This window comes from Enhydra lutris, unplaced genomic scaffold, assembly GCF_002288905.1.
Source record: "Enhydra lutris kenyoni isolate GAN:26980312 unplaced genomic scaffold, ASM228890v2 scaffoldscaffold21, whole genome shotgun sequence".
Lineage (NCBI taxonomy): Eukaryota > Metazoa > Chordata > Mammalia > Carnivora > Mustelidae > Enhydra > Enhydra lutris.
The window spans coordinates 78,001,004-78,073,092 of record NW_019154105.1 but is presented as its reverse complement, the minus strand read 5'-3'; positions in this window follow the sequence as shown (position 1 = coordinate 78,073,092).

Genomic DNA, 72,089 nt, shown 5'->3' with positions numbered 1-72,089 from the left:
TTTCCAAACGTGGATCAGGGCTTGTCCCTTCTTGCTTATCATCCTCCAGTGGCTTCCTTTGACTTGTGGATGAGGCCCAACATCCTCACCTTGTGCTACAAAGTTCTGCAGTATTCCTGCCAAGTTCCAGCCTCAACTTACTGCTTGGTTCCCCTTACTAAAATCCATGATAGACTGACTTATTTTTTTCAGGGCCACCTTTACAAAAATGTACTTCTCAGAAATCAGTTTAAATACTCTTTCCAAATAGACGTTTTCCCTAAGTAATTTAGGAACGTTTTGATATCCCTCTTAGAACCCTAATACTACCCTTGTAATTCCGTGACAGTAGGGGCCATGCCCATTTTATTTCTAGGCCTAACCGAGGGTCTTTCAGAAATGGGTTGTTCAATGTTTATTCAATTTATTGACTATGGAATAGATGCGGTATTTAGCCTGAGGCTGTTTTTCATGCCCAGGGACATGAAGATAGTGTTGCTCACCTCAGAGAGTATTGTAAGGATTTAATGAATTAATAGATTTGGAAATATCTAACAGTATCTGACAGTCCAGGTTTTCAGTAATAATGATTTTATTTCCCCTACCATTAAATAAATTTCTTAACATCATTCTCATAAAACCTTAAAATGTGCATCATAACTCATCTTAAGGATTGTTACAAGCAAAGTGGATTTGGGTGGATCAGTTTATATAAAGCTAATTACAAGGCTTTTCAAACTTTAATGGACATAGGAATCACCTGGGGATTTTGTCTGAAAGCAGATTCTGATTCAGAAACTTGGAATGAACTGGAAATTCCATTTCTAAAAAGCTCCTGAGTGATGCAAATTCTGCTGCTCTGTGAACTATGCTAAATAACAAGGTTTAAAGTTAAATTAGTGAGTCCCCATAGTGGCATCTTTTCTAATGTAAGAACAAGAAAAAGTATATTTCTCCTTCATAATATAATGATACTCTAGCAATTAGTAGTACATTAAAACAACAACGACAACAACAAACATTAAAACCAGAGCATGATTCTCATTATAAAATCCAAATTGCTTTTAGCATATCTAAAATTGAATAATGGGTCTGTGATTTCTCCCAAATTAATCCTATTAATGGCTTCTGTTTGTGAAGTTTATTGTTATATGTTGCTCCTGTAAAATCGTTAGTTCAAATAAATAATCTTTTCTTCAGCCACATCTTCAAGGCTTCAATTTAAAAAAAGGAAGAAAGATGGGCATGTGGGTGGTTCAGTCAGTTAAGCATCTACTTTTGGCTCAGGTCATGATCCCAGGATCTTGGGATTGAGTTCCACATGAGGTGCCCTGCTCAGTGATGAGTCTGCTTCTTCCTCTCTTCCTTCCCCTTCCTCCTGCTCATGCTCCCTCTCTTTCTCAAATAAGTAAAACAATTAAAAATAAATAAAGAAAGAAGGAAGAAAGACCAGTTATGTAGATAGTAGACACATCAATGAATATCAGCAACATTCCAGCATATGCTTTAAAAATTCAGATGCTACTTTGGCATTCTTTAAAGTAAATAAAATTCTTCATACTCAATATTATCAAATTTTTAAAAGAAAGTTTCTAACTATATTTTTCCCGAGAATTTTGTCTCAAGACTATTTCTAGGAAATATGCCTAAGATCACATTAGGTCTTTGTATAATAGTAATTCAGGTATAGCAAGATACCAGAATATTCAAGAACTCATGGGTTTTTCCATTTCACTTTGTGTGATCTTCACCCAGCATATTGTGAAAAATAAAAAAAGGAGTTTCCAAATTCAGAATTTAGTACTATATTTTTTGACTCTAATCAACTTATATGCAATAGGTACAAACCTCAATTTGTTAAATTACCACCAATCATGCTCCTTCCTATCTATTCTACTCATTATACTGTTTTAATTTTTTATATTTTAACAAAGCAAGTGCTCTTAAGCATCTATGATTCTTCCCTCCCTTTAATTCTCTAAATTTTATCTTTTGCTTTTGTCAGACGTGTTCATTCACTAATTTCTTAATTTGGGTACTCTTTCCATTTATCCTGCTTTTCCCTTCCAGTTGCACTTCTTTACCTCATTTCCTTGTGTATTATTGCATGAGTTTTATTCATTTATCTTCTTTTACCTATATGCCAGTCTGTCTATATGCCAGTCCATCTTTCATTTTGCTGCCAGAATTAATTTTGTTAAAGTTTCTTCCATAAGATTTTAGTGAAGAATAACAAATGGCTTCCAAAACTTTGCAAAATCAGTCCCATCATAAGTACATGTATCTTCTGTCAGGCTTGTACTTCATTTGTTGTACATACATGTGCGGTTCTTTGATTATCCAAATTCTGTCATCCTTCAGCTCCATTTGTGCCAATTTTTTTTTTTTCCTCCCAGTAGTCCAGCTGACTGGCACTGATTACTTCTCCTTTTCTGAAATAATCTATTTAACATTTCCACTATATATATGATACTAATTTTGGCATGAGTTCATTGGCTTTGATAAACCTTGACTTTAAATTATCAGTATGATATTGTCTTAAGCTTTCCTTAGCTCATCGTTACAGCTACATATATTGCTGACTTGAATGTCTTCTTACTTCCTTAACTACTCTGAACATATTTCAGTCAAGGGCCACTATTTTGCCTCATTTCAAAGTAAGTTGTAATTTTGCTTATCTTATGTTTCTTTTAGCTCAATTGTCCCTTCAACGTACAGATTTATTACGTGGGTGGCTCACAGAATTAAGCAGGAATTAAGGGCTGCCTTAATGACAGGAAAACTGTCCGTGTTTCTATTCACTGATATTGATGTCAATGTAAGTTATTGCTTACTTTCATATTTATTTTGGAGAAATTAATAAATAGCTACTATGAATTTGAAATGCATTTTAAAATAAAGATCTGTGGTATTAATTAGACTAAACTAATTTCTGATATCGACTTGAATCATTGCTCTGATGTAATCAACTACTGATAAAAATTTTCTTATTTTTGCTCAAAATGATCTTTAGTGTCTTAATTGAAATAATTACATGAATAAAACTTTCTTTTATTATACTTTGAAAGTGCCATGTTTAATATTTACTCTAAAGTATATTGTCTCTTTCAGATTATTTGGGTTCAATTTCATTTGACAATTAGGGTCTTTTTCAGATTTAATTGCTTTCTGCTATGTTTTTACCCAAATGCAGTATTAACTTCTTTTTTTTTTTTTTTTAAGATTTTTACTTATTTATTTGACAGACAGAGATCACAATAGGCAGAGAGGCAGGCAGAGAGAGAGGAGGAAGCAGGCTCCCTGCTGAGCAGAGAGCCCAATGCGGGGCTCGATCCCAGGACCCTGGGATCATGACCTGAGCCGAAGGCAGAGGCTTTAACCCACTGAGCCACCCAGGCGCCCCCAGTATTAACTTCTTTAACATGAGGAATTTAATTTACATATCAGAGTTAGCCTTCACCATATGGGCACTTCAAAACGTCACACACAATAAGTAATGTCTGATTACTAGTAGATCTCGATCAAAAGTTCAGTTCAATCCAAAATATCATTTACTAGTACAAATATCAGGCATTGTTGCAAGAAAACTGAATAAGAGCATTAAAAAAAAAAAGAGCATTTTTCCACGAAAGTATCATAGCTCTTATTAGGGGAAACAAAACAAAACAAAACAAAAAACAAAAACAACAATGTAAAAGCAATAATCTGAAATAGGTAAGATAGAAATGTAATGTAGCATAGAAGATATTTTAATAATTCTGTCTATGAAGGTTAAAAAGCCTTTTCAGAGAAAATGGTGTTAGAGAAGATTTGGGTGTCTTTTGTGAACTCCAAGAAAATTTAGGGCTAAGTAAAGTTAGTAGTAACTGGTATCCAATAATATTACTGGAATATAAAGTATGAAGAAGGAAATGTCAGGAATTGAGGCAAGAGAAGACAAGGGGCAATAAGCCAGAGTGCCTCACATGCTAAGTTATGATACAGACTTCATTCTAAATGAGAACTATTGGAATAGCTAATTGAAGTGACATGTTTACACAATATTTCAGAAAGATAATGTGAAAGTTATATGAAAGTCATGGAGTCACAGAAAAAGGAAGGAGGAAAGATGCAAAATAAAGATGCAAAATCATTAACCACCTTGCATATAAAAATGTATTTTAAAATAAAAATATTTTATACTAATTAGACCAAAGTACTTTCTGAAGTCTTGAATCATTCCCTGAGGTAGTTAACTACTGGTAGAATAGTTCTAGAAACTGAGAATATGATGGCTATTAAGGCACAACTGGTGATGAAAAACAGTTAAAGTTGTAATCTGACTGCCCTCAGATGGGTGCCCAAAGCCCTTCAATTTTGTCACTGTGCCTTCCCTACTTCACTTGTACCTTCTCTCTTTGCTTCAGAATTCTGACCTCCTCTTACATTTGTCCCACATTGCCAAAGCCTGGAAAACTGTTCACTCTGCATTCTCAGATTCTTCAGAATTCCTTTCTACAAAGAGTAAGACTTCTCTATTACCAGTGCCGATCACTTCTCATAACACCAATACATTGTAACATTATGCCAAAATCTTCTCAGTCTCACCAGGAGTAAAGTTAAGGAAAAACAGAAGGAGTGAAATGGTCAGAAAATACCCTTTGCCCCACTCTCTTTTCTAAATGGAACCTATGTGCCATTGCAAAGGAAAGTCTTTTGTGCTTTAAACTTGATGCAGAGAGAGGGATTGAACTACTATCTTACTATTCATACCAGGGAAGAACTTGCATCTTCCATAGAGATGTTCATGTCATTACTGGTCATTCACACAGGGAAGATTTTCTGACACCTATTGTGGGGAACTGTCATTTACTCTGGACAGAGACCTTTCTTGCTCATCATTCTAGTTTTTACTCATCTATACTGCAGCCCTTAGAATTAGTCAAATTTCTACCTAGAAAACAGTGTCTCCAGTTTCCATGGGCTTAACCTCAAAGGTCTCTGCATTTAAGATCTATGGAAGTCAGTGCAGTAGAAGACACAGGATTGACAGTGTCCTGGGAACTGATCTTTAGGTTGCTGATTTTTCCTTCTCATTCTCCTTCACTCCTTCATGCGTATCCCTGAGTGGGTGCCATATTAAGTAATGTAAGCAGGCTGTTACCAGTTTAGAGTGCATGATTATCATCTCCCCTGCCCTATGCCAGGCCTATTTCTGTAATTGGGTAAAAACATTTTATGATACAGTAACTTTTCTGCCTGGTCGCAGTTTCTGGCTGCAAATGGCAAACTCAAATGTTCAAAAAAGTCTTCAAGTTATAAAGTTCCTTTCCAGCAGTTTGCTAAAAACTTCTGTATTTAAAGCAAAATCTTTTCCTCAGGTAGCAATTCCTGCAATCTTACCTAGGTGTGTTACTGCATTTTCTGATACTTGCTGTTATGTCAAACTGTCAGAACTAATCAACTGGCCTAAAAACTGTCCTATTTAGCTACTTGCTATGTGATATTCTCCTTAATAATTCCGTTACCGCATATATAACTTACACAGACTCATTTGGTATTTTTTTTATTTTTTGTCACTGCCCCCCAATGCACATACTCAGCACACCATGACCACCACCATCTCTAAAATGTAAATTCCATGAAGGCAAAAATTGTGTCTGACTTAGTCACCACCATATTCTCAATGCCTCAAATAAGAGCTAGCGTACAATAGGTTCTCAAAGCGTATGTTTTGAGTGTTGGTAGACAATTACTATTCATAGATCTCTTACATCTCTGCAAGGTTTGTCAATAAAGGCACTATAGTTTAAATGATGTTTCAAACAGCTTTGAAAGATAGAGATAACATTCCTTTCTGAAGCAAAGTGCAAGTTTATTCACAGCCTAGCAGGATAGAGATACTGTCTCTCTTTGGAGCACAGAACAGGCATGTTTCCTCTCCTTTATAAAATATTCAGGTTTTCTAAGAACTGGGTGACTCTCCTCTTAGGAAACCCACTGTGGGTTCCAGTGTCACCCAGATGTTCACATAATACCATATGGGAATTTGGGCTTGCAGAACTGTTACACACACACACACACACACACACACACACACACACACACCCCACTACTATGTTTGCTACTGTTATTATTATTAGTAATAAAGTCTTTGTCTCTCACCCAGGAGCATTGTTTATTTTACCAGTATCCATAAAACTGTGGCAAGCTAAACTCGCAACTTACAAATAAAGGTGAAGTCTCAGACTCTTCACAGATCTTGACAGTTGTAGTGATAAGGATAGAATACTGACATAGCCATAGCTTTATGGAAAGGAAGGTTAAGGCCTCGCAAATAAGCTAATGGGATTTGAGGGAAGTCTATGAGTTTCAGCAGAAAAAAACACTGACCAAATAATATCATCTACAGGACAAAAAAATGATTCTTCAGTTTCTTGGCTGTTAATCAGGAGGAATTGGATAGGCCGCTTCAGGATAACAATAGGGAAATAGATACAAAGTCAGCTGTCCAAATAGTGCCCTCGCTGTTAACTTCTTGCAGGGGTGATTTCCTCACTAATCTGGTAGTCAGCCTCAGGTCCATCCCTTTGAAACCACTAATATTAAAATTAATCCAGGGTAGGCACACTGTTCTGACAGTTTTCAGACAACAGTTGCAGAAACTTGTACCTCTGCTGAACATGAGAAGAAGGACATTCATGAGCACTGCAGGCATTAACGAGAAAATCAATAGAAATCTGGCTGATTCTCATGGTAGATGTGGATGGGTGGAATATGTAAGGCTTGTTAAGGAAGAATGGCAACTGCATGCCATTTCCTGCCTCAGCTGCTCTTGTACTCTATTATACCAACCTCAGACTCATTTGAAGATAAGAGTAAAAGGGTCTCCACATTTGTGTTTCTTTGTTTTTCAGTAGGTACTGACTACTGGAAAGCAGTTTTGGCCCAACAGGTTTTTCTGAGACAGAAGAACTCTTGTGGGAAACTACAGATGAGTAATTGACTAGTATTCATGCTCTTACTATCCTGACAGGCTTTGAGGAAGGTGGGCCAACTAAATCACTGATTCAATGAAATATATACAAATTCTTGCAGTAAACCTCTTTCTACTCTTCAGAAAAAGTCCCCTAGCTCCTATACTAAACCAAGGTGAAAACTTAAGAGAAATTATTATAACAGAGGAGCAACAAGTACCTCAGAATTGTTCCTTTAAAGAAGCTACTATTCTATGAGGCAAATCCCAGTTGGCAAAAGCACACAAATCCAGCAGCCCCAACTGCAAGTGGCTGTTAAATAAAACTCCTCAAGACTGAAAGAGTTGGTGTTGGTCATTACGAACATACTGCCTAATAAAGATCTTTGAGCCGGCTAAAAATATTGGAAATTCATTTAGTTGAATCCCAACATACTATCACACCATTGAACCTGATAATGACTGTGAAGCCTTATTTTATGGCAAGGTGCATCTTTCTTTATTTCCAAACCCTGATCCCTTTTTCCAGCCCTATCCTCCACCTCAATCACTTAAATGAGAAAGTAACTGGTGAGTGGCCCCAGTCTCTCCTGTCGCCAAAAGGAAACCAGATGTCAAGCAGAACCATTCAAGCCTGTTGAGGTGTTTGAGGGAAGGGATAAAGTAAAATTTCAATGGCTTTTTTTGGGTATTGATGCCCAGTCACAGTCCTGTTTCCTTAGAAGGAGGGAGTGTCCCCAATCCAACTGATGGGTTTGGTTATTATTCATAGGGGGGAAGCAAAGCTGAATGGACCTTGTGGATCATTTAGGACAGTAAAATACACTGTTTCTGTTGATTTTACAATTGGATTTGCATTAGTAACTTAGGTGCTAGGTGGACATTCTTACAAATTTGGCAGATTAAAGACAATCTTCTTTTGGAGCATTGATCTTGGGACATAAATATTCCTTGTTGAAACATCATGGATGTAAACGTCCATGTTAAGGGTTATTCAGTCATGGTATTGACAACCATCAAGCAGATGACTGAACTCTTAATTCTCAGATTGCCACCAATGTTGTCTGAGTCCATTGCTATATTTTATATTTCATGACTATGTTTCTGAAGTGAGAAAGTTCACACTGTTTTGAGTTCTGCCCATTCCTGTAGAACAGATTGTAGAATCCTCTATTGGGATTACCCCCTCTTGGAGCAGTACACGTACTGTTGACACATTTATCAGGTTATGGTGTTACTGTTCAGGTTCAGTCTGCATCATTGTGACTGCAGCACTGTAGCCTCTGAAGCTAAAATATCATATGTTTGTGTTTTATTAATACCAAGAATATTTAAAGCTTGACAATGGAATACCATTTTTCACAAAGCCACTAAACAATATGTTGATATTCTTGATATTCAATAGATTTTCCATATTCTTCATTACCACAGATATCTGGTAGGTGAAGAATTAGAATGTCCTTCCCAAAAATCAACTCAAAAAGATTCTGACTCTACTTTTTTCATCTACTCTTGGTCCAGAACTTTCAGTCAGAGATTTTAATCACTACTGTCCACAGCAAGTGATCATCTCATTTGGCCACTTCCTGAGTAATGGTCAGGATCAAGGCTGTGGGTTTTTTGACATACTATGAATAGTTGGCATTCTACTCTGCCCATTCATGACCATGCTGGTGTTTCTTTCCCCTAATGTCAACACTAGGCTGGACAAGTTAACATACCCTCCAAGGAGTAGCCTGGCCAAAAGGAGTTCAAGGGATTCAAACTCTCTTCTAATGCAGCTACTGAATACCTTTCTTAGACTGACATATTTCTAGACCATAAGAATAATGACCATTTTTCAGTTTTACACTATACTACTACTACTACTAGTATTCAGCAGTACACTACTCACCAAGTCCCTTTATTGTGGCCCAGGCCAACCAAAATAGGGTGTATTTGCTCTCAGGTACTTGGCCTTTATGGATAAAATGTCTGGATGCAAGTAGAAGATGGTTTAGTATTGGACGAAGTTATAGATCCAGAAATGGGGCACAGCAATTTTGTGGTAAAAAGAGGGAGAGCACCAATCTGTGTTCCCAGGGAATATTTTAGACTTTAGGAGGTATCATGAAAGGAAGAACATCAATGATCTCTGTCTTTTAGAATCATGTCAGACACTTGCTCATGACACATGCACACACTGATGCGCTGCTCCCACCTGTGGAGAGGACTTTAAATTTAATTGACTACTTTATCTTCCATCCCTTATCACGTGGCTTTAACCATGATTCAAATGTCACTACCCTTAAGCTCACTGTAAAGACTTTTGAACACAGCAAGAGATGGTCTTGCCTCCTGCACTTCCTGTCAACATCTCAAATGTTTTCCCTACTCCTCCTTTTTAATAATGACTGATTATTCAGTCATTCCATGCAGTAGATGAATGCCACCAAGGTGTTGGCACAGACTGAAAAAATAGGTTAGTCTGGCTCTTGCCAGACAGTTCCTCAGAAACAAACAAAACAGAAAACAAACAAAACAATACAACAACAACAACAACAACAAAAATTCCCACCCCTGCTTATTTGAAATAAACTAAGAAGACTAAAATATACCAGCTAGAGAGGAGGATACATCAGAGGCACTACTGACCTGACTGATGTAGGTCCCATAAAAAGGCACAAAAAACCGTAACAACACTTTCTTTGTAGGGGCATTATGTGGATCTGTGGGATTGTACTTCTGTTTAGAAGCTTGGCATTCACTTGCTTTTCCTTTGAAAACATGGTAGCGTGCATCTTAGAAATGGCCATAAGAGACCTTCAGGTGTTTAAGGAAATACCACCTGTACATCATGTAGCTGTAAAAAGGCTGTGGAGAGTTCTCCAAAATGCAAAAATTTGTGGATAATCTTCCCAGAGGGATAAATCATTTGTAATTTGTGTGCAAACTATGAACAATTATCCCTATAATATGAGTCACCCAATTAGAATTGGTGATATGAAATTTATTCGTGAATTTATCTGAAGTGATTAATAACAGTATTTTGACCCAGAAAGACATGCAGGTCAATTTCAATTCACTATCCAAGTTCATTATTGATAATAGAACTATCCAGACTTTATTCTTGCAAGCCAAGCCAGTTTCTGTACAATCACATACATATCCTACCATACCAGGATTAGTAACTCAGACAAGATAGAAAAGTCAATAGAGAAAAATAAGAAGAAAGTCATTTTCCATCTAAGGTAGAGCCTGATGATCTATAGGAATTGATCGGTTGGTTGGATCTAGTAGTGTGGTATACATGGTGAAAGTAATATTACAAGTTTATCTTATCCTGTTGTTTGGCATCCTGTTGGTAGTAGTCTTAATATTGACAATATGAGACAAACTGAGTACATCTATTCCCAGCCTCTGTTGGTTAGAGTGGCCAAAAAACTGGTATACTCATAGGAACATTTGCCAGAAGACGAGATGGTTTAGAAGAGGTGGATATTGATAAGGACTGACTTTCCATGTTTTGTGTGTGTGTGTGTGTGTGTGTGTGTGTGTGTGTGTGTCTGCATGAATTGTGAGGAGGGGCAAGGACTACCATTTTTCCAGACTTTCCTAGGATGTTTATATAGTGAAGAGCCTCAGAATTGTATCTATCCAGAGCAAAAATAAACAATAAGTTCCCTAAACTCAAGTTCCACTCCATTAATGAAACCTAATCGATATTTAGGGATCACCTGATTCTTTTTGTATAACCCTTGGGCAACTGTGCTTGGGGAACTGGCAAAAGAAAGTGTATATACTTCACTTGCTGCTACTACAGTGAATGATGAAGTTCTTTGTATCTGATTCAGGAATTTTATGTCTTCTGCCAGCTTTCTTGAAACTGGGATGCTAACTTGGTAGTAGAGTACTTTGCAGGTAGGGAGAAATCAGAGCCTTCACAGTCGTTGACACTGAACAAACGAATGAACGCATTATGAATAAACTGCATCATATATGAAGCAGAATTCTCATGACTTTGAAGGAAGATAACACTTAGCTCACTGGCATTCTTTTTTCTTTCTTCTCTATTACCAGTATATCTCCGTATTGTCACACTGCACTCAGCACCAGTTCATCTCCACGGGTCAAACAGTGATACACTTAAGTGTCATCGGTAAGGTTACAAGCTGCCTGACATGTGGCCTTTAGTTCTCTATTTTGAGTTTCAGTGGGTTTCCTTAGCTCCCTTTGTTCCTAATGCCTTTGCAAAATTAGCATTATCCTCACAACAAAATTGAAAACAACTTGGATTTATGTTTTTGGTATTTTCTACTCCATCAAAAATTTACCGGGGGGTATTTTTAACCTATCCACTACTACTTGACCAAAGGCATCTAAAGTCTGCATCATTTTGTTTTTCAGGCTCTGGAACATTTCAGTTTGGTCTCTAAAGTCAAGTACCACTATATGTGCTCTACAAAAATCCTGGATTTTACAGCATGAAGATATTGAGGAGCATCTGGATTGCTTATATTATTTCTTTACTCATACTAAAATCTCATGGTTCCTTGGTCGGTGGGGTACAATTCAGAATTGACTAGCATTCTTCTATGAATTCTACCGTCACCTACTTGCCACTTCTTTATTTTCCAGGAATGAGACATTGAAATATCTTTAATGCTTAGAGTCTTAGCATTAGTCATCAGGGGCTTCCTTTCCTAATATTTCATGGAGAAAATTTTCTGTATAGATCATCCTAATAAACATAAATAAAAGAAGGCATAGTCTTGGCTGACTTTCTAGTTAGAAATTCTCTGTTTCAAATCTACAGTCCACAACTGTCCCAGTGTTAAGATACCTATCTCTTTCAGATTCTTTTTCCCCAAGAGGGTTATAACTTTCAAGTCTATAGCTACAACTAATCCTACACATAGTTCTTCTAACAGTTTCTAACAACTGTAACTTGATTCAGGGTACTTGTTACTACACCAGAGTTCAATAATCCTGAGGGAGAGACCCCACAAATGCAAATCTGCTATTATCCCCCAGAAAGACTACAATTATGAGCAAGTCTGGTACATGGATCAGAACGAATTCAGCTTTGTCTACAGCCAATCATAATCACTTTCAGACACACAGAGTCAGTCTCAAAGGGCAAACCAAAAGTTCTTTTTTTCATTGCTATCTCTTTTTTATTTCCTATCTGCTCTGTACTGCTTCAGGATTCCTGGTTTATCCTGTATCACTTCTTGTGGTCAAGGCCAGCAAACTCATTGACAATGGATCCTGATATTCTTCCAAGAGGAGTACATACAAAACATTTTTTTTCATGCTAACTTTGATTGCCTCTTTATGTGGTAATGTATCTTTTTAAGTTTTTATTTAAATTCCAGTTAGTTAATATACAGTAATATTAATTTCAGGTTTATAATATAGTGATTCAACACTTCCATACATTACCTGGGGCTCATCACAGCAAGTACACTCCTTAATCCCCATCACCTAGTCTACTTGTCCACCCCCCCCCCCCCCCACCTCCCTTCTGGTAATCATCAGTTTGCTTTCTATAGTCAAGAGTCTGTTTCTTGGTTCGTTTCTTTCTCTCTCTCTCTCTCTCTCTCTTTTTTTTTCCTTTTGCTAGTTTCTTTTGTGTCTTAAATTCCACATGTGAGTGAAATCGTATGGTATTTATTTTTCTCTGACTGACTTTTTTTACTTAGCATAATACTCACTAATTCCATCCATGTCATTGAAAATAGCTAAGTTATGGAAATACCCCATGTCCACTGACTGAAGAATGGATATTCTTCAGTCCAGTATATGCATATATATACATATACATATACTTATACTGGACTACTTAGCTATAAAAAAGAATGAAATAATGAAATCCTGCCATTTGTCATAATATTTTTTAAAGCAACATAATGCTGAGTTAATATTTCATTCTTACAGAAACTGTTTCACCAGGGTGAGGATGGGAAGAAAAAGGGCTTAAAGTGACAGAGAGCCTAGACAACCACACAGTCATTTGGATAATTACTAATGATGACCTGGGTTAAGACAGTGGCACTGGGAGTTAAAATAGCTTAAAGTTGCTATATATACAGGAGATAAAACTTGTATGTAATCTGAATTATAACTTTTTTCTCAAATTACTCTAAAAAAATTTTAGTATTTAACTAATAAAGCAACAATCTGTTGTATATCATCTATATCCCCCATACTGCACATTTGTATATAAAATATTGAGCTCAGAATAAAAGCTCAACCAATAGTTAAAATTAAAAAAAAAATATTTCATTATTATCAGTTTTATATATTCTTGCCTATTGATTTCTAACAAGTCCTAAAGGGACTGTTTCCCATTGTTCCCACTATTTCCCATTGTTTTAGATTTGGATATTAGAGGCAGAAACATTACATAAGTTGCCCAGCACAGTAATCCCTTCTTATCTGTGGTTTCACTTTCCTGGGTTTTGGTTACCAGCCATCAACCACAGTTTAGAGGCAGGTAATCTTTCTTCTGACTTATCATCAGAAGGTTGTGTAGTAGCCAAACATTACATCACAATGTCTATGTCATTCACTTCACTTCTTCTCATCATGGAGTCACTGTATTAGCTCACATCATCACAAAAAGAAGAAGGGTAACTACAGTATAATAAGGTATTTTGACAGAGAGAGAAACCACATTCTTTAAATTTTTATTACAATATATTGTTATAATTGTTATAATTATTTTATTATTAGCTATTGTTAATCTCTTACTGTACCTAATTTATATTTAAACTTTATCATATGTATAGGAAAACATAGTATATATAGAATTTATCTCTATCTGCAATTTGAGGTTTCTACTGAGGGTCTTGAAATGTATCCCTCACAGAGTATAGGAGACTACTGTAATTGGAATAGAAGAAAGAGAAGATTTTAATCTATGTGTCTCTAATTATCAAATTCATATTATTTCCATTACATATGTAACTTTAAATATGTTTGTGATGTCTCAGTGAACATGCTTGTGTATCTAATTTTTTACTGAGATTTAATTGACATATAATATTGTGTAAACTTAAGGTCTACAACATGTTGATTTGATGATACATTTATATACTACAATATGATTGCCATGGTAGCACTAGCTAATACCTCTATCAAGTCACATAATTATCATTTCTTTCTTGGAGTGAGAACAATTAAGATCTAGTTTCCTAGCAACTTTGAAGTTCATAATATATTATTGTTGACTATAATATCAATGCTGTCCATCTGTATTTTTTTTAACAATAACTAAATTAGCCTAGCAGGCATTTTGAAAACAAAACCCAATAAAGACAAAACCTCAAGAATTTTTTCATTCTCTCATCACTCAAATTTGTATTCCCACTTGTTGACTCAATCTAGGAGCCATTTACAATATCTTGTTATCATTCTCTGTGCCTCTACTCTTGGTATTTCTCTAATTTTCTTCCCTTTATATCTTGCTACCACATCTCTTCCTCCCCTCAGCTAACTAATTAAATAATTAGTGATACCATATTGTGTGAATTCTTAACAGACAGTGTGTCAAGGTGACAGTGAAGGCAAATGCATCAACAGGCCATGAATGAGGTGTCAGGGATTCTGGGAAGATGTGCCACTTTGACAGACAGGGACACCACCAGAAATCTCTTGACCCTCTGGAATTTCCACACTGACACAGCTAAAATCCTCTCCAGTTGTTCTGTTCCCAGAAGAGATACAGGCTAATTTTAGATGAACCACAAAAATCGCTCAGGAAATTTTTGAGAGATGATCCAGAAGAAAACAGAATGAGAGAGAAAAAAAAGATATTGAAAAAAATGGCTATGTTCCAGAAATAAAATAAACTGACCTGGAATCCTACTAGATCAACTTCAGGAAAAAGGTTAATTCTCTGGTGATGTAAGGTTAGTCATCTTTATGAATTTTTTCTGGAATTGATTTTTCCATTTGTGAAGGAGAAATTGTGACATATATATGAATGTGAAATTATCTGATATAATAATGAAAGCCAACAATTACTGAGTGCTTACTATGAGCCATATTCTATTGTAAGTGTGAATTGTTTGATTTTTATACAAGAATATGTATAAATATTCTTTATAGATACTACTATTAGTTCCATTTACAGGTAAAGATGATGAGGTACAATAATTTGCCCAAGGTCATATGGATACAAATCTAGACTGCTTGACTCTATGGTTAGTTCTTGGCTTCATTGATGAGAAATGTTGTAGAAGTAACCAATTTACTTCAGACACCATTGAATGGTCATTCTGAGGCTATTTATGGAAAGGTAGTGGGGTGAGGGTGTCTACTGTGTCTTTGGTTTCTTCTGGTAGCTCTCCTTTACATTGTAGCCAATATTAGTCAGTAGGCTCTGACTCAAACACTCATTTAGTTTACCTATTTGGCTACAACCCTCTCTATGGCTCTTTAATACTTTTTTATCCTCTGGTCCCCGTTACTTCACTGGGGTCTTACTTCATACACTGGTGAGCCACTAAAGGATTTCCCTTGCTCTGAAGATAGCACTCTCTACCCACCTCACTCTGTCTAGCCCAAAATATTTAGTTTCAATCTTCCAGCATCCTCAGCCCATCTACATATAACATGCAAATTAGGCAAGGGCAGACATTTGGGCCCTCTTACACTGCAAGAGAACTGGGTGGTTAAAAGACTTAGTTACAATTGTTAGATCGCCTTCGTGATAGACCCTTTAAGAATGATGTAGTGTCCTTCTTTATCTCTGACTACAGTCTTTAGTTTAAAATCTAATTTATCTGCTATGAGAATCACCACCCCAGCTTTCTTTTGAGGCCTATAGGCATGAAAGATGCTTCTCCATCCCTTCACTTTCAGTCTGGATGTAACCTTAGTTTCCAAATGGGTCTCTGGTAGACAACATATGGATGGGTCCTGTCCTATCCAATCTGCAACTCTCTACCATTTTATGGGAGCATTTAGGCCATTCACATTGAGAGTGATTATTGAAATATATGTTTTTATTGACATCATGTTACCTTGTTTCTATAGATTGTCTCTGTAAATTTCTGTTTTATGACACTCTTGATTCTTTCTTCTCTTATAGAACCCCCCCCCTTAATATTTCTTGGTGGTCACATACTCTTAAAATTTGCTGGTCTTAGAAACTTTTTATCTCTCCATCCATTTTGAATGTCAACCTTGCTGGATAAAGTATTCTTGGAAGAATAAACATTCAAAGCCATCCCAATCAAAATTCCACTGGCATTTTTCAAAGAGCTGGAACAAACAATCCTAAAATATGTATGGAACCAAAAGAGACCCCAAATTGCTAAGGAAATGTTGAAAAAGAAAAGCAAAACTGGGGGCATCATGTTGCCTGATTTCAAGCTTTACTACAAAGCTGTGATCACCAAGACAGCATGGTACTGGCATAAAAACAGAAACATAGACCAGTGGAACAGAGTAGAGAGCCCAGATATGGACCCACAACTCTATGGTCAACTAATCTTCGACAAAGTAGGAAAAAATATACAGTGGAAAAAAGACAGTCTCTTCAATAAATCGTGCCAGAAAAATTGGACAGCTATGTGTAGAAGAATGAAATTTGACCATTCTCTTACACCATACACAAAGATAAACTTGAACTGGATAAGAGACCTCAATGTGAGGCAGAAATTATCAAAATCCTAGAGGAGAATATAGGCAGTAACCTCTTTGACATCAGCCATGCCAGCTTCTTTCAAGATGTGTCTCCAAAGGCAAAGAAAACAAAAGGGAAAATGAACTTCTGGGACTTCATCAAGATCAAAAGCTTCTGCACAGCAAAAGAAATAGTCAACAAAACGAAGAGGCAACCCACGAAGTGGGAAAAGATATTCACAAATGACAATACAAACAAAGGGCTGATATCCAAGATCTATAAAGAACTCCTCAAACTCAACACACACAAAACAGGTAATCACGTCAAAAAATGGGCAGTAGACATGAACAGATACTTCTCCAAAGAAGACATACAAATGGCTAATAGACACATGAAAAAAATGTCATCATCATTCACCATCGGGGAGATTCAAATCAAAACCACACTGAGATACTACCTCACACCAGTTAGAATGGCCAGAATTAACAAGACAGTAAACAACAAGTGTTGGAGAGGATGTGGAGAAAGGAGAACCTCTTACATTATTGGTGGGAATGCAAGTTGGTGCAGCCACTTTGGAAAACCGTGTGGAGATTCCTTAAGAAATTAAAAACAGTTACCCTTTGACTCTGCAGTCGCACTACTTGGTATTTACCCCAAAGATATGGATGTACTGAAAAGAAGTGCCATCTGTACCCCAATGTTCATAGCAGCAATGGGCATAATAGCCAATCTGTGGAATGAACCAAGATGCCCTTCAATGGGCAAATGGATAAAGAAGATATGGTCCATTTTTATACAATGGAGTATTATGCCTCCATCAGAAAGTATGAATACCCATCTTTTATATCAAAATGGATGGGACTGGAAGAGATTATGTGGAGTGAAATACGTCAAGCAGAGAGACTCAATTATCATATGGTTTCGCTTATTTGTGGAGCATAAGATATAACATGGAAGACCTTGGGTGATGGAGAAGAGAAGTGAGTTGGGGGAGATTGGAGGGGGAGACAAACCATGAGAGACTGTGGACTCTGAGAAATAAACTGAGGGTTTTGGAGGGGAGAGGGGTAGCAGTTGGGTGAGCCTGGTAGAGGGTATCATGGAGAGCACGTATTGCATAGAGCACTGGGTGTGGTGCATAAACAATGAATTTTGGAACACTGAAAAAAAAAAAAGACAGATACACAGTTTCTGTTGGCCAACCTTTTAAACTATGACAACATTTTATTGAACTGGAGTTTTCATTGATTTTTTTTTATATCATGTGAATTTTTTTATTATTTTATTTATTTATTTGATAGAGATTACAAGTAGTCAGAGAGACCCACAGAGAGAGAGGAAGGGAAGCAGGCTCCCTGCTGAGCAGAGAGCCTGATGCGGGGCTCGATCCCAGGACCCCGGGATCATGACCTGAGCCGAAGGCAGAGGCTTTAACCCACTGAGCCACCCAGGGGCCCCTACATCATGTGAATTTTAAAATGTCCTCAACAACCCTCTATATTTTCTCTCACCAATGTAATTTGTCTTTAAAAACATTTCAACCTTTTACTTTTTCTTTAGTAGACCACAATTTATTTTGTCTTCCTTTATTGATTATTAGTAAGTACTTTTTGTTTTATTGATATTTTAATCATTTTATGGCCATTAGAGTATTCATTTTGAATGGTGTTTATTTCCATTCGCTTCACACACATACACAAAATCCATTTCTTGATTATAGACTTACCTCATCCTGTATACTGTAATGCCATTTGTGGTGAAGATGTAAAACTCAGTAATTTAACTCCCAAAGAAAAATTCTTTGGTGGTTCCTATCATATTTCTTTTCTCTAACAACCTTAACATTACCTCTCCTTCCTCTATCTGTAAACCATATTTTATGTTTTATCTAAGTGATATTAAGTGTTTTCTCTAATAACAATTCTCTTATGAAGCTCACAAGTGCTACTAAGAAAGTACTATTTAAGAAATCACAGTCTAAATTATTAGAGTTGATATTTTCCCTTTATTTAACACTAAATAGTGACAAAATTGTTTTCTTTTAAAATTTTTCTTCTAAGAAACATTAAATAGTCTTCATGACTTATTTATAAGTAAGAGTAGAACAAGCTAAAAATAGGGTTTATCATAAGACATATTTGGAGGAACAAGGAAATTTATCTTGGAAAACAGGATGTTCATGGAAAATCTTCTAATTGTTTTGAGAAACAGAGTTCCAACTTAATCTGTCTATGTTAAAGGGCAGGACTAGTAATGTTAGATAAGGAGCAATTTAGCATAATTTGGGGATTTTAAATTAGAGGAGTTTAAAAAAATTAGAGCTTTTTGTAGTAACAAGTATTCAAGCAGAAGCTATATGAATACACAGCAGAAGTGTGGTAAGGGGGATTACTTCATGGGAGGCTGGAATAGATGATCACTAAGATTTATTCCTACTTTATTATTTATGGTATACTTTATAATTTTATGGAGACAAGACATTAAAAAATTAGAATCGGTGCTCAAAATATGTAAACGTTTAAACTGCAGATAGGACTGTTTCATGTCTGTTGGTTATTTGAGTAATTACAAATAAAAAAATATTTTAAAGAGAGTATTAGGTAATCCGTACATATTGTTGTCTATTTTTAATTCTTTGATATGTTTTTCCTATGTTCACAGTCTTTTCAGTAAGCTACAGATGCATATTCATAGAAATATTTTCTTTTAAAGATTGATAAAGCAACAGCATTAATAACTATCATTAAAATTAAAATACAGCAGCAAAATTTTATTTCCACTGTTTTCTTCACTTTCACGTATACCAATATCTATAATTCTGAAAACCTTCATTTAAATATCTTCAGATTACTTAACTAAATATTCTGCTTGATTTTTGCAAGGGCAATTAGTATAATTCTTCTCTAAAGTATAAACTCTGGGTTTAGAAGACTAAAACTCTTTACAAATGTATATGGATATATTTTTATGCACAGATGTTTATGGATTATATATAGCTAAATGTTTGTGTGTATATTTTTTATGTTGAAGAGAGTAAAAAAATGTAGGAAATGTACAAGTCTGTCTGAATGTCAAATCCTCTTTTATTTGAGGATGTGCTATTTCAGGTGATTTTTAATATGTATGTAAAATGGTAGTAATCAACTCAGACATGCTTTCAACAAACATTTGCTTGGTACTTGCTAAGCATTGTATTAAATGCTGGAGGAAAATGATGCTAGATACAGTTCTTATCTACAGGTGCATACCCAATAGTGGAAGGAGAGAAACAGATATATAAATATCTAAATAAATAAGTTTCTATAAAATATTAATGCATATTTCTTATCAGTACCTATCACTCATTCCCAAATGGTAAAAGAAACTTCCATTTGTTTTCATCTGTTATAATCACACCCAGTGCTTACTTGAGTGAAAGTGAATGTCTAAGAAGTATTGTTGACTAAATGAGCAGCTAAATTGCTAACTTACTAATGTAATAACTTTGTATTCAGCAAATTGGATAAACAGTATTAGTTAATCAAAATAAATAAAGGCATAGTTTTGATTGGTTAATGTATTACAAGTCTGTTGGTAAGAAGAGGTTTCTGAAGTATAACATTTAGATTTCCCATGTAAGAATATCTGCTCTAAAATACTAAGTCCATAAACTGTGGTATATTATAAGTTGAAAGAACTGTGAGCAACTTGTTTTACATAAGTAAGAAAATGAGAGTTTCTTACCTGTAGCCAAGACACGTAAATGTACTTGGCTTTTTGACTTACAGAAATTAACACTAGTTAGGGAAGAAACTATGAACTCCAAATGTTACTTTCTTAATGCTATAGAAATCTTTTCTTCTCTAGCATTCCTCCCAACCCACTCTGCTGAAATTTTTTCTTCTTAGCCATCTGATATTTATTTAATGAAGATATTAAAGCCCCAAAGACTAATTGAAACACAAAAAGTTTGAAGTAATTTATTTGGGAAGGTGATGAAACTGTGGCAATTAAAATCTCTGATTTCCCAAACAACTTAATTAAATTCTCCCCCTAAATTATAAAGTTTTGATTCAAATAGCCAGGTTTAAAATGTCCATGGAATACCAGGGATAGGTGAATTAATTACATTTTTCTCAACCACTGACTCCTTGGAGCTCTGAAAGTCCTTAGTTCGTGTCATTTGTGAGCCATGTCCCGACAGGCACGTCATTTCTTTCTTTATGTCTCTCTTTCTTAATTAATTAATAGCTGCTGCTAGCACTTCCCAATTCATACAATATGGTTGGCATATACAAAGCATTCAATATATCTATATATTTCTTTTAAAAAGTATTTCCTCTATGTACATGCTCTCACTGAAAATCTAGCCACGTGGCAGTTGCATACAATATCTAACAGCCTGCCAAGTGGTTGGTAGGCAGAGCAGAGGGAGTAGGAGTTCTCTACTGAAAATTACAGTGAGCTAATTTTATCAATATGTCTAATCTGTCCTGCTGCACCTCTAATTAGTGAGTAAGGACTTGAATTTCATGGGAGAGGGAAAAACTGGGTGGATAAAAAAAAATGTCAGGGTACAGCTGAAATGACCTTGAGGGACCAGGTAATCTATAGAGATTTCATCAAAATTATAACTATTGGGACATGGTCAGGAGACCAAGGAGATAAGAGAACTGAATGCAAAAGACTTGGCTTTTTGGGAAAGACTTGTATACCATTATTCACCCTTTTAGTCTCTTCTGAGGACTAGTAAGGTTAGATAAGGAGCAATTTAGCATCTGACAATATACATAGTCTTTTATTCCCTCCTGCTTTATGAAAATGGTAAGAGAATGTAGATATTTAGTTTTGTCTGTGTTCTTCTAGCATTGATTGTTCTAATAATCACTAGAAAATGCTTTTATGTGACCAGAAGATTCTTAAAAAACTCAAGTTACACACACAATATTGTATATTAGAATGGTGTGATAGTCAAAATAGAAACATCCTTACCTTCAGTCACATTAAGGGTTCTCATTTTAAAAGAGAAACTAAGATTATGGGTAAACCCACCAAATATAAACACAAAGAGCACAAACACATTAATATATCTATATCTCAAACCAGAATATTCAGATAGGAAATAGGCCTATTATTTGGGACTTTGGAGAAAGAAGGTCAAATTGTAACATGAAGTCTATTTTCCTTCTCTTGCTTCCAGGAAAAAATATTCTCAGGGTCTGACTGGATTTGCCTGGGGAAAGTTGCCATGGCATTTATGCCCAGAACAATCTGACTTTGGCTTGTCATCTCTAAATCCTCAGATCCAGGTAAAACCAAATAAAACAGAGTATTTCGGAGCATACTTGAAAAGCAGACTGCATTATGTCTACTGTAATGGCTACAACATGTGACTACAGTTCAATGAACTTAATATTCCCTTTCCCTGCACATGATGTAAGAACTGGGGTCTGTTTCACATCAGGCTATTCTCTATGATTTTCCATCACAAACGAGATTTAATTAGTATTAACTCAAAAGCTTTATATTTTATAAGATGCCAGAAATCATTAATTAATTTTTCTTAGAGTAACATTTCACACACTAACTACCTACTATTCTTCTTATCCCAGTCTCTTTGCTGTCTAGAATTCTGAGAATTGACATCTAGAAAGAAGACAGTTTCATTTTTATTTTGTATCTTTCTTAATTCTTGGAAAATTTAAGAAAAAAATTAAGACATGAACAAGTACTATTATCAAGTATTTTTTTTCATAGTCAAAATGATCAAAACACAAGTGTCAAGACACATATTGAAGTTGGAGATGACTTTGGAGATCATCTTCAAATCATTATTTTAAAAAAATGTAAAACAAAACAAAATAACAATAGCAATAAAACTCATATATAAATATTTATATGCCTTATATCACATAGTTTAACCAGATTTTTATAGAACCAGGGTAAGAACACATGCCCTGGAATGTCCATGCTTGTCTTTTTCCATGGTAAGTGCCACCTGTATGTTATCTAACTTCAAGGTTAACTACAAAATGAAGTTCAAGATAGAATGCTTTGTCAACATCACTTAAAAAATTGATACTCAGTTTTGGAACAGACCTGTTAAAATAAATAATTTTTGCCACAATATGATATTTTAGAGCCTCTATTTAATAATCAAGTGAACCTGTTTTTAAGTTGAATGACATTTTAAAATTCTTAGGTTTTATTGAAATAAGTAACAGTTAAATGTATTTTAAAAATATTTCCCCAAGTGCCTCAGAAAATGACATATACCTAAAATCAAAAGGAATGTAAAATATCATTTCCCCATTCCAGTAAGCATAATATACTTAATTGATGAGAGTATCGTGCTGTTGTGTGTGAAGGTAGGGGTGGAGAACAATAATCGCCTCCATCTTTCATTATTTTAGAGAGTAGGGGGCTTAGATTCCGTTCCTCGGGAGAGTTCATATCAGCCTAGATATGTTCTATTCCTCTTCTCCATACTTCCTTGTTCCCACTTATGGATGGAGAAATTCTTGATTTGGATTGTGAAGTTTGTGAGTAACTGACATCCACTGACACACATCCCATGTAGTGTATACCTATAGAAAGTAATTTGTAGTAAATCTAAATAACGGAAACAGCCCACACTTTCTTTCCCTCCACGGCCACCAGAAATCCTTTGTGTCTGATTCTGTGAAGCCTGCTAGGCTTCTGACTGGCCCAAACTCTTTTCCTCTTCTGAACTTTTTGCTCTGCTAAATTTGTTAGCTGCTTCAATCCCCCTTGCAGCTGTCCAGATAAGTGTCTTCTACTCAGACATAATTTTTTGCAAAAAAAGAGTCCTATAATTTAGACTCTATTGGGTTTGGTGGATGGATGGTGGAGGAAGCAAATACAAGGAAGCTCCATTTTTGTGTGGAATCCAAATTGCATTTTTCACTCTCCCTATAATAGGCAACTTGTGTACTTTTGAGTATTATTGTGCTTTTATATGGTATGTTAATAATGTTAACAGTCTATTTTGTTCAACAATTTTATACATCTGAATCCCCATCCTTTTCTCCCCCTCTATCCTAATATTTAAAAAAAAAAGTAGGAAAATATTTATTAATTGAATGAGGACTGTAACACTGAGAGAGTATTTTTTGTATTTTTTATTCTTAAAAGTTTAAAAACGTGTTCTGAAGATGCATTTTGACATATTAGAGTGAGGAGGGGATGGGAGAAATGTATTATGTAATATATCCTGTATAATATTCAAACATGAATCTTCGTTTTCAAACTTTTCCCTTGTGTTCATTTATGTCAAAAGAGAAAAAAGGCAAACCAGAAAATAGGATAACTTTACACTTTTAACCACAAGTATTTACATAATCTAATTTATCTACACTAGATTAAAGAGCTGGTGATCTTCTAAAACACCAGTTATTGGTTTTGTTCCTTTTATGCTAGGTAGCTGTCTAAAATACAAGAGGTGAAACTAGCAAATGAGTTTTATAGGATGGGTATAGCTGTTTCAGTTAACATGCTTTTCAGATTCATTGGAGTCTGGAGGTGATATCCTCAGACTATACTAGACAGAAGGAAAGGCTCAAGGAATCATAAAATTGAAACAAATAACTGGCCTATCTCTAGCAAACCATATAGGATGAAATGCCATGGATTCTTATATGCTAACCTTATCCTTAGTTTTACCAGATTTCTCTCTCTATTTTCTTTCACCTGAAATTCCTTCATATTTTAGTGTTTCTTTAAAAACATTTTGTGTTTTTTTTTAAAACCACATCATATCTTTTGTGGAATGACATGAAGTATAGTTGATGAAATATGTTTCTTTCCAGTTTTAAAGAGTTTAGTTTGCTCTTAGATGAGCTTTTTATGCTTTATACAACCAAACTAGTACTTCAAAATTCAATCAACTTTACTTTGCAAAACTAAGTACTTACTATTGAAACACTTTTTTCTAGAATTGATTATGTTATAGGTGCCTACATTTGACATATTCAGCAGTATAGATGGAATTTTTGAGAGGTGCAGAAATATTTACTTCAGTATGTAAACAGTGCCAGTCTGTAAGTTAAGTAATAGTATACTTATTTTCAAGTTTTGAAGTGGTTTTAGTGATTTTTTTTTCACTTAAGATTTTATTTGGCAATATTTTTACCGAAAGAGGAACAGAATAAAATAGATTAATTTAAATATCACCAAACCATGCTTGCTTCTGTGTAAAATGACTTATTTGCAGAGCAATCCACTCAAAATGAGACATAAATATCCTTGTTGCAATATAGTTGAAAGGGAATTATAGTAGATAAAAGCCAAAGAGAATGCTGCTTTATAAGAAGTTTGTTATAAATTTCCTTTGTTCCTGGAAGTTTCTAAACCTGAGTTTCAGAAACATAACTCTTATTTTTTTCGTTTATCTTCCAGAGAAATACTTTAACATGTGAATTTCCAAGATTCCCCAGAATGAAGTAGATCAACATTTAAACCACTGTTGCTACAAATTTTATATGAATTCAATTTGATGTTTGACCTTTGTTTTTATGACTGAAGTCTTTGTCTTCATGCAACCTTCTGCTCTTGAGTAACTGGTTTTGAAGTCTTTCAACTGAGTTAAATACCTCACTTGGAGCCAAACTACTCTCAAAAAATTTAGAATTGCTAAGGCGATACTATTACTGAGTCATTAATATTTTTAGAAATCTTCATAATGTAAAACTTTGATAAAAATCATCAAATATTATTGTTTGAATAATTTTACAGAAATGCAATAATACTTTAGAGGAGTTCCGGTGGAGTTGAGGCTCAGACCTCTGAGAGTGTGGTGCTAGCCTACTGTTGGGTAAGTGGTAATTCTTGCAAGTGCAAATAGGATACTTCGGTTTTCTCCTTTAGTGATCAGTGTACCATTAATTGCTTATCCGTCTCACTTTTAATTTTTGGTATACTTTGTTATTCTTGTTTTTTTAATTGTTATCTTTATTGATTTAAATGAAATTGTTTGAATGAAATTATTTTACATCCATGAAAGACTGAGAAGACGTGATGATGTTGATTCAAGGAATAATAAAATAAGTTCAGTGGTGCATCCTGACTGCTACTGCTGGGATAACAGGAAGGAGATGACCCAGGCCTTCCCCCTGCTGTTCAGTATCCACATGATCCTTTTGACCATATTCATACTTCCATCTACTAACAACTTAGCTCTAACAAGATGCAACGATCCCCTGAATAAGGATCCTCTCACCTTCAACAGTTATAAAATCTCTGCATGATGTTAATTCAGTCATAATCCCAAGAGACCTCTACCTAACCCTTGGATGAGTGCCCCCAATTCTCATATTAAACACATATTGAAGTTTAACAGCTTAGTGAAACCGTCATGAACCACTAGACATACAGATTCATGTCTAATAACTATCTACTATCTATATATTTGCCCCGGTTGTCCTTACTTTTCCCTGCCATTGCTTTCTCACTCTTTAACTTTCTCACTAACTGCTCTTTGTTTTATTTGAAAATCTTAATGAAGTTAGAAGTTGATAAAAACAATCTGAGGGAAGAAATAGATATGGTCCATGTCTATATCAATTAATGAGAAAAAAATTGACAAAGTCTATTGATTTCATTAGGAAAATTACACCCAGTGTCAGGAATGCATAATAAATTCCTTGGTATTTTAGATATCTTGTCGGTATTGGACTTTCCCCACAATTTTTTTTTGGTAAGAAATATATTAAATGAATATATTTCTAATTACTTTATCATTTTTTTTCTTGATCATCAGGTAGGGCATAATCGATGAAGGTATTAAAGTTATAAAGACAAAATAGGAATTATTTTATAACGAATATCACAGTATAAACTTCTACTTCTTTATAGTTGACTCATTGAGTTTTTGAGAAAATTGAATAACATAATGTGTATAAAGAGTGATTCTGGGGCACCTGGGTGGCTCAGTTGGTTAAGCAACTGCCTTCAGCTCAGGTCATGATCTTGGAGTCCCGGAATTGAGTCCTGCATTGGGCTCCCTGCTCAGCAGGGAGTCTGCTTCTCTCTCTGACCCTCTCTCCTCTCCCCTCTCAAGCTCTCTCTCTCACTCTCTCTCTCAAGTAAATATATATATATATATATATATATATATTTTTTTTTTTTTTTAAAAAGAGTGATTTTGGTTCAAATCATCAGACTCATTACATATAACTACTCCACTCTTAAAGGTCATATGGAAGTCATAGAAAATATATAAAGAAGAAATAAGTAAAAAAATAATAAAACCATGAGGCATAGAAAAATAAGAACATACAAAAAGCTTGGAAAAACTCCCAGGAGAAAGCGGATGGCAGTTGATCCAATTATATTAATTAGTTTTTATAATGATTAATGTTTATATAATCATACTACTATAAATGCTACTTAATCAATTTTTAATTTTTAGAGGTAACATGTAGAACAATCCTGATATATTGAATTATATCTATAGAGCAGGATGTAAATGTGACCTAAATTAAAAAGGTAAAAAAAAAAAAAAAGAATAATACAACTAACACATGTAGAGAGAAAAAAGTAACATTAATTTTCAAATGACCTCCCCTTTTATACTTGAGAATCAATATTTCCTAACATTTATATAAGTCAAAACAGGAATATAAAAGAATTAAATTTAAACTAATAAAGATGACCATTGAAAGAAATAAGGATAACAAAGTATACTAAAATTAAAAAACTGAGAGGAAGTAGCCAATAATATATAAATAAATAAAGGGAAAACTGAAGTAACATATTTGCCCTTATAAGAATTACTACTTAGGGTGGCTCAGTGAGTTAAGCCTCTGCATTTGGCTCAGGTCATGATCTCAGGGTCCTGGGACTGAGCCTCGCATAGGGCTCTCTGCTCAGCAGGGAGCCTACTTCCCCCCCCCCCCTCTCTTCCTGCCTTTCTAATTACTCGTGATCTTTGTTTGTCAAATAAATAAATAAAATATTAAAAAAAAAGAATTACTACTTAACTAATAGTAAGTGTTTAATCTGAAATAATTTGTTACCTATTCTTTGTCTTCATGACCTTTACATGTTTGACAGACACAGCAAATTTTTAGGCAGAATGCCTCTCAATTTGGGTTTGTTTGATGTATCTTCATATTTAGATTCAGGCTGCATTTCTGGAAGATTTTCCAAGAAATGATACCACATCATTATTTCAGGAAGCACATAATGTCAGATTTGTGCACAACTTGTTGCACTATGTTAGTGATGTTAATTTTAATCACTTCTTCAGTGATTAGATTAGGTTTCTCCACTATCTCAAGTTGCTCTTTCCCCATTGCAATTAATTAGTAATTTGTCAGGGGGTACTTTGGAAATGTGCACTGTGGATTAAATAATATTGTGTTAATTTTAAATTTTTAGAATTTATTATGCATTGTTACCATATATGAGAATCTGCTTGTTCTTATACATGTGACATATTTAGAAGTAAAGGAATATAATCTCAAATAGTTAAGAAAAAATAAAATGTGTATATAAAAATATATACATAGAGACAAAGAAGAAATTAATGTTGAAAAGTTCAAGAATTAGTGAATCTGAATGAAGAGTATCTGGGAGCTCCTTACACTATTCTTGTATTTTCTTTGTACATTTGAAAATAAAAGAAAATAAAATATTGTTCAAATAAAAGGAAATTGTTTAAGATTTGGCCCATCCATTGAAGATGGGACCAAGGAAATTATTACAAGTGAAACTTGACATTAATTTAGAATTAGTTATCATTTGTTTTGCTGAATGTAAAAGGGAAAGTAATAAAAAGAGGAAAATATGTCTAAAAAGAACAGAAAATGTGTAAAAAATAAGAACTCTTCATACATATGCATAAAAAATAAGAACTCTTCATACATATGCATACATATTCTTCAGAAACATCTAATAATTATGTGTAGATATTTCTACTTCAATGTGTGATCTGAGAAGCTTTTCTTTTGTCCATGGTAATGCTGTCAGTGTTCAAAGCAAACTAAGAACTTTTTTAGGAATGTTTTCAGGGCTATGACATTTAATATTTGTAGCTTTTGAGTGTTCAAATTTTGCAAATAGTACCAATGTGCAAAAAGCTAAATGTAGGGACTAAAGTATGAGTAAGACTGAGAATAAAAGTAGATAACATAATTCAAGATAAAATTGTGTAAATATGCAGGGTCAAGGTGGATTTTCTTGGTTAGCTTATCAATTGAGGCTAAAAAGAGGAAGTGCTAATTGATTTTTAAAATAAGTACTTCGGAATAAAGGCATTTTATTACAAGTCATTACACTAAATTAAGGTGCTCAGTAGAAATAGAGTATAAGCCAGTATATGTTTGAACAAACTACTTTTGAACATTTTGTAGCCATCGTATTAATTCATTTACACATTCAACTATCATAAATTACATACCTGCACACACCAGCCCCTGGACTAGTGGTGATTAATTTTTATCTATTGCTTTTTACTCTATGTCAGACACTGTTCGGGGAAACTGTTTCTTTACATACATGGAGACTGAAATTTAGTTAGGTCACCCAAGTTAACACAGATAAAGTGGTATAAAACATATTTAAACCTATGCAGTTAGATCCCAGAGTTAACTACATATAAACACTATACTATACTTCTAGGATTTGATCATTCCCTCAAAAAACTCAGTGTACTGTGACAGAGAATAGAATTATAAACAGACAATCCTGAAAATAAACATGATTTGTACTAGTGAGAAAATGTGAACAGATTTTTTTTTCCCCCCAGAAGCACAAAGGAAGAAAGAAATAGTCTAAGGAACAGAATAGTGTAGGAGCAAAGAGTACTCATGGAGTCACATATAAATTCAATCCCGTATCTATCAGTTACTAGCTGAGGAATTTCAGGCAAGTTACTTAACATTTCTAATATTCAGTTCCATTACTTCTAGAGTGGGAATATCAATAATAATCTCTACCAAATGGAAGCATTTAGAGATTAAGTAAAATAATGCATGAGCCCAAAGCAGTAGTAGGTACAATGGTACCCCTTCTCTTCTCCTGAGTTCTGAACCAACTGAAAGAGGCAAAGATAACAGAGAGGAAAATGACAGTTCTCTTAGCAATAAATCTGTTACAGGGGAATATGTCTTCTCCCGGGAGCCAGCAATTCCCTAATACTGAACTCCACAATGAAACAGTCTTTGTCATTCATATCAGAGACAGGACTACATATTTTCAACTCTTCCTACCTGAGGAGTCTCCCTATAAAACTGGGAAGGAATGGAGAAGGATGCTTGCTTCCTATGGACAGATAGCTTACAAAGAAGAAAAGAGAGAGTACTCTAAGTATACGTGCTTTATTCCTAATAAGTTAACCATTCGGTTAAGTTACTCACCTCCACTCAGTAAGAGTGAGTGAGAGAATGGAAAAAAAAGCTAGAAATGTAACGCTTAGGGTGGTCATTTAACATGGAAATTGGAAGTGACGTGTAGAAACGTTCAAGGTATAAATATTCTGATTATTAATGTATGAAAAACTTAAGGGATAAATCATAGACTCACAGAAGGTAAGTGGAATTCAGGTGAGTGCTGAAGTAGGATGATATTTTAATGGCTATGAAAAGCGAATAAATACTGTGTTAAAGAATAATCTGTGCTAAGACATTCAGTAGTGAGGGGCTTTGGTCTACTTCAGAATAGTCAGAATTTTTTTTTTAAGATTTTATTTATTTATTTGACAGAAATTACAAGTAGGCAGAGAGGCAGGCAGAGAGAGAGAGAGGGGGGGGGGGAAGCAGGCTCATTGCTGAGCAGAGAGCCTGATGTGGGGCTCGATCCCAGAACCCGGGGATCATGACCTGAGCCGAAGGCAGAAGCTTTAACCCACTGAGCTACCCAGGTGCCCCCAGAATGATCAGGAATTTTAAAGCAGTTCTTGGGAAAAGGTGGTTATGAGAAGAAGAAATAGGAGATAATGTAGAAGAGGAAGAGAGGGGGCTGATGTCGAAGGAAATTTCATGTCATTTCACTGCATTGGCACATGACCATGTATGAAGAAGGAATCTTTAAGAGAGCAAAAAATGATTCAGCTTTTATTGCTATTTGTTTGTTTAAAAACATTATGCCAAGAGAACTGTAAGATGGAAAGAACAGCATAGGCTGTTTTAACACTGCATATGAAAGATGATAGTAACTCTAGGGGTAAATAAGATTTAGGGCAAATTTTCTTTGAAAATAATGTAGTACTGGGAATTTGATTGGATTGAGAGGCAGACAGACAGACAGAGAGTATTAGTTCAATTAGTTCAATTGTACCCTGGCTTATGACACCAAATATGAAAAAAATATCAAAAATAGGAGAGCAAAGTCAAATACAGGAAGAAATATAGTAATATCAGCATTGTAGATTCAAAATAATGACTTCAAGAATTAAAAAATGAGTTTAAATCTCAGTGCTATTCCTTATATCTGTATAAGCTTGGGTTAATTACTCAAATTCTTTGATCCACAGTTTTAACATCTATATTAAAAATGTTTAAAGAATTACCATTCAGAATATTTTTTAAAAGATTAGAAACATTACTAGTATCAGGACTCCCTGTTTTGGGTCCTTTGATATCTTGGCATGATTTAAGACCACTCTGTATTAAAAAACTTAGAGAATATTAAAAACTATAACATTTGTCAGGACCCGAAAGAAGTAAGAATATGGTTTTCACTAACCTAGCTGAAAAAAAAGGATACAGCTTGGACCTATTTACAGAAGGAAAATAGAGTAATTTTTTCTGAAATATAAGAATTTTACAATCTCCTCCTACTTTCACTTCTACTTCATTACTCTGGCAAGTAGAAGCATTAGGGGATCAGGGATCTTTCCCCCAAGAAATCTATTCATGATGAGCCTACTGATAGGAAAAAGTATATTTTAGTAAGGCATGTAGTTATTTTATGTTCTTCACAAATCAGTAGGTTCTTTGGTCTATTAATCTGTTTAGCAGAAATATTTTTGAAATCTTCTGAATTAAGATCTTTAGAATTGAGTCTCCACAGTTTATTTTGGTTGGAAAACATCACTTTAGACTGAGCACTATACATTTCTTTGAAAACCAAATAATGGGTGCATCATTTATACTCTCCACCATAGAAAATATCAGAAGTAAATTTTTTAAAAAGCTGAAGGGGCAGTAGTCATCGTAAGGCATGCTATTGGAACTGAGCCTCCCACAGATAAAAGTTCTAAAATGTAGAAAAAGAAATTTTTTTAAAAAGTATTTTAAAGCACTGGAGGGTGATGAGAAGATAGAACCACAAGGGTTTTATTCTTGAAGGACGGGCAGTAGAACGATGATATTTTGAGTGTACAGCTCTCTGCTAGAGGGCCTTCCCACTTTGCACACAGTTCAGGCAGAACAAAAGCAGAGGCTTAATGCATGAGGGGTCAGAAAACAGATTTCTGAGCTAGAAGATCAGACAAAAGATAGAGAATCCTTTAATAGAGGGAGCCCCACATCTGCATTTGAAATTTCCCCCAGTACTGGGATACCTACTAAATGTTCATTGGGAAGACCTGGTGTGCCAGTTTCTACCTTATTCCAACTTTATCTGTGTCCTGGTTTGTGAATCTCTATTTGCTGCATCAATAGGGGTCCCCTGTCCTCTGACTCCATGAAACTGTGTTTAGCCAAATGAAAATGAGGTAAGGGTGGGAAGCAGGAAAAGTATTATTCTCCTAGTTCAACATCCCCTTCTAGTCTTAAATTAGGAGAGACTGCTTTCCTTAAATAAAGCGAGAGCTACTTCTAATCTGACTGTGCCATTTTATTATTATTATTATTATTATTATTATTATTACAGGGACAACCTTAACTGAAACAATCTCACCATTTCATCTTGTTTTTGATATAGGGATAATTTTTACAAAGAATGACTTGGTTAGGCATTTAAAACCTGTTTTGTTACTGTGGTGTTCAAATATGGAAAGGTAATTTACATTACTTTTTTACACACTAAAATTATGTAGACTTTCAAGTAATGTATTTTCTCAAAATACATTATTTGTCAAGGAAATGTTCTTAGCAAGATATGTACAAGTAATTTATTAAACAATCAAGTATTCAGAATTAAAAACTTTCTAGGCATTGGGCTAAATACATGCATACAAAGAGTGAATTTCAACTATATGTCTATGTGAGTTTTAACTTTAGCAATAGTTTCTTCATAACACTATAAAATAATTTTATGTATAATGACCATCCTTAAATGCTATTTTGGATTTTGCTTCTTTTAGAATTGTTGTAAGAGCTGTTTACAGGCCATGTAAAAATTCATCTCATTCCTCAAAACTGAGTTTTTAAACAGCCTAACTATTGCCAAGCATGAATATCCATGTTTTTCACCAGATGCAATTTTAAATTACATTTGGCTCTTTCCAAGTAGCAAAAGCATCCTCAAAAAAAAAAAAAAAAAAAAAGTTGTCACCAATGATAATATATGTAAAATGTGCCTTTGGTTTGTATAAAAGACATAATAGCTTCATAATTAAATATCCAGAGGCTGGAGGTAGATATCGTGGAGTAAAACCCAGCTCTACCAGTTAGCAGCTGATGACTTTGGCCTAGGTACATATCCTTTCTGTGACTTGGTCTTTGCTATAAAATGTAAATAAAATAAACACCTAAATCATAGGCTTTTTGTAAAAATGGAATGCATTTATATTGGTACAACACTTAGAACAACACCTAGAACATTCTAAATACTGAAAAATGTTACCTGAGGGAATTTAAAATGAGTGCTTCTAAGGAGTATAGCAATGACAGCCACAGTATAATCAAATGTAGCAACAGAATGTATACTTTCACAGGGAAGACTATTCATTTCGAAGTATTGGTTCTGATTTATTATTATTGTTATTATTTTTGTCACAAGTTTAGCAAAAACTCACAACTCGTATGTTGAGAATCCTCTGGATTTTTGTTTTTGTTTTCTTTTTTTAGTGTGGTAGATACTATTGGGGATTTTTCTTGTCCTAACACATTATTTCTGCCTTTAAATGTATTGCAATAACATAAAAGATGAAGCAAACAGACAGGAAGTTTTATCTATATACTTTTAAGCAATGTATGTATTATTTATGTATATATATGCTACTGGTTGTTAGAGCAAATACCTTATTTGGCTGTGTAATATATTAATACCATACATTATTAAAAAGAAAAAGAGTAATACTTGTAAACCTCTCTTACCCAATGTTATATAAAAGCTTTTTTATATAAGAACTGTGTTGAATATTTAAAAAGACCCATATCTTCCTTTAGATGATTAAAAAAAACAAAAACAAACAAACAAAAAAACCTCTGGATTAAATTAACCCATATGAGAATAGTGAATTTATTTTAAGTTTTTTTGAGGACATTGTATAGGACATCATGCTATATGCTTATTAAGAAAAAAGAAAAAAAAAAAGAGAAACTTCTCACGTTTAGTATGAGACATAGATATTCTGTCTTCGGCACTCAGTTTGTTCCTTTTTCTTTTGTTCTTTTTTAAAAGATTTTATTTATTTATTTTGTCAGAAAGAGAGAGTAAAAGTAGGAGTAGTAAAAGTAGGCAGAGGAAGAAGCAGGCTCTCCATTGATCTGAGCAAGAGACCCAATGCAGGACTCCATCCCAAGACCCTGGGATCATGACCTGATCTGAAGGCAGACACTTAACAAACTGGGCAATTCAGGTATCCCACTTTTTCTTTTTCTTTCTTTCTTTTTTTTTTTTTTTAAGATTTTACTTATTTATTTATTTCTTTCAGAGAGAGTGCATGTTCCGGGAGAGGAACTGATGGGGGATGGAGGAGAAAGAATCTCAAGCAGACTGCATGTTGAGTGTAAAGCCTGACGTAGGGCTTGATTCATGACCTTGAGATCATGACCTATGAGAAATTAAGAGTCAGAGGCTTAACTGACCAAGCTACCCAGGTACCCCTTAGTTCGTTTTTTATAGACATCCTATAATTGTTAGAGATCATGTTATTTTTACTGATAAGATCTATTTTTAAAATTTTTAATTTAAATTCTAGTTAATTAACATACATTGTAATATCAGTGTCAAGTGTACAATATAGTGATTCAGCACTTCCATACAACACCTGGTGCTCATCATGACAAGTGCACTCCTTAATCCCCATCACCTATCTTAACCATCCTCCCACCAATCTCCCCTCTGATAACCATCAGTTTGTTCTTTATAGTTAGTAGTCTGTTTCTTAGTTTGCCTCCCTCTCTGTTTTCCCTTTGCTTCCCTGATCTCTTTCTTAAACTCCCAAGACTGGAATCACAACCTGAGCCAAAAGCAGATGCTTATCCAACTGAGCCAACCAGGCACACCAACATTATAAAGATAATGTTAAAAGAAATCATATGGTATTTTTCTTTCTCTGACTTATTTTACCTAGTATGATACTCTTTAGCTCTATCCATGTTGTCGCAAATGGCAGGGCTTCATTCTTTTTTATGGCTGAGATTATACACATACACACACACACACACACATGTGCGTGCGCGCACACACATTTGGGCTATTTCCATAATTTGACTATTGTAGATAATCCTGCTAATAATATCAGAGTACATGTATCTCTCTGAATTAGTATTTTTGTATCTTTTATGTAAATACCTAATGGTGCAATTGCTGGATCATAGAGTAGTTCTATTTTTAACTTTTTGAGGAGCCCTCTCTACTGTTTACCCTAGTGGCTGCACCTGTTTGCATTCCCACTAACGGTGCAAGAGGGTTCCCCTTTATCCACATCCTCACCTACACCTGTTGTTTCTTGTATTTTATTTTATCCATTCTGAGGTGGATAAAAACTCATTGTAGTTTTGATTTGTATTTCCCTGATGAGTGATGTTGAGCATATTTTCATGTGTCTGTTGGCTACCTGTATGTCTTCTTTGGAAAAATGTCTATTCATATCTTCTGCCCATTTATTAACTGAATGATTTGTTTTTTTGGATGTAGAGTTTCACAAATTCTTTATGAATTTTGGATACTAACCCTTTATCAGATACATCATTTTCAAATATGTTCTCCCATTCTGTAGGTTGCCTTTTAGTTTTTTGACTGTTTCCTTCACTGTACAGCTTTTTATTTTGATGAAGTCCCAGTAGTTTTTGTTTTTGTTTCCCTTGCCTTTGGAGACATATCTAGGAAGTAGTTGCTAAGACCAATATAAAAGTGGTTACTGCCCGTGTTCTCTTCTAGGATTTTTATGGATTCAGATCTCCCATTTAGGTGTTTCATCCATTTTGAATTTATTTAAGTGTATGGTATAAGAAAGTGGTCCAGTTTTATTCTTTTGCATATTGCTATCCATTTTTTCCCAACACCATTTGTTGAAGAGACTTTTTTTCAATTGGATATTCTTTGCTGCTTTGTCAGAGATTAATATCATATAGTTGTTGGTTCATTTCTGGGTTTTCTATTCCATTCTGTTGATCTGTGTCTATTTTTGTGCCAGTACCATACTGTTTTGATCCCTAGAGCTTTGTAATATAACTTGAAGTCCAGATTGTGATGTCTGCAGCTATGCTTTTCTTTTTCAAGTTTGCTTTGGCTATTTGGGGTTTTTTGTGGTTCCATACAAATTTTAGGATTACTATTCTAGGTCTGTCAATAATGTTGGTATTTTGATGGTGATTGCATTAAATGTGTAGATTGCTTTGGGTAGTATGGACATTTTAACAATATTTTCTCTTCCCATCCATGAGAGTAGAATATTTTTCCATTTCTTTGCATCATCTTCAATTTCTTCCATTAGCATTTTATAGTTTCCTGAGTAGAGATCTTTTACCTCTTTGGTTAAGTTTCTTCCTAGGTATCTTATGGTTTTGGGTCCAATTGTAAATTGGATTGATTCCTTAATATCTCTTTCTGCTGCTTCATTTTGGTGTATAGAAATGCAACAGATTTCTGTATGTTGACTTTGCATCCTGTGACTTTACTGAATTTGTATATTGGTTCTAGCAAATTTTTGGTGGATTCTTTCAGGTTTTCTACATAGAGTATCATGTCATCTGCAAATAGTGAAAGTTTGATTTCTTCCTTGCTGATTTAGATGGCTTTTATCTCTTTTTGTTTTCTGATTGTTGAAGTTAAGACTTCTAATATTATGTTATATGGCAATGGGGAGAATGGAAATCCTTATTTTGTTCCTAACTGTACTGGAAAAGCACTCAGTTATTCCCCATTTAAGATGATATTAGCTCTGGGTTTTTCAGATACGGAGTTTATTATGTTGAGTTATCTTTCCTCTAAACCTACTGTGTTGAGGGATAGGATCTATTTTTACTCTGCAGTAAGCACATGCTTATTTAAAGCCAGAATTCTCTATAGAAATATGTTTATATTGGGACATGAAGACTTAATATATTTTTTAAAGATTTTATTTATTTATTTGACAGACAGAGAGGAGGAGTAGTAGTAGTAGTAGTAGTAGGCAGAGAGAGAGAGAGAGAGACAGAGGAGGAAGCAGGCCCTCCGCTGAGCAGAAAGCCTGACACGGGGCTTGATCCCAGGACCCTGGGATCATGACCTGAGCTGAAGGCAGAGGCTTTAACCCACTGAGCCACACCCAAGCACCCCAAGACTTAACATTTTAAGAAGTGGCATAGTTTCTGTCTTCTGTGCTAATACTTTTAAGTTGCAGTTTGTTGTATTACTCACAGCAGGTGTATAAAGATAATGTTAAAAGAAACTTCTTTAAAATTGAAGTATATTAACTTGAAATATTAACTTGAAAGAAAGTATGTAAAAGTACAACAATGTTTTTATCAATGTTCAGTGTGCCATACTTTATGTCCTAAAATACAAGGAAGGAACATGAAGTATTGTATCAAAAAAATCTAAGGCGACTGAGATATACAATTATCTATGGGGAGAGGCAGAGGGGGAATGAACTCTTCTAGACTGTTACGAGTTAAATGAAAAACTTTATTTTTCTTTTTTTCAATTTTTATAAGATTTTTATTTATTTATTTGACAGAAAGAGAGAGAGATGGAGAGAGAGGGAACACAAGCAGGGGGAATGGGAGAGGGAAAAGCAGGCTTCCCACTGATCAGGGAGCTTAATGCGGGGCTCAATCCCAAGACTGGAATCACAATCTGAGCCAAAAGCAGATGCTTATCCAACTGAGCCAACCAGGCACACCAAAAAACTATACCTTTCTAGGTAACTAATTCCTGATATAATTACCAGGAAAGAAATTTACAACTTTTTTCTCTAGAAAACTCCCTCTCTTACTTCTCCAAATGAGAAGAAATTCTACATGCTTCAAATACCCTAATAAATTTTCATAGCATTTATTATTTTCCCTCAAAATATTATTCAACTCATTCACAATATCAGCCTAAAAATCCCAAACATTTACCAATTTGTCATTCTGATAATGTTTATTGCTGATAGTTTCAAGTTAACATTCAGAAATTATAATGATTAAAATGTATTTTTGTGGAGTCTAGAATTCATAAATATGACATATTTCTCTGAACATATCTGAACATATGTTTTATTTATTTTGAGGCATTTAAAAAACAAAAAAACAAAATGAGGGGCACCTGGGTGGCTTAGTGGGTTAAGCCTCTGCCTTCGGCTTGGGTCATGATCCCAGGGTCCAGGGATCGAACAGGGAGCCTGCTTCCTCCTCTCTCTCTGCCTGTCTCTCTGCCTACTTGTGATCTCTGTCTGTCAAACAAATAAGTAAAATCTTAAAAAAAAATGAAAAGCATGTAACAAAGAAATAATTAACTGTGAAAATTTATTATATTACATAGTTATTTATGTATGTATTTATGAATATGCATACGTATTATACATATATATGTCTATAATATTTTTTCTTATTGTCACAAATAGTGTATGCATTAAAAACATTGCCAATATCTTAGACCAAATTATTAAGTTTCCATTTCTATTAACAGTGAAACTTGAATCCTTACGCTGATGCTTATTTGTCCTTTATGTTTCTTCATGTAATTGTGCATTCATATTGCCTATTTTCTTTTATATTTGAGTTTAAAGGCTTTTTATTTGTAAAAGTGCTTTAGTAAAGCCAAGAATATTTATATCAAAAATTAACCCTTGAAAATAATCATAACTAAAATTTATTAAAATTTTACATATTTTTTCTATACTATTTGTCTATCATCTATATCAAATTACTTCTAAAACTCAGTGGCTCAAAATTATCATTTTGTTTCTAATATTGTAAGGCAGGAATTTAAGAAGGGCTTGGTTGTGTGTTCACCTCTGATGCACATGGAACTGGTGTGGTACCTGAGGCTGGAGGACACTCATCAAATTTGGCTTCTTTACTCACAGCCCTGGCACTTTGAAGCTTTCATTTCTTTTTTGTGATGTCTACATCCCCATGGGCTTGGGCTTTTTCACAGCATGGCAGTTTCAGGATAGTTATTTATGATGACTGATTTTCCCCAGAGCTAACATTTAAAGGCAACTATTGCAAGTTACCTGGACAGTAACTGGGTCATTTATATATTGGTGGGAACATAAAATGGTGCAGCCATGCTGAAGAATAACTTGGCTGCTTTTGTTTTGTTTTTGTTTTTGTTTTTGTTTTTTGATAAAACCAAGCATGCAATTATCATATGACATTGCACTTGCATTCTTAAGCATTTAACCCAGAGAAATGGAAATTTCTGTTCACACAAACACCTGTGTACAAATGTTCTTTGTAGCTTTATTCGTGATAATCAAATACTGGAAATAACCGAGCCACAGTCCAATCTTAAAAGGAATAAACTATTGAAACATAATGCAAAACTTGGAAGAACCTCCAGGGAATTATGTTGTGTGAAAAAAGTCAATATCCAAAGGTCACATAATATATGATTTCATTTATATAACATTCTTAGAATGTCAAATTATAGGAACAGAGAACATATTTGCAATTGCCAGAGATTAGGAACAAGAGAATGAAATAAAGAGGGTGAATGTAGTTGGGATATATGGTGGTAATGGAACTGTTCTGCATTTGACTATGGTGGTAGATGTATAAGACCTTGTATAAGACCTTGCAGGTGTAATAAAATAACAGAACAAAAACAAACAATGAACACAGAGGAGTACCTGTACTACTGGGGAAAGCTAAATCAACAGATTATATCAATGTCAATATCCTGGTTGTGGTACAGTTTTATAAGATGTTGCCATTAGAAGAGACTAAAAGGGTACACTGAATTTCTCTGTACTATTTCTGAAAACTGCATGATTCTACAATTATTTTAATATAAAAATTTTAAGCCAAAAATACAATTTCAAACATAAAAGTTTGGTAATTTATAAAAATAGGCAGGCGAGAATTCTACCACTGAACCACCAATGCAAGTGGTAATTTATAAAAATAGGACCTTTTAATATCATGAATGAAAAAAAGATACCTCATATCATCACTTACATTCAATAGGTCATTGATTGTTTTAGCCATAACAATAAAAAATGAATAATATTCATTATAAGTGAAAAGAATCTAAAAAATAATAATATGTACAGCTGCAGGGAAAGTATACATAAATGAAACTCAAGTTTATCAAGAATTAGGCAATTTTGTCATGTGCAAGTTCAATGTACTAAAATAAAATGGATTTTATATCCTAACAAGAAGCAATTAGAATATATGATTTAAAGATATCATTTAGAGGGGTGCTTGGGTGGCTCGGTTGGTTAAGTGTCTGTCTTTGGCTCAGGTCATGATCCCAAGGTCCTGGGATAGTGCCCCATGGCATCAGGCTCCCTGCTCAGGGGGGAGTCTGCTTCTCCCTCTCCCTCTACCCCTCCCCTCTCTTGTGCACTCTCTCCCTCTCAAATAAATAAATAAAATATTTTTTTAGAAAAGATATCACTTGAGCTGTACCAAAACTAAAAGAAATTATGAATAAGACTAACAGTAGTATAGTAAGATCTTTTGAAAGAAAATTGTAGTTTTATTGAAAAACATTTAAAATAATTTAAAAATAGTTGTATCATATTCATAGGTAAAAAATTCATGTTATAAATATGATGATTATCATTAAATTGAGGTACAGATTTAATATAGCTCTAATCACAATCACAACAGTATCCTCCCCCCACACTGGACGTATTTTTTTCCAAAATTAATCTGGAAAAGCAAAGGACCAAGAACATCAATGGAATTCCTAAAGAGATACAAGGAACAAGCCATCATAGTTTCAAATGTAACAACTTATTTTAGAACTATACATATTTAAGACTGGGTAAATGATACAAGGAAAAATAAAGTAGGGGGACAGGCTAAATATCTTAGAAACAGACCAGCAGATATGTGGAATGTGGCTATAACAGAGGTGTTACTGCAAATACCAGGGCTAGATGGAAAAGTTCACTAAATAAAGACATACCTTATTTTATTATTATTCACTTTAATGTGCTTGACAGATACCGCAGTTTTTACAAATTGAAGGTCTGTGGGAACTTTGCCTAAAGAAGTATATCTGTAATATTTTTCCAATAGCATTTGCTCATTTTATGTCTCCATGTCACATTCTGGTAATTATTGCAAGATTTCAAACTTTTTCATCATTACTGTATTGGGTATGGTGATCTGTGATCAGTGGTCTTTGATGTTACTATTGTAATTGACTTAGGGGACTACAAACCACAGAAGACAGGGAAATTGATCAATAAATGTTCTGTGATAAATGTTCTGACTGCTCCACAGACTAGACATTCCCTCCCATTCTCTTCTCCTTGGGCCTCCCTATTCCCTGAGACACAATAATATTAAAATTAGGCCAGTTAAGAATCCTACAATGGCCTCTAAGTATTCAGATGAAAGAAAGAGTTGCATTTCTCTCACTTTAAATGAAAAGCTAGAAATGATTAAGCTGAGTGAGGAAGGCATGCTGAAAGCCAAGATAGGCTGAAAGCTTGGACTCTTGGCACTGGTTGGCTAAGTTCTGAATGCAAAGGGAACTTGAAAGAAATTAAGAGTGCTATTCCAGTGAATGCACAAATGATAAGCAAATAAAAGAGCCTTATTGCTGATAATGAGAAAGTTTCAGTGGTCTGGATACAAAGTAAACCAGCCACAACATTCCTTTAAGCCAATGCCTAAACCAGAACAATGCCCTAATGTTTTTCAATTGTCTTAAGCCTGAGCAAGGAGAGGAAGCTGCTAAGAAAAGTCTTCAGCTGATAGAGGTTGGTTCATGAGGTTTAAGGAAAGAAGCCACTTCTATAAAATCAAAGTGCAAAGTGAAGCAGCAAGTGCTGATGTAGAAATTGCAACAAGTAATCCAGAAGAGCTAGCTAACTAATGAAAGTGGCTACGTTCACCAGCATATTTTCAATGCAGATAAAACAGCCTTCTGTTGGAAGAAGAAGCCATCTCTGACTTTCCTAGCTAGAGAGGAGAAGTCAATGCCTCGCCTCAACGCTTCTGACAGACCAACTTTCTTAGGGGTAAGGCAGCTGGTGACTTTAAGTTGAAGCCAATGCACATTGATCATTCTGATAATCCTAGAGCTCATAATATGAATTATGACAAATCTATTTTGCCTGTGCTCTGTAAATGAAGTAACAAGCCCTGGATATAACACATCTGTTTACAACATGGTTTATTAAATATTTTAAGCTCACTGTTGAAATCTACGGCTCAGGGAAAAACAAAGCAAAACAAAACAAAAGGTTCCTTTCAAGATACAACTTGTCATTGACGATTCATGTTGTCACCCAAGAGCTCTGACAGAGATGGACAATGAGATTGCTGTTTTTAAGCCTGCTAGCACAACATCCATTCTGGATCAGCTGCCCACGGATCAAGGGATAGTTTTTACTTCCTAATCTTCTTATTTAAAAAATACATTTCATAAGGCTATAGCTGCCACAGACAGTGATTCCTGTGATGTATCTAGACAAAGTAAATTGAAAAATCTTCTGGAAAAGATTCACCATCTTAGATTCAATTAAGAATGTATGTGATTCATGAGAAGAGGTCAAAATATCAACATTAATAGGAGTGCAGAAGAATTGGAGTCCAACCTTCATGGATGATTTTTGAGGGGCTCAAGACTTCAGTGGACAAAGTAACTGAGGATGTGGTAGAGATAGCAGAAGAACTAGAATTTAGAAGTAGATGTGAAGATGAGAATGAATTCCTGCAATCTCATGATAAAACTTTAACAGAATCAGAGTTGCTTCTTATGGATGAGCAAAGTGGTTTCTTGAAGGGGAAACTACTCCTGGTGAAGATACCCTGAAGATAGTTGAAATGACAACAAAGGACTAGTTTGCACCCTTACTCCATTCTTTTTACCATGCTCTCTATCCTCCATACATTTTTGTTTGTTTGTTTTGTTTTTGTTTTTGTTTTGTTTTTACACTTTACTCCAGAGGAAATGTAGAAAAGGTTTTGTTTGTTCATCTTTTGATCCCAGAGTGGATGATTTCCCACTATTTAATAGATTCATGTGTTTTATCAATGTTCAATTTGTTTTTCACTTTCATGGTGATTACATCCAAGATTTCTTCTATTTTTAAAAAGGAACCTTAAATTTTATTGTTTTTTAAATACAACTAATATAACAGATATGTTCACTCTGTCCTGTGAAACTTAGATAGACTTGCCTAAAACTGCCTTTTTCAGTAAATTTCAGACTTCCCTGGATTTCAGTAAATTTATAGAGAATCATGCTCCTATGGTATAAACTCTGCTTCAGATCTCTTAATCACATGTAGTTTTTTGGGGGGTGGCATGTCATCCCAGAGAAAAAGAATCCATCCCTTTCATTAGTGTCAATTGATACACAGATAGCGAGATAGAGGGACAGTCCCCAGACCATGAGCAACTTACATTTAAATAGAAATTTCAAGATGACAGAGGAGGGTTTATAATGTAACAGCTCAAATATTTTTTTTCTTAAAATATCTGTTGACGATTCTAGTTTGTGAGGTTTTATTATCCCTCTAAATTCCAGTGCCTTCTTTCTTTCTAACTGGTTCTTCACAGATTCTGCTATTTCTTTTCTTTTGAGTTTATTCTCCTTTTTAAGAGTAAAGATCAAAATTACTCCTCTGGTCTTACAACTTCCTCCACTTCCCCTGTTGCTAACATCTAGATCTTGGGTGGAGGAGGAGTTGTCAGGGGACAAATTCACATTCTATTTCCAACTACTTCAACAATATCTTTCTCATTGCAAAAATAAGAAAAAAAATTAAGAGAATTCTATCTTGTTGATAAAGTTTTCTTTACTTTGTTGCAATTATGAGTGATACTATTAGAATTATAACACATATCTATAGGAATATAGAGTCAAAAGTGAATATTTTCCTCCTCAGCCTACCACATTATCACTATTCAGAATTTATTCCTGTTACCTTTTTTTTTTTTTTGGCAGGACTATTGTATAAATTTTCAGTAATTATGAAGGCATTTTGCCAAGTTTTGCTGTAAATATGTATCTTTATATGTATTTATATTTGCATTTATAATCTCAGCTTTTAACAGGTGCTGAATATTATGTCATTTAATGAAACAATGACAAAAGTTTGCCATCATCCTATATACTTCCCCATCCTTGTTCTATACATTTTACTATCTCGTTATGTGACAAAATTCTGTGAATGTCTGGGGGGATTTTCTTTTTCTTTTTTCTTTTTTTTTTTTTCTTTTTGTTGGGGAAGACATTTAGATGATGATGGTATGAGTTAGATTTTTCAGAATCAGAGAGCTTTTTCTATACACAAAAAATGGTATCAATGAATATAATTGCTGAACATGAAAGAAGAAATATTGCAATTCCCGATCATTTCTCTGAAAGTCTCACTTCAGAACGTTGTACTTTGCATGTAAGACCAACACTTAATCTTTTGAGTCCCAGACTATTTCCCCCAGTTCCCCACTAATTGAAAAGAAAATATTTGGATGGAAAGGGGTTCCTGGGTGGCTCAGTCAGTTAAGTGTCTGACTCTTGGTTTGGCCATAGGTTACAGTCTCATGGGTCATGAGCTCAAGGGTCATGAGATTAAGCCTGGTGTCAGGCTCCACTCTATGGGGAGTCTTCTTAAATGTTCTCCCCCTCTTCCTCTTCCCCCAATCGTGCATGTGCACAAATACTAATTCAGTGGAACATAACCAAGAAGCATACACATGTCTCTCTCAAATAAACAAACAAATAAATAAATATTTAAAGAGGATATTTGGATAGAAAAAATAAGGAAATAGGTTAGAGAATAAACGTTGAATTCTGCTGTGCATCAAACTTTGAGTACATTATATTATTCTACTCTTACAACACCCTATAATATAGGTAGATGTGTCTCCAATGTATTGCAGATGGAAAACTGGGTTTAATCAACTTCCTCAAGGTCTTTGCTTGTGCTCTTTCCGCCACACAGTAACATTTTCTTCCAAAAGATAAGGAAACATCCCTTAAAAGTTAGGACCTAAAAAATCCTTAGGTGTTGAACTATGTGGGCCTTCCATTCTGCTAGTTGAATGACTCATGGTTGATGAGAGCATTGGAATGAGCTGCGTAGATAACCTGAAAGGGTGCTAGTCATGAGACAGCCAAGAAATTAAGCCTATCAACTTATCCAAAGATAATTCTGATTTCACTTGAGGCAGGAAGTGAGGGTTCATGATGGACTTTTATTACCAGAAAGTGTCATAATGACAACTGTTAATTTTATAGAAAGGGAAATTGAGTCTCAGAGGTGTTAAGTGGCATTTGTCTGGTAATAGAGTTTATGGCAAAACTCCCAAATCCTCTGTGGCCTGGTGATAATTTCCTTGGACTATGCTGTACTGATTAACTACAGCATCCACAAATAACCATATCTTATGGGATAAATTCCTTAGAAACAGTGGGCTGTATCAAACAACAGTCAGAAATAGAGCTAAATCAGAATAAATCCCAAGAAGACCAAGGAAAGTAGCCAGTCATGCTCTCCAGAGTTTACTGCTGAAGATTTAAACTGAAAGGTTTATTAAATGCAAAAGGCTATGAACATTGGGGTGGAGATGGCCTTTCTTTTCACTATATCTGTATCTTTGAGGTAAATACCTAATAGTGCAATTGCAGGGTCATAGAGAAGCTCTGTTTTTAATTTCTTAAGGAATCTCTACACTGTTTTCCAAAATGGCTGCACCAACTCGCATTCCCACCAACAGTGTAAGAGGGTTCCCCTTCTCCACATCCTCTCCAACACATGTTGTTTACTGTCTTGTTAATTTTGGCCATTCTAACTGGTACAAGGTGGTATCTCAATGTGGTTTTGATTTGAATTTCCCTGATGGTTAATGATGATGAACATGTTTTCATGTGTCTGTTAGCCATTTGTATGTCTTCTTTGGAGAAGTGTCTGTTCATGTCTTCTGCCCATTTTTGACATGATTATCTGTTTTGTGTGTGTTGAGTTTGAGGAGTTCTGTACAGATCTTGGATATCAGCCCTTTGTCTGTAGAGTCATTTGTGAATATTTTCTCCCATTCCATGGGTTCCCTCTTTGTTTTGTTGACTATTGCCTCTGCTTTTCGTAGCAGCAATGGCCACAGTCACCAAACTGTGGAAAGAACCAAGATGCCCTTTAACAGAATGGAGTATTATGCCTCCATCAGAAAGGATGATACCCAACTTTTGTGTCAAGAGATTATGTGAAGTGAAATAAGTCAAGCAGAGAGAGTCAATTATCATATGGTTTCACTTATTTGTGGATCATAAGGAATTACACGGAGGACATGAGGAGATGGAGAGAAGTGAGCTGGGGGAAATTGGAGGGGGAGATGAACCATGAGAGACTGTGAACTCTGAGAAACAGAGGCTTTTGGAGGGTAAGGGGGTGGGGGAGTTGGGTGACCTTGGTGGTGGGTATTATGGGGCACGTATTGAATGGAGCACTGGGTATAGTGCATAAACAATGAATTCTGGAACACTGAAAAGAAATTTAAAAAAAAATGCAAAAGGCTTACTTCAAGTGAACTAGTCTGTTCTCACCTGTTCAGATTTAGTTGTCCTGCTGAACAATTTTGTTTCTCATTGATGAAACTAAACTAGAAGCAAGAACTAGTGGCAATTGTTTACAAGTATTCAGGTGCTCAGCAGATTTAAAAATTACCTTTTACATTTGATGCAATAAGTGAAGTGAAGGAGAAAACAAACAAAAAATAAACCAAATATATATTCCATTATGAAAAAATAACCAAAATTATTGTATTGCAAAAGTAATGGATACTTAAAAAAGGAACTTTCTGTCATAATTCTCATGTATGACCTAGTTTTATTAATATGTTATTGCAATTGAAGTTTTAGCCAAAGTTAAAGTAATTTAACTTAAAGTGACTAATATGAAGTGTGGTATAACACGTCATTTTTTCCTTACCCTCTCTCTCTGTCAATGTATTTCCAACAATTTTAAAATAGTGGACACAGTTTATGGATATGATGGTTTTCATGTTGTGTCATATGTTTTCTCTAATGAAATCTTCCCATAATGCCATAGTAGGCCAGCTCTCCGATCTGTTTCAACCTCAGCACAGGCAGTGTTTTTATGCTATATATCAAAAACAAAAGAGAAAGCTTGGTGGAATTATTTCCCAAGTTGTTAGCGCAGGGTTATTTCCTCATAATAATGGAGTTCAGATAGCTGGCAGAAACGTTATAAAATGTCAGCTCTCCAACATAGTTAGGCACTTTAAATTCAGTAGCATTTCACATCTCTCTTATGCACTCTTATTGTAGCAGAGGTAGAGTTTTGTGTTAGAATGGCATTAAAAGTAAAATGAGAGAACTCTTCACCTAGTCACTGATGATCTTTCTGCTCTACACAGAAGCAACAAACTCAGGTTCAAGTTGCTGAAAACAAACAATTAGAAATCAAATCAAAGCTTGTTTGGCTTCACAATTGAATGCCGAGATGCAATAAGAATCGTAACAATGCAAAGTAATAGCCTGCCGAATTCAATGAATACAGCTTAATAACTTTGGTCCATAGCAAGACTTGAGTAAAATTAAAAAGTAATGTAAAGCTTCTTGGGTATGTTCCACTGAATTAGTATTCCATGGCATGTGCCCACACATCATCCTTTATGAGGATTGCTGGTTTCGTTTACAGACCCTGCCTATATTAGCTAGCACTAATGTGTAAAAACATATTGTGTGCTGGGCTATAAAGGCACACTGAATTTTCATTATGTTTCAGTCAAAAAGTGCTTGTTTTGCAGGATGGAGTCCATGTCAATAAAATGGATTGTATATCACTTAAACCTAGCGACATGCTAATCTTCTAGAGGCCTCTGTCCTTAATCTCTACAGGACATGAGGCAGTTTAAAAGTGTGAGCTGTTCTCACAGGTAGCAACCATTGAGCTCTTTAATATAAATTCAAAAGCAAAGCTTATCAGTGTGTTTCAGAAATTGCTTCAATGTGGTTTCTGTCTATGAAAACTAAAAAAAAAATCCCCCTTCTTCTCCCAAATCCATGAGCAACTTCCAAGTTTTTACAGTGCCTGGGAGCACCGTTTAATTATAAAGAAATTGGTTTTGGTGATAGCTGCCTTGTGACCAATTGGATTAGAGGCATTTCTTCTGGCTATTACGAAGCTAACTTGACTATTGCCCTTGTGTAGTTAGGCATGATGAAAATATTAAGTAAAACAGTGTCTCAATCCAGAACTTCAAGACCCAGTAGCCTATTCTTTAAAAGTAGTGCCATAAATATATGGAAAATGATTTGGATTACTTTTCTTATATTTTAAAATCATATGCACTATATCATGGGAAAACTAGAAAAGTTAAAATACAATCCTTAAAACTTCTTTTGGATCTAAGTGCAAAATGGGTGTATAATAAAGTCTTTAAAACATGAAATTAAGTAGAAGTCTCCATCCTGTGGCCTTTATGTTTAATTTCTAAGCACTAAGAAGTCTACATTTTCTGTTTACTTGTTTTGAATAGAGTAAAATGCAATCCTTACAGCAAGTAATGATCCGTATTCCACAAAAAAATAAAAGGCTCCTATCTGTTTCTATTATTATGTCTGGCAGTAAGTGGCACTTTATTGATAAAGGCAAATATGAAATTCTGAAGTCAAATTAATATCAATCTCATAAAAAGAAATCATCAACAAAATAAAATGGTAAAATATTCTGTCATCTCTCAGATGAAAACAATAGAAAATAAGTTATATAATTAAGGTGTATATTTGCATAAAGGAATATTTTCTTTGAATAAAAATTTAAAAGTTATTTTTTCATTTAAACGTTCTTAAAGTTTGTGCAAAATATAGTTTTACTCCTTGGAAATAAAGTATTCTGAATCAAGTTTTATTTTTATTGATGATTTCAGATCTGTCACTGAGTTGCATTGTTTATAATTTCTCTTAATTATTTACATATAAATACTGAAGCACATTGAGTAATACATATAATGATTCCAGAGCAAAGCAACAACTTTTGTCTTTTTAAGTTATTTTTCGTATAATTTTGTGTTATTCCCACATTCATAGAGTAAACAACGTATGTGTTGTTGAATGACCGATGAATATTGTGACCTCTGGTTAATGAAAAATTACATTTACAACAATAAATCAGTCTGCTGGAAGTAAGAAGTTACATCTTATTGTACTTTACTGTAAAGAAACATCCAGCTAAAATTTTGAAACCATTGCCAAGGAATTATATTATCATATCCAAAAAGCAAGTAAATCTAATGACACATATAGGGAGAAATTTTAAAAAATTGATTCTGGAAATGACATTTCATACTGCTATGAAGGCTATTGATTTTGTTACTAGAGTGACATTTGAGAAATATCTAAATACGTAGGTCATCATCCTTTTTTTTTGAAGTATAATGGACTTAGACATACAACATTACATTAATTTCAGATGTACAACATGATCTGATATTTGTATATATTGAGAAATATTCACCACCATAAGTCTAGTTAGCATCTGTCACCATATAAAATTACAGTTCTTTTTCCTGTGAAGGAACATTTAAGATTTACTTTCTTAGCATCTATTAAATTTATAACACAATCTTATTAACTATAGTCATCAAGCTAGACATTACATCCCCATGACTTATTTATTTTATAGTTAGAAGTTTGTATCTCTGATACCCTTCATCCATTTTGCCCATTCCCCCAACACCCTTCCCTTTGGCAATTACCAATCTGTTCTCTGTATGTTTGAGTTTTGGTTTTTAGATTTCACATATAAGTGAAATCATATGGTATTTGTCTTTTTTCTTTCTCTGTCTGGCTTATTTCATTTAACATAATATCTTTAAGTTCCACCTCTGTTGTCTCAAGTTTCAATATTTCATTCTTTTTATGACTGAGTAGTATTTCATTTTCTATTTATCCATTCATTCTTCAATAGACAGAGGTTGTTTCCATATCCTGACTATTGTAAATAATGCTGCAATGAATATAGGTATACATGTATCTTTTCAAATTAGTGTTTTTGTTTTCTTTTGGTAAATACCTAGAAGTGTGATACCTGGATCATATGATAGTTCTATTCTTAAATTTTGGAGAATCCCCCATAATGTTTTCCACAGTGGCTGTACTAATTTATATTCCTACTAATAGTTTGAGTGTTCTCTTTTCTTCACATTCTCTCCAATACTTGTTTCTTGTCTTTTGGTAATTGTCATTATGACAGGTGTAAGGTGACATCTTATTATGGTTTTGATTACATTTCCCTGATGATAGGTGATATTGAGGGTTTTTTGTTTGTTTTTTTGTTTGTTTGTTTTTGTTTTTTAATGTGCCTGTTGGCCATCTCTAGATTTTCCTTGGAAAATTCTCTATTCAGATCCTCTGCCCATTTTTAAAATGGATTGTTTGTTATTGAGCTGTATCAGTTCTATATATATATTTTGGATATTGACCTCTTATCAGATACATGGTTTGCAAATACAGTTACTTTCGAACAACATGGGTTTGAACTGTGAAAGTCCATTTATGTGGATACTTTTGAGAAATGTAACACAACATTGTAAATGTATTTTCTCTTCCTTCTTTATGATTTTTTTGACATTTTCCTTTCTCTACCTTACTTTATTATGAGAATGCAGTATATAATACATATAACAGACAAAATGTGTATTAATCAACTGTTTGCTATTAGTAAGATTTCTGGTCTACAGTAGGTTATTAGCAGCTAACATCTGGGGGACCTCATTTGTAGACTTTTGATTGTGTGGCTGGTAAGTGCCCCTAACACACACATTGTTCAAGGTTCAATTGTATCTTCTCCCATTCAAGGTTGCCTTTTATTTTTATGGCTTCTTCACTGTGAAGAGGTTTTTAGTTTGCCATAGTCCTGTTTTTTTTTTTTTTCTAATTTATGTACATTGTCATTGCCTTTAATGTCAGATCCAGAAAAATATCATTAAGACTGATGTCATGGACCTTACCACCTATGTTTTTGTTTTTGTTTTTGTTTTCCCCCCTAGGAGTTCTATGGTTACAGGTGCCACATTCAAGTCTAATCCATTTCCAGTTAATTTTTGTGTATGATGTAAAATAATGATCCAGTTTCATTCTTTTGCATGTGTCTGTCCAATTTTTAAAGTTAAAGACATTGTCCTTGCTGCATTGTACATTCTTCACCAATTTTTATAAGCTAATTGACCATATACGTAAATATGCATGGGTTTACTTCTGGGCCCTCTATTCTGTTTCATTGACTTATATGTCTGTTCTAATGACAATACTATATTGTTTTGATTGTTATAGTTTTGTAATATAGTTTAAAATCAGGAAGCATGATGCTTTCAGCCTTGTTCTTCTTTCATAACATCGCTTTAGCTATTTGGGATGTTTCATGGCTCCATAAAAATTTTAGGGTTGTTTGTTTTAATTCTGTGAAAAATGCCATTGGAATTTTAATAGGGTTTGCAATGAATCTATAGATTTGTTTGGACAGTTTAACAATATTAATTCTTCTAATCCATGAACATGAAATATTTTCCCATTTATTTGTGTCATCTTCAATTACTTTCAGCAATGCCTTATACTTTCAGTGTACAGGTAGGTCTTTTGCCTCGTTGATCAAATCTATTACTAGGTATTTTATTCTTCTTGATACAATTGTAAATGGGATTGTTTTCTTAATTTCTCTTTCTTATATTTTGTTGTTAGTATATATGACAAAACAGATTTTTGTAGATTGATTTTGTACCCTGTAGCTTTGTTATATTCATTTATTAGTCTAGCAGGTATTTGTTTGTTTGTTGCTTTTGTGGACTCTTTAGGGTTTTCTGTATATAAAATCATGGTGTTCACAAACACTGACAGTTTTACTTCTTCCTTTCCAATTTGGATGCCTTTTATTTCTTTCTCCTGCTGAGTTGTTCTGGCTAGGACTTCAAATACTATGTAGAATAAAAGTGGTGTGAGCTGGCATCCTTGTCTTATTCTTAATTGAAAAGGGAAAGATTTCATTTTCTTGCCATTGAGTATAACGTTAGCTGTGAGTGTAGGCACTTTCCAAACTGCTCTTTTGGTGCTGGGTCCCAGGAAAAGTGAGTATGTAGATGAGCCTTTTAACTGCAGAATCTCCCTTTCTTATAGTCATATAGTTTTCCTGGATGTAAAACCCATTGTTTTTCAAAGCCAGGCATCTTGGGGACTTGTCTCTTTGGTGCAGTTTCCAGGAACTGAGGTGCTTAATGTGGGGCACAAACTCTGTGCTCTTCAGAGAGGAAGTCTGTATTTGTGAAATACATCTCAATTGTGGATTGCTAGAATGGGAGTGGGATTTGGGGAAGACCAAGACTCTGATGTCATATTCATCTTGATGTGGTCCTTTTAACCTTTGTTGTGGAAAAGTTGTTCTGCTAGTTATCAGGTCTTTTTCAGGTGGATTTAATTCATATGTAGCTATAGGTTTGGTTTTTCTGTAGGAAAAGGTGAGTTCAGAATCATCTTATGCTGCCATCTTGATCCACTTTTGTGGTTACTACATCTAAATGTAATAAAAACATAATTATGTGTAGAATTGTTATTAGATTTGACCACTGTAAATATAGATATTGTTTTGGATATTCTTGAATATGAAAATGGACATCCATCCTAGGATCTTATGGATTACAAAGAGAGAATGAAAAAAATCCAAAAGCTGTTGTAAGAATCCAATCCCTAATATAACAGGGTATTTGTACATAGCACAGAATTTAGTATCTAGATACTGTTTATTCAATTTTTGCTAATAAAAGAAAGTAGTACATTATAGGAACTGTGTGTACATGCTTTTTATTTTTTTTTGGCTCCTCCATCATAAAGACCATGAATTATAAATGCTCCCAAATATCCTAGGTTTAGCCCAAGTTTAGACCAAGAAGTTTAATGAGGAAACATGTAAGTCTTAAAGTTCAGTTAAATTCTAAGCATATATTGAAAGTGCATTGTATGTTCAGTCTTGCCTTAATACCCAAACTCAAAGAAAAGAGCATGGTGTCAGAGTTCTTTCTGCTATTATATCTAGAAATTGAAACATTTCAAGAAATTAAATTGAAATTACTGCATTACTAAAGCCTGAAAATATGTATTAAATTATATTCAGAACATTCCTGATATTTTGGATAATGACTTACAGCATACATGAGAGAAATAATTGATTCTGATGTAAAAGTACATATGTGAAAAGTCATCTTGAAAGATTCTAGCATAATATTGGTCCTTTTATGAATGAAGTCTTTTTTTTTTTTTGAATGAGCTCTTTTACTAAATGATCTCTTACTATTTTATATTTAATCTCTGACTCAGTGTGAATTTATGATTTTTAAATAAATAGATCAAATTTGTATGTGATATAGAAAATTTAGAGTCATTTTACACTGCATTACAAGGGAATATTACATAGAATAAAAGTACTTGGTCAATATTGAAAATAGAAGACAGATATTCTTCATTATTTTAACTTACAACATGCTAGTTTTCTTTATATGCCTCCAAGTTATGTAATGTATAAAACTATGGTAGGTTTAAAAGAATGTGAAATGAGAACATTTTTCTCCAAGGGAAAAACACAAAAGAAAGCAGAGCATTATTCCCCATACTCTTTCTGAATGAGGTGAAAAGACCCTGAGTAAAAAAAGCCTTTTGCCTCTTGATGTGGTAGCAATTATCTACACTGTGTGGACTAGAAAAATGGACACCTGTTAGAACAAAAGTAGAGAATAATTATTTCTTCCTTTACACAGCTTTAGAAAGTAAGTTAATGTATTAACTTATTAGAAAGGAAGAGCTAAGTTGAAATCAACTAACTATATCAATAATGTAAATAAAAGGAAATGCTATATTAACACTTAGAATTTATTTAGAGTATCAGGTGAAAGGCATTTTGGGGCAGATTTTATTTCTTTTTTTGCCATTGAAACTTTGGTGATAATAATTTATTGGGTCATGGATATAGACAAAGGATTCATCTTATTTTAGAGTATCTCTTTATATAATCTTGCTTTGGACATAAATTAAATTGTATAAAATCTTGCTTTGGACATAAATTAAATTGTATAATTATTTAAAAAAATCCTTAATAGTACACTTATTCCTTTTAGGAAGTCACACATAAGTTTACCTTGATTTACATAGCTAAGGAGCACCAACTTGTTTGATAGCTTTGAGCAAAAAATCAAATATGGAATATATTACTAAAAAAATATCTAAGGGGCACCTGGGTGGCTCAGTTGGTTAAGTGTCTGCCTTATCCCAGGGTCCGGGGTCCCTGCTCAGTGGGGAGTCTGCCTCTCCCTTTCCCTCTGCCCCTCACTCTGCTTGCACTCTCTCATTCTCTCTCTCAAATAAACAAAATCTTAAAAACAAACAAATAAACACTTAAAATATATTGAAAGTTTACTACTGCCCAGAAGAGTATGGAAGACATATATATATAATAATCTCATTATAAATCTTAGAGTAATCATATGGAAGAAATGCTACTACATCCAATATTCTGGAACAGAGGAGCAGATAAATTAGGAAATTGGCCAAAATCCATACCCAAGTGTATCAGAGTTATAATTTGAATACATATTTCTGTCCATAGTACTTATTTTAACATGACTGTAGTGTTGCATATTCCTTTTAAACCTAAAAGTTAATGTTATAACATGAAGAACAAATGGAATATATTAGATGCTAATATCAGAGTTTCATATGAGGTTTGTATTATATTTTAAGCATTTTCTTTTCTATTATTTACTTTGGCACTGCAACATATCTTTTAAAAAGTTGCAGTAAATTTCTTTTTTTCTTTTCAGGTTTAAATATATTTTTTCATTATCTTAAATTTTTAAATGAACATATAATGTATTATTTGTTTCAGGGCTACAGATCTGTGATTCATCAGTCTTAAACAATTCACAGCACTCACCATAGCACATACCTACCCTCCCCAATATCCATCACCCAGCCACCCCATCCCTCATTCTGCCCTCCACCCCAGCAACCCTTAGTTTATTTTCTGAGATTAAGCGTCTCTTATGGTTTGTCTCCCTTTCTGGTTTCATCTCTTTTCATTTTTTCCTCCCTTCCCCTATGATCCTCAGTCTTGTTTCTCAAATTCCTCATATCAGTGAGATCATATGACAATTGTCTTTCTCTGATTGACTTATTTTGCTTAGCATAATACCCTCTAGCTCCATCCATGTTGTTCTAAATGGCAAGATTTGGGGCATACTTTTTTATGGCTGCATAATATTCCGTTGTATATATGTACCACATCTTTATCCATTCATCTATTGTTGGACATCTGGGCTCTTTCCATAGTTTGCTATGGTGAACATTGTTGCTATAAACATTGGGGTGGATGTGTCCCTTTGGATCACTACATTTGTATCTTTGGGGTAAATACCCAGTAGTGCAATTTCTGGGTCATAAGATAACTATTGAGGAACCTCCATACTGTTTTCCAGAGTGGCTGCACCAGCATGCATTCCCACCTACGGTGTGGGAGGGTTCCCTTTTCTCCATTCTTGTCAACACCTATCATTTCCTGACTTATTAATTTTAGCCTAAATATATGTTTAAATAGTTGTTATTAAAACATATATTAGAATTGCTTTATTTAAATACATTAACTTAAAAAATAAAAATAAATATTTTTTCTCTTATTTTTAAACGTTTGAAACTCCAAATAAATGCTTTTTGCTATAATTTTTTTTCTAGAGTAGTTTTTTTTTTTCAAATTAAACAGAAAAGTACTTTTGAAGTGTGCCTTAGAGTACAATTTAGACAACATAATGAGTTTATTTTTAGTTACATTTAAAATTGTATTTCTTTCAGAATGTATTGGTGATGATGACTTCTTTGAAGGAAAAAAAATGTTCTTTTTAACATAAATCATGCTTCTGGAATATCTAAAGAGAAAATGGCACTTAAAATTCAATGTTTTAGATTTAACAATGTTACTTTGCTCTAAATCATTAAACATTAATGATAATGATTAAAGACAATGATTTAGCAACTTGTTCCTATTAAGGTTACAATAAAATTCCTCCTTGTCAAATTAGAAAATATTGCTTCTCTCTTTTTTTTTTTTTAAGATTTTATTTATTTATTTGACAGACAGAGATCACAAGTAGGCAGAGAGGCAGGCAGAGAGAGAGAGAGGAGGGAGCAGGCTCCCCGCGGAGCAGAGAGCCCAACATGGGGCTCGATCCCAGGACCCCGGGATCATGACCCGAGCTGAAGGCAGAGGCTTTAACCCACTGAGCCACCCAGGCGCCCCAAAATATTGCATCTCTTAAGTAGTTAAAATCTTAGTTTGCTAACAAATATATAAAAAAATATGAAGTTTAACAAGTCTTGAACTATTGGTGTTGATTTTTCTTTTTAGGCAAAAACTCTGAAGTCTTTTAAAAATAATTTTTGTGGGGTGCCTGGGTGACTCAGTGGGTTGAGCCTCTGCCTTCGGCTCAGGTCATGATCTCAGCATCCTTGGATGGAGCCCTGCATCGGGGGGGTCTCTGCTCAGCAGGGAGCCTGCTTTCCCCTCTCTCTCTGCCTGCCTCTCTTCCTACTTGTGATCTCTGTCTGTCAAATAAATAAATAAAATCTTAAAAAAATAATAAAATAAAAATAATAAAAATAAAAATAATTTTTGTATTACGACTTCTGGCTAAGTACATATAAAACATCAGTTGGTATTGGCTTTTTTTGTTTTTGTTTTTGTTTTTGTAAGGGAGAAGAAAGTTGTAGAGAGAACTATTTGCTTTTCCAATGAAAAAACTTGGCATTGACACATGTCTCTAAAATATAGGATGTTCACGTGATTCCTTGGATGTTTTCAAACTGGTATCCAGCTACTGGAAAATGTTCTTTCTTTGTGTGGCATTTGCTCATAGATGCTGCAGCTAGTTTCTTCCACACCTGTTTGCTCTACTGAGTGTGCCAGTCTGTGAGAATCAGAGCATGTTGTGTGGATGTCTAGATGTCAATGCTTAAATTGCAAAAAAGAAAGAAGAGGAAAAAAGTACTGTGAAATAAAGCATATCCTTGCTTTAAATATTTTGTGTTTGGAGTTTAAGGGACATTTAAAATGTGTAAGCACAAAGGAATTGTATTTAAACAAAAAATAGAAAGAAAAGCAAAAAAAAACAACTGTTGAGTGTTAAGTTATAATTCCAAAGATGGGACTTTTTTTTTTAGTACTTAAAGGAAAAGGCTTTTTTTTTTTTTTTTTTTTTTTGCTTTCTATAAACACTGACTTGAGAAATAAAGAAAAATATATAATACTATGTAATTAACAAGAATCTCAGTTCCCACAATACAGTACTGAAGAATGATGCATCTGTATTATGACAATGTGAGGTGTGTATATATTTCTTTTTACTCACAATGTTACAGTCTTATTCAGGAAACTACTATGGTAATTTAGAAAACTATCACTCTGTATTAGTACCATCAAAAGTAACATCTTCCTGGATTGGGTTCTGGGACAGAAAAATAAATTTAGTGGAAAAGGTAGAGAAATCCTAATAAAGTCTGGATTTATTTAATGGTGATATAATAACATTGCTTTTCTTAATTAGACAAAATACTGTGGCAATATAAGATGTTAACACAGGGGAAATTCAGAGAGAACTATATAAGAATTCTTTGTAAATCTACAAGTATTCTAAAATAAAATGTTTACTTAAAAAATCATATTGTATCAAATATATAGGTTTTATCCATTCACTTAGCAGATATTAACTCAGTGGCTATTGGTGCTTGGGACAAAGTGGGCAGTGGAAGCCTAAAAACACACAATAAAACTCAAAATACGGAAACCAAGGCTCCCACTCTCATAAAACCTAAGGCTAATTCAGGAAATTTTTACTAATAAAAGGAGAAAAAACAGATATACAATTACAAATTTTAAATATTTTAAACATTAAATGATAAATTTCATAAAGGAAAAAGTTGTGGAGAGAAAATTTTTTTTAAATGAATGCCTCTGTGATATTTTGTTTTTTTATTGTGATAAAATATACATAGAATGCATTTAACAATATTTAAGTGTAAAATTCAGTGACATTAAGTATATTCATATTGTTGTGCAACCATCAACACTATCAGAACTTTCTCCTCATCCTAAATGAAACTCTGTACCCATTGAACAATAACTTCCTCTCTCTACCCCCCTCCAATGCCTCCATCTTAGTCCCTGGTAACCACTTTTCTACTTTCTGCTTCTATTTATCTCATATAAGTGGGATCGTATGATAGTTGTCTTTTTGTGTCTGTCTCACTTGTTTTACTTGGCATACATTACTGAGCATAATGTTTTTGAAGTTCATCCTTCTTATAGAAAGTATCAGAAAACCATTCCTTTTTAGGTTAAATAGGATTTCATTTTATTTATCTATTACATTTTTTTCACTCATTCATGTACTTGATGGACATTTGGGGAGCTTCCACCTCTTGATATACTAATGTTTTATGAACACTGATGTAAAAAATATATGTTTGAGTTCCTGCTTTCAGTTCTTTGGGTATATACCCAGAAGTGAAATTTCAAGATCATATGGTAACTGAATGTTTAATTTTTTGAGGAACTGCCACAGTTTTCCACCACTCCTATTTTTAAGCAAGACCTGAAGTGAGCAAAGAGAAGATCATTTGGGGAATCAGATAGTGGATGGGTACTGGGTATGAAGGGAGTTGGAAGAAGGAGAAATTTTGAAACAGAAGGAACAGGATGGCATAAAGGCTGTAGGCCAGAAAGAGACTGGCCAGTTTTCAAGACTGAAAAGAGGCCAGCATGTGGTTTTCATGGAGGAAGAAAAGGAGCCGAATTCAAGATAAGGCCTGGACCCAGACAAGGGCCAGATCATATAAAGTTTCGTATGGCACTGCAGTGTATTTGCATTTTATTCTGTGTAAAAAAGAAAATTGAAAGTTTTTTTTTTATGTGAAAAATGGATAGAAATAAAACAAGAATATATGAAGTGAGTCACCTAGGAAGCTCAGTGCCCCAGGTAAGATTTTATTACTACCTTGTATAAAGAAGCTGGAGTTCTGTGATTTAGACATGGAGAATTACATGATGAATCCAATGTAGGAAGTTAGGAGATGAGGGGTAAGAGAGGTGTCGGAAATCACTTCCAAGTTTCTACCTGTACAACAGGATGGATGTGATACCTTTTACTTTTGTGGAAGAATTTGGTTTTGAAAATTTCAAATTTGAAGCATCTATTGGATATCAAAATTCTTATTGTTATCATTAAAATATTTCCCTGTCTTTAGAGCTAAGTAAAAAGGAAGGACTTTGAAAATTACTTTGTTCAGTTTCCTTTTGCTAGGCAGAGACAGTAAGTAACCCTACATTTTATCTTTTTTTTTCTCATTTAATTTTGGCAGCAGTAAACAACTGGATTAGTAAAAGAAAAATAAGATAAAAAAATACATCTGAAACCTTCTTTCAACAAACATTTTATTTCATAGAGACATTAAAATTTATTATTCATAATCATCTGGTTAATTTACCCTATGTAATCTGTAAAACGTGTTCACTCAAACTATATACTACTTTTGAAATATATTACAAAATGGCTTGACTATAAAGAGCTAATTTTACCATGTAAACTGAGATCTCACAATTCACTTCATTTAACAGATTTATTTTCAATTGTATTGTCTTCCACCTAAGTAGTCTTCTCTCTTGTGTTATATTTTAGTCGCTTCTATTGTTTGGTTGGAGTTCCTAAACTTTTTTTTTTTTTTTCCCCCTCCTGTTTCTCATGAATAGAAATGTTCTGGCAAAGAAAATTTATTTGTCACCCATTCTTGGGACTTTAAAACTGGTATCACTTGGTCACTTATAATTTCAGTGTGCTTGGAATTTTATTGGTTTTGTGCCACCTCACAAGCAGCTCATTCCCTTTGGTATTTTACAATATAACTATTTAATCTAGTCATTCTATTTCATGCATTTCATCTCCCTAGAATATATTTCCAAATAAAATGCATACTTAGGATATTAGAAATAGGTAAATAAACAAAAAATATGTTATAGTTCTGCTGTGGTGATTCTTGTAGAAAATACAAAATTTTCATTTCATAATTTATGTGCCTTGCTATCATTATCAGCATGGAAAATATTAGAAAATGGTTAATGGACACTGTACCAACATGATAGGCATGGAGGTATTGTCACTTTGAGGCTGTGATTCTTTTCATATTTTTATGGTTACATGTAGCTACCATGTATTTTATTATGTCTTTCTCCAACTATTCAATAGCCATGAGGAGAATAAACACAGAAGAAATAGCACAGAAGAAACACAGAAGTGTTTCTGTGAAAAAACACAGAAGAAATAAAATGATAAGGAAAAGGAAGAGAGGGAGGAAGATAAGAAAAGTCCCACTTTTCAAGTTGAAAGTTAATAGTTACATTAGTTTTAGTGATTATTAACATAATATATGATTCATCATAATAAATGATTATTTTAGGAAATTAGAAAATGTTAAAAAAGTAAAAGAAAATAGTGTCGCTGGTAATCCTGCTCACCAGAAATAAACTTTGTTATCTTATTAGTGTATATTCTTCAGATTTTAAATATAATGGAATCTGATTTTTTCCTCTGCCTTTCTTTCTCAGTGAAGAGAAAATTATAACTTAAAGATACCCAAAGGTTAAAAACTGCTTTCAAGCACTGTTTCATCCAGTATAGAAAAACATAGTTTATACATTTCTGATAAATTTTCACTGTAAAATTTGTCAATCTTGATCATTGCTATATAAGATATATAACTTCTGACTCTGCATTTACAAGTGACCAACACAGACCCACTTTAGTCATTAAGAGGACAAAGAAGAGCCAGTTGAGAGTGATAACATAGGTAAGAGCCAAAAACATAATGATCATATGTCTAGACTGAGTACCTGAGCAGTGTCACTCCTTTGAAAAATCTGTGGAAGTTTTTTCATTGAGGATTCAGAACTTTAGGGACCATTTTAAGGGCAAAACAAAAACAAAGAACAAAAAGAACACCTCAATGTATAAACAAGACTGTGGAAAGACGCATGATGTATTTATATATTTATATTTATATATTTTTAAGAGTCAAAAATAGGCTACAAATTCACTCTTCTCTAAGTCTAATATTAGTGACACAGTATGCATAGGCATAGAAATATTGTACTTGGACTCAGATAGGCATAGGTACAAATTTTGACTTTATTTCTTACATTTGATGAAATGGACCATGTCTTGTAACCTCTCCATCTTTTCTCAATTTACTCATCATTAAAATGAGATTAACAATAAGACCTCATTATTGATTGTTGTGATCATTGGATGAGATTTGTATGAACAGTTTAACATAGTGAGTTACGTATAATAAATAACAAATGGATAGTACACACAGTTGGTAGCTGTGGAGGTATTTCTTACATCACTGTTTCTTTTTCCTACTTGAATTACTTTGACAACACCCTCATAAATAGGTACCATCGATCTTAACCACAATGCTGATGCCATTTTACAAATTTATGGAGATGTTATATAAAGGCAGAAACTTACAATGAGTAGAGAGGTAACTCCTGAAGATGAAATGCATAGCATAGAAGTTATTGTTAACAATATGTATTATAAACTCCAAAGTAGCTAAGAAACTAGATCTTACTTATATTCCCCCCCACACACAAAATGGTTTTTACATGTTTAAAACAGAGATGATGAGGGTAACTACTTAAAATGTTGGAATGTGATGATGATTAGATCGGAATGTAAATACCTTAGCAAATTAATTGGAAGCAGGTCCTAAGCCCTCAGTTAAGTTTGGCCTTAACCTTCCCTGTCCACTCCAGTTCACATGTTGGGAGCAGAATGGGAAAGGTTGTTACAGATCTATTAGGACTCAGAGATGAGCAAAGTCATAGAAATAGCATGTAAAGCACATGAAGGAAGCAAGCAAGCATATTTCATTGAAGTCTTAATTAAATCTATTTGTGGGACAAGAAAAAGTTATTTGGTCTTTATCCAGGCTCATCCCAATTTGTTGTTACTGCCTTTGGTTCTCAAGATTCTGCTTTAAACTTCCGTCAGCTCTCACTGCATTTTGGCAACTGAAAACTGAATCTCTTTCCTCTGACAATAGAACTTCCCCATTGATGTATCTTTGATACATTGATAATGCTGCCCTCGTGCTTCTCATGCATTTCAATAAAGAAAGTTTATTTTCCTGTCATGAATTCAATTATCATCTTTTCCTCAGTTTATAATCAATAGTAGCCTTTAATGTTTGAGAAGATTTGCTATGCAAGTTCTATGATATTTACAAAGAGAAAGACAAATGCACAAGGAATGGAGAATGTTAGAGCTCAATGCGGTGATCTAATTTAATACATTCATTCACAAACAAGATACTCTGTCCCAAATAGGAGAAATTATTTGCTGGAGATCATATAAATATTGAGTGGCAGAACAAGGTCTAAGACCCAGACCCTCATCTCAGTTGTTAGTGCCTATTTTTCCTATGTTCTCCTTATAGGAGAAAATAGAGTTGCCTTCACAAGGTCTGCTATCAAAAAGACACAAACCCTAGATTTAAAGAGCAGTCATGGAATTCTGACAGCTTATTCTCTGAATTTACAAAGTAAAACAGAATTTACAAAGTAAAACAAAAAATGTGCATTTTTTACACATTTGTAATTTCACATATGAATTAAACAATTCATGAATTTTTGAGATACAATTTAAATATAATATTGTAGAGGTCAAATTTATACAACATATTGATTTGATACATGTATATATTATGATATTATTACAATTGTAATATTAGCTAACACCTCTGTGACATCATATAATTACCAAGTGTCAGAGAGATTAGTTATTTATCCAAGATCATACAAATTGTGACTTTGCCTAAATGTGAACCTCTATTTGGAAAATTCCAAATCCCACATCCTTAAATATCACACACAATTCTGAACTGGTACCTTGGATGGATTAGAAATATGCTGAGATAATTTCCTCTTCAGAGAGCCATGGGGCAGCAAGACCCTGGTAGCCAATGCCCCAATCCAACCTCTAAAGACCTGCTTGATTTCCCCCAGCATTTGGTGCTGGTATCATTTTTCATGTATCCCATGATTTGAAAAAGTTGAGAGGCCCTTCTCCACTATAGGACCTGAACAAATATAAGAAATAGAAAAAAAAAAAAAAAAAGATGCTAAAAATCACACTTATGGCTTCCATCTCAAAGGAAGGAAGGAAGTAAAGAAGGAAGGTAGGAAAGAAGGAGAAAGGAAAGAAGGAGGAAGGAAAGAAGGAAGGAAGGAAGGAAGGAAGGGGAAAAAAGGAAGAAAAAGGGGAAGGAAGACAGAAATCAGCTTGAGTAAGAAATCAAAATGAGCCTTAAGAAACAATGTGTACATCTTTACCTTACATCAATGTTAAATATGCCAAATCCATAACTGTGCACAGAAGTTTTAGCAAGTAAGTGTCAGTCCTTTCAGAAATTCCAAGGAATGAAGAATGAGATCAATGGGATACTTTACCATATTTGCATTCTACAGTATCAGCTCTAACAATGCCGGCTGTTAATTTATTTATTTCATATTAATCTCCTGATTATGTTAACAACACTTTGAGTGTTGTTAAAGACTTCCTGTCATTTTTGTATATAATTTCAACACTTTAAAATTTATTCACACAAAAAATGCATTTAAATTTAAATTTTTCATGATTTTTGAAACATGTTCCATGTTTTACATTTATTGACAGACATAGCAATTACTTATTTATGCTCTCTCATTCCTTTGGGTAGCATCCAAAACTATGTGTAATATACTATGATGAAAATAAATATATAGGCATAATAAAGGCTAATTTGTACATGAGTCCATAGGTAAAAGTAATCCTTAAAATTTCAGGACATCCTGAAATTTTGCTATACTTAAGCTTTGAGATTTCTGCTTTGCTATATATGTTAGGTTCTCTTGCAAACTTTACTCTTATTGGAACTTGTTTCCTCATTTAAAAAATAGTAATACATCTGCCCTTCTTTTTTTTTAAAGTATTTATTTAAATTCCAGTTAGTTAACATACAGTGTAATATTAGTTTCAGGTGTACAATATAGTTCAACTCTTCCATACATCACCCGGTTCTCATCACAAGTGCAATCCCTAATCCCCTTCACCTATCTCACTCATCCCTCCAAACCCTCCCCTCTGGTAACAGTTTGTTCTCTATATTTAAGAATCTGCTTCTTGGTTTGTCTCTCTCTCTCTCTCTTTTTTTCCCCTTGCTTTTTTGTTTTGTTTCTTAAATTCCACATATGAGTGGAATCATGTGGCATTTCTTTCTCTGACTTATTTCATTTAGAATATTACTCTAGTTCCATCTATGTCATTGCAAATAGCAAGATTTCATTTTTTTTATGGCTGAGTAATACTCCTGTGTGTGTGTGTGTGTGTGTGTGCGTGCGCGCGCGCGTGTGTACCACTTCTTTACTTACACATCAGTCAGTGAACACTTGAGCCATTTCCCTAATTTGGCTATTGGAGATAATGATGCTATAAACACCAAGGTGCACAAATCCCTTTGAATTGGTATTTTTATATATTTTGGGTAAATACCTAGTAGTACAATTGCTGGCTCATAGGGTAGTTCCATTCTTAGCTAAGAAAATTGTTGTAATGCTCACAAAAGACACGAATCTTAAAATAACTCAATACCTATAAAAATAATAGATAGTTGCATGCTTTAAGGTGTTAAATAGGTATTATAGTAGTTGAGTACATAATAATTTTGTACTTTTTATTATAACTAAATCAAACCAAACATTAAATTTTATTTTTTTAAAAGATGACTATCATCTTTTAATTCTACTAAAACAAACTTAAGAAGAAACTGTAAGATATATAGAGACTTTTTTAGTTGTAATTTTTCTGTAATATATTTGGTTTAATATAGATTTCATATAATGACATATGGTAATAGTTCCATATAATATATATTTACTCTTGATTTAATTTTGAAGAATAACCAAGAAATAATGAGAACATGCTGACCTAGATTTGGGGCTTCTCATATAGTATTTTGAATAGTTTTGTATGTAAAAATTGCCTGAAAAAAATTGCCTGGATATTTATCTATATTTTATACTTCAATACTCTTAAAAATGTTTGCCTTTATCATTTTTTCAATTACAACAAGAGTACCTATGAGCTTTCTCAAAGTTACATAAAATAACTGAGGATGAAACTAAGAGTTTTTTTTTTTTTTTCTTTTCTTCCGGAGGATACTTTCCTGTATTTTCAAATTGTTAACAACAAAAAAGTTTAACTCTATAGATTAGAAAGGCAAAAAACAAAACAAACAAACCAAACCATAAAAGCATAAAACAAAATAAAGCTCAGTAATGTTTTAAGTAAAGCAATTTTTTTTTTGAGAGGAAGAGAGCAAGCACATGCACATGTAATATTTTAAAAAGCAAAGTGCATTTATTCAATTATTTTACTGATTTCTAATTTATCACAAATTTTACATTATTTACATATTTCTGAAATTATACATTAATATAATTAAGAAAATACCTTAAATATTGAAAACATATAGGCTTATGTTATGCTCTAAATATACATTTGATATATTAATATGCCAGTCACTTTGCCTTTATAATCTAATTTTCAGAGATAAACATTTTTCATGTTCCTTTACATATGAACATATATACACACATGTATTAACACATATATGACTGATACACTAGTAGTGATTAATAATAAATTGCATTAGTAATAAAAATGGAATTAATAACAATGGAATTAATAACATACACTAGTAGTAATAATGTCTGATTTATCGAATGTCAACTATGTATGATTTGCATTATGGTGTTTCTTTCCCCTCATAGTAAGCCTTGAAGATATGCATACATTTATTCATGAGGTTGCTGTCACTTAAAGAAGTCAAAGAAACTTACACTCAGTCTTCTAAATCAAGGAATCTAACTATTCTGTTTGATTATTATATACATTTTTTCCCCACTCTAGAGCCTTTTTAATCTGTTCTCCATAATACATGGATTCAGGCATATTTTAATTTTACTACTTCATAAAACATATATTCTACATATATGTATTAATTTAATGTATTTTAGTTTTAAACTGGCTTGTTTTTTTATACTTAATTTTAAAGATAACATAAAAAAAAAATAAAGATAACATAAGGACACCTCGGTGGCTCAGTCAGTTAAGCAAATGCCCTCAGTTCAAGTCATGATCCTGGAGTCCAGGGATCGAGTTCCATGTTGGGATCCCAGCTCCACAGGGAGTCTGCTTCTCCCTCTCACCTTCTTCCCTCTCATGCTCTCTCACTCTCTTTCTCTCAAATAAATAAATAAAATCTTTTAAAAATAAAAAAAAAATAAGGATAACATAATTTTTAGTGTATTTCTCACTATGGAACCAAATTTACTCTAAATTTCTACACCAATAGCCCTTATAAGTAAAAAACCATATTTAAACAGATATGATGTAATGAGTGACAAAATAATAGTGTAAATAATAGCTCTCACATATTTTCTGATAAAATGAACATTTCCAGCTCAAGATCTCACATTATTTAAATTACATGGCATTAATGATGTATTTAAATTGAAGTAGATTTTTCCATTTATTTTTTCAATGAAATATAATCTGTATTACATTTAACTTACTATTTCAAGTATTTATTGGTTATGTACTATGAGCAAAGCCAAAGGAATATGAATATACATTTTGCTCTAAAAAAGATTTTGATTTAGTAGTAAACAAACCAAGTAAATGTACAAAAAAAACACAACAGAGTATGCATCTTATTACATGTAAATAATGGTGGGGAAACAGCAATACCAACATGGTATTAAATCATGGAGTAAGCAAGTGCAACTGGGACAAATTAAGGATTTTCCAAGAAGGAGATCATATTTAAGGAGGATTTTACTGGTTGATTTATAGAGAGTGCATTCTAAACAAAGGCAAGGGATCAGGGAGAAAAGATTAGCTGGCTATTCAGGGAATAGCTTGTTTTTCATTTGTGCTGTAGCGTATGCAATGTAGAAAAACTAGAGGGAGATAAGGTTTTAAGCTATGTTGTAACCTAAAGTGTCAAAAGTTTGTATATTCTATGCCATAAAAAAATTAAGAGTGTTTTTCAGCCATGGTACAATATGAATAGATCTTGCATTAGAAAAATTTATCTTATAGCAATGCTGAGGTTAAAGTCAAGTGAAGAAGGGCTTCTTACAAAGCTTTATAACTCTATGGATCCTATGGAGTCCCTGGGAATACACTAGACAGCTTTACAGATTTTTTAATATCTATTTGAATACCGTCTTATGTCAGCCATAATAAATTTGGGTTTTTGTGGTCAAATCTTGTTCCTTACTCTAAAAAAGTAGATTATTCTTGACAAAGCTTGCTCATGATATTTACTTTGCATTCAACTGCTTGCTGGGACTTCAATGTGCATAAAACTAGATTCCTTTTCCAGGATTCTCTTTCAGTCACTTGCTTCTCTGATGGCACCGTCATGTTTCCAGTTACTGAGAGAATTCAGGCCATCATTTTGAACCACTTTTTTTAATCCTTAGCCCAAACAATAAATGCTTATTTCTGCTCTCCACTCCATTCAATTTCTCTGTCTCTCATTATCACTAACCTCAATGTTTATTATACCTTCCAAATTGTCTGTATCTACTATAATTTCTAGCCAATTGTATTCCTTACATGTTGTTTGGATAGCCTTTCCAAGTGCTGTTTGTCTTTCCAAATGCTTTCCAAATGCTTTTGGAAATGTTGTCTTTCCAGATGTTGTTTGAATAGTCTTTCCAAAATAGTAACCTAAGGATGCCACCTCCGTTTAAAATCCTTCATGGAGTCCTCCTTTCCTTCAGGATAAAGAACATACTACTTAGCTTGGCATGCAAGACCATGGGATTTTTCTGGTCTCTATCTTTCTTTTCCTCATCTTCTCCCAACACTTCCTTTAGAGATCTGCCTTCTAACAATAATGAACCCCTTTGAATTTCCTGTAAGAGATCATCTAATTTCTCATCACCAGGCATGAATCTCCTTAGAAAACATTATCCTGTTCTTATCTGTCTTTATCTTTCAAAATTTTGTACCTCCAACACTCCCTCTTGAGATCACTCTGACCTGGTCCACCTGGGTAGCTCAGTTGGTTAGGCTGCTACACATCCAACTCTTAATTTCAGATCAGGTCATGATCTCCAAGTTGTGAGATCATGTCCTATGTCAGATGTGGCATCTGCTTGGGATTCTGTCTCTTCCTTTCCCTCTGACCCTCCCTCCCTGCTATAAACAAACAAATAAATAAATAAATCACTTTGACCTCTATCTCTACAACCTAATCTCTATGACCTTGATCATAATTAATGATTTGCTTTTTGCACTATCCATATAGCATATTTCTATTGTTAAATATGTTACAAAATGTTCTAATTTGTGCTATATAAATCTTTCTCTGCTATTAGACCAACACAACACAACAGGGTGTATCTTTTTTGCATATAGTATGGTACGTGAGATATAAATGATACTCAACAGAGATACCTGCATAAAGAAAAAACTGGAGTGTTTTGCCTAAAGAAATGGGGTAAAACAAAAGATTTTAAAGATAAAATATAATAATCTGAATATTTAATGTGTTTTCTTTTCAGTCCAAACTAAGTTCCATTATAGCCCAGCCCTTAAAAGGAAACTTAACTAAGGATTGTTTAATGACAAAAATAATTTTCCCTATGTGGAAAGTGATGAGAATTTAAATATTTTAATATATGTTGTTTTCCTAAAACTTCAGAGTTAAGATTTCAGTATAGTTTAAGTGAGCAAATACAGAAAAAGGAAGATGGAATTTTTTGATTAGTGTAACCATATTAATCCAATCCAACCAATGCTCCAGGAGAATTTTGGGGTCCTATGTATTAGCTGGTCTAAGTCATTAAATTATGCATTTATACTCATGGTGGCATCACTCATTCTACACAAAGACCCACACTGATACAGGTATTTACAGTAAGAACACCTAATCATACAATAATAAAGAGCCTTACTTACTTTATAATGGAAGTCAAATCTTCATGGATATGGTTAAATACTAAGGCAGCACAACTAGAAACTAATTTTTTCAGTTCTTTGTTCACTTTTATTTTATTCCTAATTAGAAATAAAGTAAAAAATATATAACTAAATAATTTTATCTCAAAATAAATCAAATATACACATTTACAAAGTAAATATAAAGTAATATAAATTGTGCTTTGTATTAAAAATAGGATGGTTCTTATCTCAAAAGTGCTCTTCTATTTTGAAGGTAAAACAAAAGATCTTGGAAATCTCTTTCTTTAGTCACATTTATATTATATTATGTCACATTATGACATCCATTCTAAATCAGTTCAACAAATTAAATTTTCAGAGATTTATCAAATGTAATAATGCATAAAGAGTTAAGAATTGAACATAGATAAAATTTTATGATAAAGAACATAGATAAGTTGACTTAGAAAAAATGTTACTGACTAACCACTAAATTGTGTGAAATCAAATAGACAACCAGTTAATGTTTTTAGAAATTAAAACGAATCAGTTACCTTGCTATTATTATCATGATTTTTACTCTCCAAATTAGAAATGTCTGTACTATTATCAATAATGACATGTCAGTTTGCAACACTATCATAATATATTTGAAGAAACTTAATTTAAAAAATGTTAGCCATGCATCTCTTCACATATATTTTCTTTTACAAATAAGATATACACACCACAGATTTAGTTGAAAAAAAATTACAACTGTATTTCTTTCTCAATTATGTGAGATGAATTATTTTTGATATATTAAACTTAATGATTTAAAATAAGTGAATGTTTCTACAAAAGTGGTTTCCACCACTTAAAATTCTAATTTTTTTTTTAAGTTTTTTGTCTCAAGTAGTATTTATTGAGCTGAATGATTTTGTACTAAAAGGTTCTTAAAAGTCAGTATCAGGAATGTCTCAATACAAGCGACAACATCATTTTCATGGGTAAAATCACTGAATATTGAAATAAAAAATAAGCATCATTTTAGCACATGCATATAGAATAAGAGGAACTTACAGGAAAATGGAAGTGTCAGTTCAATGAAGGATTGTATACATAGACTTGATCACAATAATCCTGAAGTACATTTTTTAACAGAGAAAGGAATGAAGAGAAAAGTCTTTGTTAAGACTACTGTGGCAAGTAAAGGATGCAAAAGCAAGAATTCACTCAAATCATAGATATGACATGATTCCAGATATTATGGAAATAAACTTTCAAGAACATTTTGAAAAGAAATTGAGAGGATTATAAATAATAATGAGATGTGGAAAATATCAAAGACTATTAAGGACTTCAAAGAAAATAGAAAATGCATAAATGAGAAGGGATTAGTTAGGTAGACTTATATCCATTTTAGCTCTGGGATCTCAGAGTTGCCTGATTTCTTGGGCTTCAACTTCCTTACTTACAAAATAAGAATGTTACTTGTATAAGTTATTCTACAGATATAGTATGCTTCTAACTAGGCAGAATTTGAGAAAGATTGCAACTCTAAACAAATTATAAACTTTATTTGGCCCTGAAAAAGTTCAAACCTCTTTTGCCATTTACCTGGGAAGAAATAAAACACACCATGCAAAATATGTACTATGATTATTATCCATGATTTGATGTCATCTTATGATAATGTACATAAAAACAGTAAATGCATTCCATGTATTAAAATATCAAAGATAGCACAATATAATAAAATTTATTGTATTATTAAGAGTACCAGAAGATAATACTTGGACTAGCAATTGTAGAATTGAGGGCACTTTAATAAAGTGATAAATATAACATATAGATAGCATTTAGGAAAACCATCAGGGATGTTACAGTACTATCAAGCTAACAAGGGGATTAGGGAGATCTGTAACTACCTCTAGGCCTAAAGGAGCAAGATGAGGTAGAGATTACTGGATACCAGAGATGAAAGCTGTATGAAGAGGGCTATTCAAAGTGCACTACGGCCTTGGATAGAGCCAACAAATGGTGAGCTGGCAGTGATGGAATAGAGAAAATACATACCTTGATCCCACTGTTCTCCTACTCTTATGTCCTTCTGATGACCTACATTATCCAAATCCCCTTGAAAGTCTACAGGAATGAAATCTATACAGCACAGCCTTCTTAGATCCAAGCCAGGTAGAGAAGGGTAGAAGGTGAATCTGGAGGATTAATTATTTCATGAATGTATTAAAAATCCATCAAATATTTTCTTCCTAACAAGTAGTTTAATCTTTTTAAAAAAATATTTATTTGAGAGAGAGAGAGAGAGAATGAGCAGGGGGAAGAGGCAGAGGGAGAGGGAGAGAGAAATTCAAGCAGAATCTGAGCTGAGAGTGGAGCCCGACTAGAGGCTGAATCCTAGGACCCTGAGAACAGACCTAAGCTGAAACTAAGAGTCAGATGCTTAACCAGCTGTGCCACCCAGGTGTCCCAAGTAAGTCTAACCTTAACAATATATACCAATGGGGAAAGAATGGCAATTTTAACCAATACTTCTGAATTTGAATTCTAATTCCATTGTTTCCTAGCGGATTGATATTGGGCAAGTCATATTCCTTCGCTATATAACAGAATTCTTTATGAATTGGAGACAGTAACACATGGTAATATGTGAGGGTTAAGTGGATTATAAAAAAGTATCCATACAAAATTGAGCACAAAACAAACATTAAGGAATGTTTTCTTTTGTCTTTCTTTTCCCTTATAAATTAAGTTAGGATACTCAGATCCATGCATATCCTTTTGTTTTGTTTTGTTTTTTAAATTTTGGACAAAAGCTAAGTTCTAAAAACATCACATCCTAATCAGTTTCACATTCTTTGAAGGCAAGAAAGAATTTGACTAATTTGAAAATTCTGCCATATTCAATAAAGTTAAGAAAATCAGAATTAATTTAATGCTCAAGGACTTTTACAAATTATACGCTATAATTGCATTGTAGAACTTGTGATGTTTC